The following is a 69,002-nucleotide window of genomic DNA, read 5'->3' as shown; positions in this document are numbered from 1 at the left end:
ACCATCAGCCGCCAACTCGGAAATTCGAGTTTCCTACTAGTAAATATGACATTGTGGTGGCGTTCATGTACCCTCATCTCGTAAATACGATATTTTCGACAAGACTTGAAGGCAGCACTAGATCCGGACTAAGACTAAGCCTAAGACTTTTGACTATAAAAAGTGTTAATGGTGATTCAAAATTAGGGTTAATAAATGTCTGGGTTACCGGCCTTTAGTTTTAATTTAAAAAACTTTCAAAATCAGTTATACCATCCTTAGTCCCTAATATTAACCTAAAGCACTAACCATATGCAAATATTACAAATTCGCTCAGATGATTATGACTTAAATTTCAGCTATATTGCGTCAGGTCCAACAGACCGGAAACGGGTGACAACGGAAGCGTGACGATAAACTGAAATTATAATTATATATTAACCAGCCGTTTTCAAATGAATTTATTTTTTGAAATTTCTTCACAATCGCTTCGCTTTTCACATGACGGTTAAGGTTGTGGGTACAGAGGCGCTTCCAGATGCATCATCACCAATAAATCAAGGGTTTATGTTGCTTAAACATAAATATTAATCACTAGCTAAGAAGGCATCGTTTATGTCCAGCACACCATATTTTACACTTACATCTTCCATTCTTTTATTCAATTCGATTATAGCCGTAACTTGTAAAGTTTAACGTTACTAACTAACGAGCTTGCATTTTCGGACTAACGTTTTCGCAATAACATTAACGTTCCCAGACTAATGTTTTCGTACTAACGCTATACTAGTTTGTGTTCTAACATTACACAAACGCTACATTAACGCTCCACTATAGCTAATATTTATAATTATAAATAATGCTAATAATAATAATAGTCACCAACAGCGTAATAATAACAGGCTATGTGATGCTATATTATAGGCTACCAAAAAAAAAAAAATTGCACTCGCTGTCTCTTCTTGGAGACATAGCGTACTTCTGCCTCCTGTGTCTTATGACACTATTATCCTGACCCTCCTTCAGTCTGGCCCAATGCAGGACTAGAGCAAGGATCGAGATAGAGACATAAGACAGACCAGGTTCCAGTGCTTCAGTGGACTCAGTGTCACCCACCATTAGAATTATTTCTGAATGAGAGTATTACACTCAGATTTTATTGTGGCTTGTTTAATACTACAGACACCATGCCATACCACATAAAGACCAAGAAGAAGAACCAAACCATGGTAGAAATAAAGGTGATAGTGTCCTTAAGTATTGTATATAGCATGTAATGTTTTATAAGTTTGTACAGCCCTTTTGCAAATTTCTAGCCTTGTTTTTTCATTTGGAGGTTAATATGTTTTATCTAGAGATTTGCTTGTCCAGATTTTGTAAAGCACCTTTACATGCAGCTAGGAAGGGGTAAGAATGACATCTAGTTCACCGTAGGTTTTAAAGTTCTGTATTTTATCATTTTGTTTAGATATATGGTCTCATACGATGACCATGAAGAAATTCTCTCTAGGTGCACTGGCCCTCCTTCACATACTAATAGACAGGCATGTTATGTTGAAGATTATGTCAAGCAAGTTTTAGACCAAATATTAGTATTTGTAATTGTATTGAACGATAAATGAAGTAGCTGACATCGTCTTCTCTTCTGTAATCTAATCATATGCAAAACCTGTGGTAATGATCTTTTTTAATCTGTAGCATGAAGCTCAATTATAAGACTACCACTGAAAGCACACTACTACAGAAAGTAGCCAGAAATAAAGTCTTACATTTTGAACTGTGCTTAAAACATTCATTTTGCATTTGGATTATACAGACTATCTTCAAGTAGATCATCATCAGAATTAACCCTAGTTAAATGCCAGAAACCAGAGACCTTGATGATTAATGAAATATTAGGCTAGTTTAGGTTGATACGTGTTGAATGACTAAATTGTCACATTAACTGTCTCTTGGTAAACCATTGTGGTTATTCATGATAATAAATAGTCTATATAAAGTACTAACTCTTAATCCAAACAGAACAAACATATTAAAAAACAGTAACACATATTTTATAAGAAATATGATACAATTATGTATTGGAATTTTCTCAAGGATTTAGATCATTTGGGAGTCTCATAACATGTTATAAAAAGGCCATGCCAGTATGCCTTACCTCATTTAATTACTTTAATTTAATTACTTATTTAATTACTTGTGAGCATATCAAATCACTTTTCTTACAATTGCAAGACTGCAGGGCAAGTATGCCTCCCTAAATATTAAAAGCAGTGTCAACAAAAGAGTGAAATCCTTTTAACAATCTTGATGCAACAAAATGTCTATACTAGCATGTAGTGTTAACATTGTGATTTTTTTCTGTTTTTCTCATATCACACTCTAATCGCAAGTTCGTCGCAGTTGATTCAAAGGGTTGACCTGTATGTTATCTTGCATAGCAAATGTATTATACAATAGAATATTTTGATTGTCATTGCACAAGTACGAAACTTGGGTTTTCAGCTTCCTTACAGGTTGCTATCTACAGGTTACTATGTATATAAATAGGCTACAAAAATACAAATATAAACTACTGTGCAGTTGTAACAAACTATGTTTAATTGTAAGGTGTCAGCAGTGAGTATCTAGATTGTTTAATTTAAACAGAGTAAAGAGTAAACATTAGACAGTTGTTAACATTATCCATTTAAATTAAACATTATTAACAATGTTTAATGCAGCAATAATTGATATAAAGTAAATAATTTTTGGTATTGTTACCATCAATATTGATGTATCCACTACAAAGCAGCAACAGCAGTCCTGACAGTAGTAGCCAGTGGAGAATGGACTCCTGTTCTTGCTTTGTAGTTTATTGGTGTAGTGCAGCGAGTATGTGTGTTATGTGGGTAGTGCAATGAATATGGTAAGATTCTGTTGTAATGTCTTTGGGTAAAAAACTATTCCTCAGTCTGGATAGATGGTTTTGTATTGTCTGCTGAATGGAAGTAGGTCAAATAGATGAGACACAGTTGTGTGCGAACAAAGAGCTCAGGATGGGACTCAGAATGCAACCCTGTGTTGCTCTGGTACGCAGAGTTATATTTGGAGCATGGGTGGGGACCAGGGTCTCATTACTTGAGGACGCTGTGGTTCTTAGATTTTTCCCACATTCCAATAATTTTTATTAAGTACACTCAAACAGAAAATAAAGAGGCAGACTCAAGAATTATTTGAAGAGAATAGCAGGTCCCTTGTTTATTTGCAGTTCAACATAATGTATAAATGAGTAATATAAAATAGAATATAAAATAAACAGTCACACAAAGAACCCACTTTTTTAAAATGTTTTGTGGTATCTTAAGGTTAAGAGACATTGTTGGGTCTGTAAGTGCAGAACACAGGCTCTGATGCAGGAGGTTTCAAGGCCTCTATGCAAGTCTAAAGCAGATCACTCTGAACTGTTCCCCTGAAAAATAACGTCATTAGTACTGGGAAAGATAATCTTTGTTACAAGACTTTGTGAAGTTTTGTAGCAAAAACAAGGTTTGTTATCTTACCAAGGTCAGAGTGGTGCAGAAGAAAGACTTTACTTGCAGGTGTTTAGTAGTGTGAGTTCACATCCTCTTTGTTTAGAAAAGGAAAATCTTCCAATGGGATATGATGGTGTCAAGATACAACTTGCATAATGATGGATCTCAGTTTACATATATTTAATAATGGATACTTGGATATAACAGTGAAGATTTTAAACACTAGTACTTTACATAAAGAAAGTACTGTACATAAAGAACCCACTCCCTTGGAGAAGCAACCACATGAATGGTCTCAAGATGACACAGGACTCATGGTAGCGCTCACCTTTTCTTCTCCAGACAATCATTTGTCCAGATGTCTCAAACAGTGTGAAGGGGGCTTCATCAGAGAAAATAACTTTACCCCAGTCCTCTGCAGTCCAATATCTATACTTCCTGCAGAATGTCAATCTGTCTTTGATGCTTTTATTAGAGAGAAGTGGCTTCTTTGCAGCCCTTCTTAACACCAAGCCATCCTCCAAAAGCCTTCACCTCACGGTGTGTGCAGATTCACTCACAACTGCCTTCTACCAATCCTTAGCAAGCTCTCATCCAAGGGAATGGATTTGCTCAAAATTGCCATGAATAAGGAATAGTATCAAATTATCCTCCAAGAGCAGCTTCTCCCAACGATTCAGGAGCAATTTGGTGATGAACAATGCTTTTTCCAGCATGAAAGAACACTGTGTGACAAGGCAAAAGTGATAACCAAGTGGCTCGCTGAACAAAACATTGAGATTTCAGATCCATGGCCAGGAAACTCCCCAGATCTCAATCCCATTGAGAACCTGTGTTCAGTCCTCAAAAAGAGGGTAGACAAACAAAAACACAGAAATTGTGATCAACTCCAAGCACTGATCAGACAAGAATGGTTTGCCATCAGTCAAGATTTTGCCCAGGAGCTGATATCCAGCATGCCGAGGCGAATTGCAGAAGTCTTAAAAAAGAAGGGTCAACACTGTAAATATTAAGTTTTTGCTTAAAATGGATTTATTTGTCAATAAAAAGTTATACCTTATTAAACTTTGTTTATAGTTGTACTTCACTATACCATCTAAACATCTGACAAAAAACTGAAGCAGTAAACTTTGTGAAAACCCAAATTTACGTCAGTCTCAAATCTTTTAGCCACAACTGTATTACTTTATTTATACAATTATTTAGTTCCACCTGGTGCTCATTGTAATAATATTGTTTATTTTGGTCCATCTCTTGATGTCCTGGGATTAGTCCAATACCTGACACAGAGGCCTTCTGAGACCTTACACTGAAGCCTGCAGGAGCCTTTTCTCTACATAATCCAATGTATTTTAGACCATCCGCATTCTTCTTCCTACAATAGCATTTTATCACCTCAACGCTCTGACAATAAGTTCAGCATCCAGCTGCACAGCGGTGAGCTCAAGCCTTGTTGATGGAGTCCGGTGGTGAACTTTGTTAGGGCGGATGGTTTTGAAAGCGGAGTTTTAATCCAGAAACAGCATCCTCACGTATGTACCTTGTTTATGTGTATGACGTTTCTCAATGTTCAGATGTTTGTGAAATTGCACAATTCGTAGTCCGTTCATAACATCAAATTACCGAGTTTAAATAAATACAAATTAATGCGCTAGGTTGAAGACATATCTCCCTCGTGAAGATCCAACCCGTGCAGGAAAACGGGTCGCACCTCCCTACTTCCTCCCGCTTGTGTCAAATGCAACTTCACACCCCTGTTCTGGGTCTGCACCTTAGCTTAGCCAGCTAGCAAGCAAACTGTACATTAGCGCTAATTACAGCAACAGCATGGGTGTTTTTCATTTACGGTAGTGTCGAAAGACAAGGTATACATTTGTACATATATATTTGTGTGTGTGTGTGTTTGTGTGTATATATATATATATATATATATATATATATATATATATATATATATAAAACTTGCTGGATTTGTTGGTTTCTGTATTGTTTCACAGTATCTATGCTAGGTTACGCTGTCTTGATAGCCAGCATTTCAAAGGTTTTAGCTAACTAGCTGGAACACCTACTCTAGCTAGCAAGGGAGTCAGCCTTTGCGGATTCTCATTGTATAGCTTGCCAAAATTAGTTAGTGGTTGTACACGGACTTTTCCGACCAACTTGCCACAGTGTTAGTTAGACTTTTACAGCTACAGTAGTTCCGAGTTTTATTAAAAACTAACTAAACGTGTATCAGCCAGCTAGCTAGCTAGTCAACTAGCGTCCTCAGTAACCATTGGATTCTACTGGAAATGGTAAGTCGCTTGTTAGTTAGCACAGGTAGCCTGTATTGGTAGTGGGCAAACCTGCCATGCAGTCAAGTTTTTGGGAGCTAACGCTAGCTTGGCAGATAAAGTAGCTAGCTATTTAAATGTTCCTGCTGGCAACTTTATGATCTGACATAACGTTAGCTAGCTAACCTCCCATAGCTTGCAAAGTGTCCAACTATCCATAGCTAGCTGGATATCATTAATTAACTAGCTGGTATCTAAAAGTAATTCTAGCAGCTAGCTAATGGCGTTGCTTTGAATGCATTTGAATAAGTGACAGTTCAGTTAAAGCTGTGTGTCGATGCCACCATAATTAGTGACTTAACTAGCTAATTGCGATATTAGTTTAGTTGGTAGATGTGCTGGCTAGCTGGCTGGACAGTAGATTTATTAGCTAGCTAGCTAAACACTGGACAAAAAGTATGCTTGCCAGTTCCAGCGTAGCTAGCTAGTTAGCCGTCTATCTGGCTTTGGGAGGCGACGAGGATTAAGCATGGTAGCTAGCTAGTTAGTGATCACATTTGTTGTAGCTTACATTGACAGGCCCTAAATACTTAAGCAGTGTATTCTTCAGACGTTATTTAACGACAATAAACCGAATACCATAGAATGTCTATGGAAAACCACTTGACCGTTAATGTAATAGTGTTTACTGAGGTGCTCTAGTTTCAGTTTCACCCTTTTGTTATTTAATAACCCGTCATAAGATCTGCTAGGTGCTTAAAGAAGGCCTAATGCTAATTGACTATAGAGACGAGTTTCTACGCTGAAAACGTCTTCAAAAGCGTCAGACCTGAAATACTGCATTGCTGATTCTGTTTGTATTAGAAAGTATGCAATTAAAGTGTTCAAGCAAAACAGGTCTATTGCCTTTAAGCAGTCGAGGACTGTGTGCAATGCTGGCTCTTGTTAAAGTGCTTGTTTAAGGCATAACAGCTAGTTGTGGTGATGTCTGGTGCCATTTAGACTTCACTGTTTCAGTGTCCAGACCTTCTTTTTACAGGTTGATGCCCTCATGTGCCCATGGAGAAGGAGGCCTTCGAGGGATGGCTGGAGTCAGTCTCCACCTCCTTCCTGGCACTGAATGACCAGCAACGCAATCAGTCTTTGGATCGCCTGATCTCGCTAAGTGGCGCCGCCCAACTTCGACACCTGTCCAATGGGCTGGAGGCGTTGCTGAAGCGAGACTTCCTGCGCTTGCTGCCACTGGAACTGGCCTTCTACCTGCTACGCTGGCTGGACCCTCAGACCCTCCTCACCTGCTGTTTGGTGTGCAAGCAGTGGAACAAGGTGATTAACGCCTGTCCAGAGGTGTGGCAGGGTGTGTGCAGAGACCTAGGATGGCGGATCGATGACTCCATCCAGGACGCTGCCCACTGGAAGCAGGTCTACCTTAAGGCCAAGCGCCGCATGAAGCAGCTGAGAGAGGAAGATGCCTTCGAGACCAGCTCTCTGATTGGCCACAGTGCTCGGGTGTATGCGTTGTACTACAGGGATGGTCTTCTGTGCACAGGTCTCTGTTTTTTTGGGGTTACTGGTTTTTGCTTGTCTTTTTATGTATTTATATTCAAGGTTCTGTTCTTACTATTACTAGCCTGTGTAATAGATTCCTGTTACCCCTTCCAGTGGTGGCGCGTGTGTGTGTCTTGGTGCAGCTGACTGGTCCTCTGTTTATTTTCCCTTCAGGTTCTGATGACCTCTCAGCCAAGCTGTGGGATGTGCGCACAGGGCAGTGCATCTACGGTATCCAGACCCACACTTGTGCCACTGTCAAGTTTGACGAGCAGAAGCTGGTAACCGGCTCCTTTGACAACACCATTGCATGCTGGGAGTGGAGTACAGGGGCCAGAATACAGCAGTTCCGTGGACACACAGGTGCAGGTGAGATGCCAGACAGTGTTCCCACACCTTTTCCCACACACATCTTACTGATTGGCAGTTAACCAACTCATTCAGTTACTGGGTTCCAGGGAATATAATATGCTGTTTAGCTTGGCAGTGAATCCAGACTTGTGGGTAAATAGATTTGGTGTCTACTTAAGAGTGCAGTTTCCTCTTGCCTGCATTAGTTTGGAATGGCATTATTTTATTACTAAAGGTGGCATTATTTTTTTACTAAAGGGCCTCTCTGTTTCCAGTGTTCAGTGTAGACTACAACGATGAGCTGGACACACTCGTCAGTGGTTCAGCAGACTTCACTGTCAAAGTGTGGGCCCTGTCAGCTGGTGTCTGTCTCAACACTCTCACTGGACACACGGAGTGGGTGACTAAGGTAACATTCATACCTGCAGTGTCATCTGGTGAAATCCAAGGGACCTGTCTTCAGCATAATGGTTGATCTACCTGTTAAAAACTTAAATTTTTATTTAACACTTTACGTTAAACTCTAGGTGCCAGCAGAAAATGTTTTGTCTTCATGGCTGAATCGAACCATTTTTGAGGTTTTGTCCCAGAGCTGAATGCTGCTTCAGTTCTGATTTGTTTCATAATCTTTCCAGCTTTAGCATCCCCCCAGAGATTGGCTAGCCTAGAAATATTGGTGTACAGTGCCAGCACTGCTGTGGAACAGGTGGCGTCTGCTAAGTGAGATGTCCTGCACAGTTTGCTTAGTTGCATAACCCAGCAGCGTATTAGCTCACCAATGGGAAAGTCGTGATGGGTCAGTTTTGTTTTTCCATGGCTCATGAAGAAGGCCTTCAGTCTCATCCACAAGTCTGTGTTCTTGCAAATAATCCTACAAATATCTCTTATCTTTCAGAACATTTTGTATGTGTATTGCATGTAATATTCCTAATGAATATCACATTCCTAACATTTCAATTCTAATGACCGTTTGCTTTAGCTGAACAATTTCAAAACTGAGTGTATTAAAAGACTGTGATTGCAGGACTATGACAATAATTTAAAGGTTTCACCTGTTGAGTAATTGAAAAATTGTCATTTCACCTTATGAATCCAGGTTACAATAATTGCTTTCCATATATACTGAGTCCTATAAGCACTTTGTACATGCAGTTCTTCCATATGCCCTGCTCTAGGTACTCCTTCAGAAAAGCCAAGTGGAGTCCATGATGCACAGTCCTGGAGACTACATTTTACTGAGTGCTGATAAATATGAAATCAAGGTAGTTTAACTGCTGTTGCTTTTGACTTGCCGTTGTTTTGTGATTAGCTTTGTGATTGCTTTCCATTCTGTTTAGACTACCATCAGAGTGCTTTTATCCATATGCATATCAGTATTTCATATACATCTGCTTCTCTGCTCTTAATGCTTTGTATTTTGTTGAAATTTACATGGATAAGTAGCTACTCATAAACATTTGTTTAGTCCATGTCTCAACAAATAGTAACTTGTCATATTGGTCAAATGTTTGTTGACAGAATTGTAACTGCTTTTTCTCTCTCTCTCTCTCTCTCTCTCTGTCTCTCTCGCTCTCTCTCTGCGCTTCTATATGCTCAAACAGGTTTGGCCCATAGGGCGAGAGATCAACTGCAAATGTTTGAAAACGCTATCTGTGTCTGAGGACCGCAGTGTGAGTCTGCAGCCCCGTCTCCAGTTCGATGGCCGCTACATCGTCTGCAGTTCGGACCTTGGCGTCTACCAGTGGGACTTTGCCAGTTTTGATGTCCTAAGGTAAAGCTCTGACCATGGCCAACCAGGGCTGCCTACTATGGTGGTAGAAAGACAGTGTATAGTGGTTATATTGCTGTATGTTGTGGCACATACATTGTTGAACTCTTAATCACATGGTTAAAGATTGGTCCGTGTTTGATCTACATTTATTTTGACGAAAGTTATTTCTGTTTGCATGTAAAAAACATGATTTTTGAAACCCACCTAGTATGACTGAGGTCAGGATACTCACAAACCTTTCTAGGTGAACCCTGTTTCCCCAGTCCTACCCCAGAACACATGCAAGAATGCACAAAAGAATGCATGCAATGCTCAATTGCATAATACATTCCTTTTGGTGTGTTGGTAGAGAAAAGGTGCATTCCATGTGCAAGTACACAGATAACATCTATGGTGATAAAAGTAGTCATTTGGAGGAAAGTGCAGAGTAATGTGTGTTTGTGTGTATATAGAGAATTATAAAGTAACATAACCTTTTGTTTGTTTGTTTCTTTCTTTCTTTCTTTCTTTCTTTCTTTCTTTCTTTCTTTTTTTTTTACCCTGTGCTATGTATGATATAATGATCAGGATATTCGAGTTGCCAGGCAGCATATAGCTAATGAAGTGGCTATAAGCCATGTGGGCAGGGCAGTATTGTTTTTTTTAAACAGAATGTAGAACAGACTTTAAAACAGTTTGGATTGTTAATTTCTTTGTTTTATCCATTGTTCAGAAAGGATGGTATAACTAATGATATACCACTTTCTGGCCATTATAACTAAGTTTAATTGTAGGTATTTAACATCTTTACTTGCAAACTGAGATTTGCCATGGCATTCCTTGTACAGTATGTTACGTAGGTAGTGGTAGTGAGAGAAGCATTGCTTCTCCATACACCTACATAACATATATGTAGCTCTTTTAGATCCAGTCCTTGATGCCTCATCTTTAGATTCTCCTGCCAATCAAGTGTGATTAGCCAGGAAATTGTCACTCTCGTTTGAATGTAATATGTCCTTCACTCTGCCTGTAGAGTCATCAAACCACAGCAAGACCCCGCCAGTCCTTCACTGCTGAGCTTCGGTGAGGTGTTTGCCCTCCTGTTTGATAATCACCACCTGTATGTCATGGACCTCCGAAGCGAGGCCATCACTGGCCGCTGGCCCCTACCCGCCTACCGCAAGTCCAAGAGGGGCTCTAGTTTCCTGCCGGGAATCACCTCCTGGCTCGATGGCTTTGATGGCAAGAATGATGCAGGCCTGGTGTTTGCCACCAGTATGCCTGACCATAGCATTCATCTGGTCTTGTGGAAGGAGAATGGCTAGACAGGATTTGAGGACACCCCGCCTTGATGGACGCAAAGGGGGGGGGGAAAGGGTGCTCTAGATTTAAAAAAAAAACAAAAACCTTGCAGCCAGTGAAGTTAGATATTGCATGGACACAAATGTTTCTCTTCTTTCTTTCATTCTGTATTTGCTCTAATTATTTTTAAGTTCAAGAACAACTGGCTGTTTCTTTTTGCTGTGTACAGAGTCATTAGGGCATCTTGCATTTGGCAATGAAATTTGGTGGTTATCATCATGGACAGGAACCCCCACAGCTGAGGGAGGTAGCTGGACTGGACATCCATTATGCTAGTGAGAGAGTGCTGACTGGGTAGACCTTTATGCTGGTGTTTGCAAATGCGGAGCAGAAGAAACACCAAGGCAGCAGTGGGTGGAGCACTGGACTAAACGATAACATCCCACTACAGTATAATCACCCGGAAAAAAAGGGTTGATATTAAAAATGTATTTTGAGTGTCATTTTTCATAGAAACAAGCCTGCTTGATTTTATTTATGGGTCACAAATTTATATTTGCAATACAGGGAAATGATGCCTTAATCCTGTAATTTCCTTTAAGGAAGATATGCTTGCAGAAGGCCACGCCCCTGTGCTCTGCTTGCATCCCAAACATCTGTGATCTCCATTATACTGGATCTTTAAATGGATGTGATAAATTGAAGTTTGTGTGAAAGTCATTGTTTGACTAATATTGACCCTTATTTTAAATTTTCAATTAGTCATGTGCCTTTTCATCTTAAAGTTTAGATGTCTGCAGTTATGTGACAAATCCTTCACCGTTAGAATTCCTAACTTCAGTAAGAAAAGTATATTTATTTTTACACTTTCAGTGTTTTTTAACCCAATGTAATCTATACCACAATATATACTCTACTGCTATGTACACAGGCTTATTCACTTGAAAGATCATGTGAATCTCACTGAATGTTTGTTTATTTTTTAATCTTCCATTTTAAAGACTGATCTGTGTCAGTAGTAGAAGGGCAGTGATGCTGTTGTCATTTAAATATCAGGTGTTCTGACCTAATTCTGCAAGATCCTGTTGATGGAAGCAAGAATTCACCCTGTTTTTATACACTTATCATCAACGTAAGTGAACAAATTTGAGTCTAGAACTTTTTTGTGTGTCATTTGGTAGCAGTTTAACTGTTTGCATTTACACTCTTTTGCATAGTGTTCTGAAAACATCAGCTAAGATTATGGAAAGGGGAAGCTTTAAACCATAATCATCAAGAGTGTTTGGCAGAAGGCCTGATTCACTGTTGTGTTCAAGGCTTCAACAGACGTTTGTGGAGTCTGACCTGCATGTGTGATGCTTCAGACTTTCTGGTACACTCATGTCCCTGTAGACAATAATGGCATCCATTCTCAAATGGAACATTTCAGGTTTGTTGGTTGTATATAATGATATACTGTCTTTTGAATAAATTAAAGTAGCTAAGGGTAGATGTTTCCTTTTCTTTCCCTAAGCTAAGAAGACAGTAAATTTTACCATGGTAGCAGAACTGTAATTAAACCAAAAAATGTACAGGAGGCATACTGCAGATGAGCATCGAAATATAAATCCATCTATGTGTCTGTTCTCTCTTAGATTCACTCTCCTGCTTTGTTTCCTAGCAGCACTTCAGTCTCCATCTCTGTGTCCTTGCAGGACTTCATCTCTGTGGTTAGACAAACCTCAGTTACATGCAGATCTTGAGTCTAAGAAGGGAAAGTGCTGCTTTTATGTTGGATACAGTTTTGGATCTTTGATTGGTTATAATAAAAAGTTTTGTAGGCAAGAACCTAAAGACCATGTAGTCCTTAATCTGTTCTGCCTTTTGGTCTGGTTATACAGGTTATGTATGTTCTGAGTACATGATGATTATTTCTGATACACATTTCTATGAAGTGCACTATTCCAGATCTATAAAAGTTATTTTACTTGAACAATCATGGGACAATAAAACTGGAATTAAAAGGCTGTATGGCTGTCACACACATGCACAATTTTCTCAGGGTTGTTTTTTGCTGTTATTTCAGAATTTTCTGTTCCATTACAACTGTTCAGATGAATATTCTGATGTTGTTAGTGTAATTTGTGAACATTGGCTTTTACAGCCATTTTCAGTACTATGCAAGCACAATGCATCTTCATTTATGGAAGTATATTTGATAGTTGCTTATCAAAGAAGTAAATTTAAAACTAGATTTCTCAGTGAGATGAAACTAACTAAAGAGTACCAAAAGCTTCTTCTAAAGAAAGATCTTGGAATACCATGGAAACCAAATAGTTAAGTGGTTTTTTTTTGTTGTTGTTTTTTTTTTTGTAAGTTAGCATTTCGTAGCACTGAGTGCCAGATATTATTAAAGTTGTTATCTAAAGGTTCTGTTAATAGTTTTTAAACAATTTGGCTTTGATAATCTGAGTACACAAATCATCAATTTGATACCCTTTCTCTGACTTCATTAATATTAAGTTTTTTTAAATTTAGCAGTAAGGAGTGTTGCAATGTTTCAGGTTTATGTTTTTAGGGGGATTTTGCTTTGTCCTGAGCTGAAAAATCTGAATATCAATATTGTGATTTGCACACCAGCACCGATAGGTGGAGCTAGAAGCCAAACATCATAACCCTCTCCAAACTTCACACTGCAGATATGCTTATTAAAGCTAGTATTGGTGTTGGCAGAGGTGGTGCGAGGCGGAGCATGTGAGTATGGATTGTCAGGTGCACATTCTAGTATCTATTTGAGCTGGCTAAGAACTCCTATCTATTAACCCTATTTCACTTTCTCTCCCCTCTGGGGCTTTACACTCTTAAGTTGCTTTATAGAGTTCGCTTCTACCTGCAATTCCTTCATTGTGTACTCCCCTTTGTCTCCCTTTTTTGTCATCCATCTTTGTGCTCTCTTTCTCTCCGTTTGTCTCTGTCTCTCTCGTGCTCTCATTGTACAATAATTGGGGAACTACTCATGCCTGGAGTTTTTGGAACTTTCAGCTGCTATCAACATTTTAGAATTCCATATTTGCTTTCTAATGAATTCCATATTTGCATATTTGTCTTTATTTCTGGATGATAATGACATTTTGTATTCTCTATGTCTACGAAATAAAAATAGGCAAGTATGACAAGTATAAATGTATTAGTTGGTTATAGATGAATGAATAAAGATCAAAAACATAGTTGCTTTAGAACAGAAGTGTCTCTTTGGGTAGTAAGGCAAGCCAGGATGATTCCACCTTTGTCCCAGAGAATTCTGTTGTTTCCACTCTTAAAATGGTTTGATGTTAGCATGGTGAAAATCAGGAACACAATTGACCCTTATGCCTAAAGTCTGCCAAAGTAGTGAGGCTTTTGCTAAAGCTTTTGAAAAGTGGTGAAATTGTTCTCAGTTACAACTGATGAAGCTGTTCTTCGTTAAAAGTGGTGAAGCTGTTTTTATTTCAAACTGATGAAGCTATCCTTAGTTAAAAGTGAAAGCCACACACATGTAAGTTATTTGGACCACACACACGCATACAGAGATTTATGCTAGTGTTATGACACACACTGAGTCACTAAAGGAAACGTTATGAACTCCATATGCTTGTGGTCCTGCAGCTGCTGAAACAGGGTTTGAAAAGGCAAAATCTACATGAATATGGGTTTATTGTGTGTTGAGTGTTGAAATGACCTCTTTGTCCCTGTTAAGTCCACATTATATTAAGATTTCTGTCACACGCACACTCATACACACACACGATATACACACTGGTGTTTATTTTCACCCTGTCCACAAACCAAACATGATTACAAGTCCCAGAGTCAATATTTAGGTACTGTGGTCAGATCTTCAGCTGAGCTTTCTATTCTCTTCTCTCTACTATGTGTTTATTTGAAAATTCACTAGCCTTACCTCTGATGTCACAAAAAGGAAGCTCTTACTCTCACAGAAATGTGTTCTTTATAATGAAGATGAATGTAATTCAGGCACTAAGTTACTGACCTGAAAGCAGTTCTTTCTTATTGGTTTTCTTTAATACTATAAATGTGAAATGCCATACCTCATAATGGTATATTGTTCTGTATTAACTCCACTGATGTATTTGCATCATGTGCTATCTTTTTTGAGATGCACTCTCTCTGTCGTCTCTGTCAGCCTAGGCTTAGAATAGTCAAAATGCAACCATCCTTCCCTCACTTGAGTCCTCTATAGGGAGAATAATGCACCATTCACACAGCCCTACCCCATCCAGGCTCTGATTGGTTGAGGGGATTCATAGGCCTCGTGGGAACTGCTCTGACAATACTGAAGGGTGGGGCTAAAGTATAATAAAATCCTTATTTACTTCTAGCCTCCCATTTCCACACAAATAATCAAACTAAATTATTGCTATTAAGGCATGTATATTTAACAGATTTCATAGTTTGGATTTCAGTCATGTGGTTTTGTGTTTTGTTGCTTACCTGGCTAATAAATATCACGTGTTTGTATCTTAATCACTTGGTGGTAGTGTTAGATGTGTATGTCATTTCTTTGTGTATTAGCGATGTGTTAAAGGTGAATGATTTGAAGTGAGAGAAGGTTGTCACAGACCAGTCACGTGATAAATTCAGACCAATCACATAACAAAGAAAGCACTGGCTTCTATTCAGCTTTCCTAAATTACTTTGCTGAATGCCAAAAAAACACTCAATATTATAACACTCATTTTCAGATAAACGGAATTAACTAACAGGCATATCAGTGACAAAGCTCAGAAAGATTCATTTGTCATATTAAGGCCTTAGGTTCAGCCTGGAGAGAAAAACATGGTAAAGTTTTGTTCCATGTTATGCTTGTAACTAAGTGACTCAGCCGTAGTAACTGATAGGGAGAGATGTGGTGTCACAGACAGGAGCTTTTGGTTTTTGGCATTAACTTATTTGGACTCTTCAGAGATGTCTTTCACATCCCACCTAGAGCATGGTCGGTTGTATGGTCTGTGAAGAGGTTAACGATGAACCAACATGTCTCTCATTAAATGGAAGATTACTTAAAAGCTTCTTTTCTCTGGAACAGCGGTGGGTGATATCAGGCACTGCTAGAAGTACTTTGAGCTGAGATCAGTTTTAGAGTTGCCATCTTTATGGTTTTATAGTTGAGAAAGTTGAGAACCTAGACTTGGGACACCTTGTCTGAGACTAGCATTGGAAAGAAGAATGCTTTCAAAATATTCGTGTGTGTGTGTGTGTGGATGTGATTTATACTCAGAGTATATTTATGTCAATGCTGCAATGATATAAATTCAACCAATTCAATTGTATGTGTATCTGTAGGTCAGACAGAGGTCACAGACTCCTTGGAGATGTCTTGTGAATTTGGCAACAAAACCAAGCGGGGAGGGGGGGGTATGTCTGCCTGGACCACCGTAAATACTCCTCTATACTCTCTTCGTCTTCTACTATTAAACATATCGGTGAGGTGGAGAGAGGTAAATAGCGCTGCTTTTTCTTCAGGTGATTTGATGATGGGCATGGCTGTTTATATTGGCCTTGTTGAATGTGTGCATTGACCTCAGTAAGAGTTCTGCTTAATTGTTGTTGAATGTTGGCTGCTTCTTCTAGCAAGCTGTTCCCCGAGTATGTGTGTAAAATCTTTGTGAGAAAATGCTAAATGTCAACTGCATAAGGGTTACATAAACAGTGTGTAATGAATTGGCTTTGAGTGAAGATTCAGGCCACCGGGGATATGTAAGGGGTTGCCATAGTTTCTTCCATAAACATTGGGATTATTTCACTAAATTTGGGGTGTATAGATGCATGTACAGGGTAGCATTAGAAACAAAACTATAGTTGTGTACAACACATCCATCCCTCTGACTGCTGCTCCACCATTCCAGCTGCAGCCCCTCCCCTTTATCTGCATCTACGCCCTTTTGGCTGCTGCTCCACACACCCTCCCCTGTCTCTCCGTACACCAATCTGTTCATTCATGCACTTCTTTATCTGCCCTCTCTACCCATCTTGCATCTGTTTGGACTACATGCATATTTTTAGCCAGAGGAGGATGGCCCCCCCTTTGAGACGTAGTTCCTGTTAAGTTTTTGTCCTCATGCTCTAGGGAGTTTTTCCTTGCCACTGTTGTCCTTGGCTTGATCACTGGGGGCTTGGAGTTTTGTAAAGCTGCTTTGTGACAACATCTGTTGTAAAAAAAAAAAAGTGCTATATAAATAAACTTGATTTGATTTGCTTTTCCTCCCTTTTAAGTAGAGCCAAACATAGCTTCAAAAAGAAGCTTCTAATGCATCATGCAGTGTGCTTTGGTTTTTCTCTTGGATTATTTTCTGGTTGGTTAAGGTAAGCTCTGAGTTTACTTACTTTTGCCTTAGATTCTGTTAAAGTCAAGGCTTCTTATCTGAACCTAGTTGCTTGTTAGCTGTAACGACTCACTGCAGGTGTAGTTTGTGCTTTGGCCTTATGTGTGAATTGAGGTACGGACTCAAAACTGTCATCTGTTTTGATTCTTCAAGACCCTTCGGCAGCCTTTGACATACTAAACCACAACATTTTCCTCTCTGTTCTCTCCAGGCTTGGTGTGACAGGCTTTGCTTTCGATCCTATCTGGAGGGACAGTCCTATCAGGTAACATGGAGAGGATCCACATCCAAACCTTGTAGACTCTGCACCGATGTTTCACAGGGCTCAGTATTAGGCCCTCTTCTCTTCTCTTTGTATACTCGTTCTCTTGGTCATGTAATATCTTCTCATGGTTTCTCCTACCACTGCTATGCTGATGACACTCAATTATTTATTTATTTTCCACCCTCTGACACACAGGTCTCCAGACGTATCTCAGCATGCTTGACTGACATTGCGTCATAGATGACAGCCCACCACTTGAAGCTCAACCCCAGTAAAACTGAGCTTCTGTACATCCCAGGTACTCCCAACCCTTACTATGACCTCACAGTTTTCTTCAAGAACTCCCTGGTATCACCATCTAAATCTGCCCGTAGCCTTGGCATAACTTTGGATAACCAGTTGTAGTTCTCAACTCATGTGTCAAATCAAACCGTCTTACTGATTTTTCCTTTGTAACATACAAAGGATTCATCCCTTTCTCTCGCAGGAAGCTACCGAGGTACTTGTGCAGTCTCTTGTGATCTCAAAGCTAGACTGCAACTCGCTACTTGCTGGTCTTCCTCTAAGTGCCATCAGACCTCTACAATTTCTCCAGAATGCAGCAGCATGACTGGTCTTCAATCTTCCGAAGTACACACGTCACTCCACTGCTACACTCCCTTCATTGGCTTCCAGTAGCTGCATGCATCAAATTTAAAACCTTGATGCTTGCCTACAAAGCCAAAAATGGACCAGCTGCTCCATACATGAGGTCAATGGTTAAATCCCCATCCGTACCTCGAGTACTTCAAAGCTCAAGTACAGCTCAGCTTGAAATGCCATGCTTCAAGTCTCATGGAAGACAATCATCGAGACTATTCTTTGTCCTGGCTCCTAGATTTTGGAATGAACATCCATTTGCTGTCTGGAAAGCAGAGTCCCTTGCAGTCTTTAAATGCAGACTGAAGACCCATCTATTCATGGAATATTTAAATGATCACTGACCCTGCTCCTGCATTGACTAACTGAAACTAGTACTTATTGTAGGGTATTGTTTATTACACTGATGTTGAATAACAAACTAGTACTTGTTTATTGCACTTATCATTGTCTAAGATAGAGCTTATGTATTTTGTACTTTTAGGCATCAGCACTGATTTCTGTAGCTCTACAGTATTCTAGATCATTGGTATATTGGACTCTAACCTACTCTACTGCTTAGGATATATTCTATGAGTAAATGACAGCACTTTTTAAGTCGCTCTGGATAAGAGCATCTGCTAAATGCCATAAATCTAAATTGCCTAGGCAGGATTCAAAGTATGATAAGTGGTCAAAACATATTGTGATCAGCAAATGAAAGCAGTTTTGGTAAATCAGATTGTTATCACACAGTGAGGCAGCAACATTGTGTAACTTAGCCCTGAACCTCTTGCTCTCCTGTGCCTCATTCACCCTTTCAGTCAGACCTGCCATCACTCAGACTCTTTTAGTCAGAGGGGGGAACATACTCCTCCCTCTCTGATCCAAGTATTTCACTTCCTCTTTTTCTCTTGGGGATCTATGGGGGTGATATGCTGGGATTTTCATGTCAGGTCCATTTTATGGCTTCATCTATGAGAACAAAAGTACCTCTGTCTGAGACTTCTCCACTCCCTGTGTATCTATGCCAGGTGTGTGTGTGTGTGTGTGTGTGTGTGTGTGTGTGTGTGTGTGTGTGTGTGTGTGTGTGTGTGTGTGTGTGTGAGAGAGTGAGAGTGAGAGTGAGAGTGAGAGTGAGAGTGAGAGTGAGAGTGAGTGCAAGAGAGTGAGAGAGCATGCCCATCTCAAAATCTAAGTGGTAGAAAAGAAAAGTAAACTGGCCAACCACAAACTGAAATATTTGTTTTACACAAGCTACAGTTTAGAGTCCTGGGACGTTAGTGGGCTAGAGTGTATTTATATTTAATAAATATTTAACCACACAAAGGGAGTAACTCCTTTCCTCAAATCAACATCATTATACTAAAGGCTTCTCTCAAAAGCAGAGGCACAATTCTAAAACATCAGTTTACTGCACAGATTGCTCACTGCCTGAAAATCTTTCTTTTTGTATGACAATCAAATCTATTTCTCTTTCTTTTTTCTCTCTCTCATGCTTTGTATACCTTGAAAGGCTTTCATAGAGTTTCATAAGATATCAGAGCAACAATCACACAACAAAAAAACAGGAGAAATATCTAATATTCACTTTATAGACTTTTGAAGATGGTTTTATATTCTGATCTTAAAGTGGGCTCTCTGGGTGTCAGACCCCAGGACAGATGTAACAACTCATTCAAAAACATTTGCCTAAGATGTGAAAAAGAAAGCAGACTGTTAAACAAACACAGCACAGTGAAAAACGAATGGGGGGAGGAGAAGGAGGATAAGGAGGCACAGACCGAGAGACTGTCAACAGCTGTTTCCATTAAGGCAGAGAGAAAGAAACAGAATGCCTGAGCCAGATGGTTTTGGCAACCTCCCTAGATCTGTTTTCTGGCTCTGTGCCGTCTGGGAGCTTTTTGGATGAGGGAGGGTCCTGTGAATCCACTTGTGGCAGCAAGGATCTAGTATGTGTAATCAGTTGTGACAGCGCTGGAGACACGGAGACTGCCGGCTTGCCTGGGAGAGACCAGGCGACTTGTGTGTCTTGTTTCCACAAACGTCGGTGCTCCATTCTGGAATTGTTATAATAAATTGTTACTGGGAGCCACCATGTACACCCCAGTTATTTCAAAAGAGGAAAGGAATGGGACGAGTCAATATTCTAAATAATGCCGATTTTCATGCTGTATTTTTCTTGCTTTTAGTTTTCTTCTAGTTTTTTCTTTTCCATCAGTGGGCCTAAATAATTTCAGACATGCTTTAATAGATACATTTAGCACACAGGTCTAGTTACAGAATTGATAATTAATTATTTGTTTTGTGCAAACTCTGAAACCTTGCTAGTTGCAGTAAAGCTGTTATGAACCTCATTCCAGGACTTTTGACTCTGATACAGGGCTCTATGTTTTAGTGTTTTAGTGCAGTCAAAGACAAATTAAGATGAAGAGCAGCTGTTTGGTCATGCGTTCAGACTTTATTTGAAAGAGGGCCATATTGGGCCCAGCACTGACCTGGCTTGCAGCCAACACTGACGCTACTGGGACAGAATTTCAGCTGCATGCTACGTTCTCTCTTATTTCGAAATCCAACCCAATAATGAGCATGTTCTTTCTGAACATCTAGCTCCCATCCCTTCTTGTTAATATCTACTCCCCACCTCCAAAGACAAATCTCTAATCCTGAGCACCATTTTCCACAGGCCCAAATGTGCTTTTCAGCAAATCATACTAAACAGGTCAGCCATAAGGACTAGGGGAAATACTGACTTAGCGTGATCTCTTTCAGGAAGGGAAATGCCAGTATCTAGCAGTTCTTGTAGCAGAAAATCAAGCAGTTTCCTCCTTTGAGTAGAGTGGAGCCCTTTGGAAAGAAACTGGAATGCCTGGCACAGGGCATCTGCATGGCCACAAAATGTTTTTTGTGACATTCCAACTCCCCACTTTTGGCACAGTGTTGACTGAGTTTGCTGTTAAAGCTGATAAAGAGCTTGAGTATATGGTTTAAGAGCCAAACTATTAAATACACTGCTTATAATCAGAGAAATTAACACATAATGAAAACCCAAACTCTGATTCTACTAAAGTGTAATGCCACTATTGTATTACAAAACCTTGGTATTCTCTAAATATATTGGCTGAATCTTTAAAATTGTGATTTTTTTAAAGACCAGTCTTTGCAAAAGGCCTCATAGTTCTGACTAGTGTTTCAGTCCCTGGAGTATCAATATCTCTGGGTTGTGTTCTGTGACTTCGCTAGCCATTTGGTTTGATGCAATAACACTGAAAACAGTAACATGGTCAAAACCTGTGGGGCAACTCACTATGCATTTCCTTTGGGCTTTGCTCTAAGATCCTCTCTTGTCATTTTTAGATAAAAATAGAGCCATCTTTGGGTGGAGACAACATACATTCCTGAGGCTCTGTCGTCTTAAACTTGACAGGCTTCCACGGTTTTAACATTTTAAAATTCTGGAGGCATCTGTGTAACAAACACTTTTATTACCAGCTGTATTGTTGTCCATGCAATGTTAGACTGCAGAATCACATTTGAGCATTTGACTGTTGCTGCTCTTTAGTGTAACATGGGGCAGCTGTTTTATGTGCTGCACACAAACTGCGCTTCAAATTGCAGAGGAATGTCAGCGGTGATTATGCCCTGGGGTAAACTTTAAGGGCACTGAACCACCACCAACAACCCCCAAAATTTGGAAGTAGTATATACTGTTTTTCCTCTCTTTAGCATATGAGAGGGCAGGGCAAAGAAGTATAAACATACATAGGTTGATAGGTTGCTTTGGGCCTAAGTAGATCAGAGAAAGGAACTATGAAGCCATACGTGTTGCCGCAGCTGATAATTCATTCTACAAGGAGTCAAACTGACCAGAAAGGTTCATAGGAGACTCCCACTCACTGGAAACTAAATGTGAAAGAGAGGCCATGTCAGCAGTGTCCACTTCTTCCTGGCCAATAACACCAAAACAGTGATCAAGAAGGGTGCACTATAAGATTCCTCTGCCTATAAAATTTCTATTGTCTTGTCTACTATCAGCATATCTAAGTCTAATTACAAGTCATTTCATACCTGTGCACATTGGTGTAGGCTTATATGTAAAAATATATCTTCAAACGTTAGTCTAAGAATTTAAACTAAACCCGTCTGAAGTAACAAAGGATAGCATACGAAACAATGGATTTTTAAAATGACCCTACTGCAAGTTTAGGTTACCATGCTAAAATTAAATGATAATTGGACTAGGTAATATAAAAACAATTCGTATTCGAAAAGCAAGTTTAATGTTTCGTCGAAATGCTCTTGCTTTCCTAAAAAGCCGGATGGCGTGAGACTTGCTCTGATGGCGCACTAAGATAAGACATGAAATTACAACACATCTATCAAGGAGAACTTTAAGGAGACCCCATCCCCCTACCAAATTCCCAAACGTTTTTGTCACGTCTCTGACCTCAATATCCCCGCCCTCTATATGACGTAGAAATAACAACAGTGTACCGAGACCAATAGTAGAGACCAATAGTATCCCATATTCCCTGTCCGAAGTTCTGGGGAAACAAGACAAACTCCCAAGAAGACGTGTGTTCATCTAGCGGACGTTAGGTTTTTCTAATTTAGCATTTCTAGAATTGATCCGTGTCTGAAAAGACGCAACTGGCCGGTAAATGTGGGCGGGGTGCTCTTAAACGTGCGGAAAGGGGCAAAACCTTTGCGTCGCAAGGATTGTGAACACCGCTACGTGACGAATTGCCATACTGACTGCAGTGAAAAATGAGCGCATCTAGATAATAATCGCCAATGTCCGTTCGTTTGCGGATGAACGACAAAATGTGATGGATTTCAAGAGCTTACAGAATTTAAGGTTATTGTATGATAAACGCCCGTTGCAAGTGACTGTGAATGTTAAAAAGACAAATCTTCATATGCCCTCAATTTAGATAGGCTACAAAACGTGGGTAGATGGCGCGAGAAGAACAAAGTGGACTTCACTAAGAAATTAAAAGCGATTCGACGCGACATGGATGTAAGCTGACATGTGAAATTAAACGGGAGTCATGCAACAGGTTTTCTATTGAAACACCAAGCCATGGCTACGGGTGCCTACATAACGGTCAATCGGTGCCCTTGGGTATTGATTTGGACTATTGGCATTGCGATGGCGTGTTTTGATTGTTTGGCCGTGGCTTCCCCGGCACACAGTAATCGTTTGATATGCTGGCAAGCTATCATGAAATGTCAAGGAGAACCACAATGTTATTACGCTTATACTCAGTATGTGCACGCGTGCGGACCGGTGATTAACGGACATAAAAAGAAGTGTCCGAGTCACTGCATCTCTTCCATCATACAGCTCAATCTCACAGAGAATGGCCCGGGGCTGGAGAATTGCGAGTGTGCTTCGGACCCTCTTTGCAAAAGTACCAAACGCGCAATTGAGCCGTGCCTACCTAAAATAAGGCATACTGGCTGCACCGAAGCCCGTAAGGAGTGTGAGAAGGATCCGGAATGTGGAACTGCGATGCGGGATTACCTTTACCACTGCCGAAAACTTTTCGGAGGTGAGAGGTGTTCGGATGACTGCAGACGGGTTATCACACACATGCACAGCATACCGAAAGCACGGCTTCTGGATACGTGCGTCTGCGACGGGACGGAGAGGACTATATGCGAGTACGTCAAAGTTAGCATGAGGAACCTGTGTTTTAATTCGCCCGATAGACATGCGGGCAGTGGTTTTTCAGATGATGAAGACGACCTCGAGAATGATTATGAGATGGAAGATTATGAGGAAGAAGATAACGCAGGTAGCACTTGCAGAGTGCGCAGTGTTCTCACGGTGACGTCCACCATTTTAGCTCTTGCGTTTCTTCTAGTGCCCTGAAGCAAAGACTCGTTTTTTGAAAAGTACGCTATATTTATTGTTTTGTCTGCCTCTTCAGATTATGAGACATATTCAGAGCACAACTTTACAGTTCCGCACTTTTTGAAAAGTTATCACATTGGTCGTCAGGCTGAGATGCAAGTTACCTGAAACCAATGACCGAAGAGAAAGTGTAGCTAGTAATCCACTAACATCCGATACGATTTCAGTTATGGAGAGCATCACCGTTACAACTACTCCAATGTAGGACTTGCAAGCAACGTAAATTTGGACTTTTATGCAGATAAGATGAATAAGTGCGAAGAGATAACATTATTAGAGAATGTAAAGGGTAACTGTGTAAAGGCAGAACCAGCCTATGAGAATATTTTGTGTATATTTGTATGCTGTTTCTGTTGCATTGTACAAATTATATTTTTTTAAAGATTGAAATACAATACAGTAATGAGTTGTTTGAACTGTGGATGTAGTGTTCTTTCTTGAAAGCACCATTTATGAAATATTGCTTAATTCCCTTACTCTACATCACAACATTGCATAGAAACATACAGTCTAAGCTGTCTAGCTAAGATATGCTGTAATATGTTCTGCCATGCGCTTTTTCACAAAAATATACTGAATAGTAACAATCGTACATTTTGCTTTTTTAGGTTACAAAACCATCCAGCTCTGCTGTGCATATTATGTTCATGACCATGGGTTCTTAGGAACACAGACCTTTGTGGTTGCCCTGTCCCTCTCTGATAAATATCATGCCAGCCACTGCTGTTCCGTATTAACTCTAAACATAGGAGAAATGAGATATAAGGCACAGATGAACACAGTGGAGTATGAATATGTTGTTAGAAAAACACCTGGTGTCATTCAGGCATCTGGAGGCAACCAGCAATGACCACTGAGATGAAAGAATGAAATGTTACAAAATCTACAAAAAAGATGTATCTTGTTGGCCAGTGAGGGAGCAAGATTTTGTGCCTTTTCCAACAACATTTAGATACAATTTTGTTTCACCTCTGAATCATGGTCTTTACTGTTATTAAATCAAGTTAAACATCCCAGCCAGCAGAGGAGAAAAGGACACATGAATGTGTGTTGGTGCACTTGACCTTGTAAACATAAATGTTTACAGAAGCAGTAAGTGTTAGTTCCTGTTAAACATTAAGGGGAAGTGTGTGGGGGGAGATTCTCTGAAGGGGATCAGAGTTGAGAATGGGAGCCAAGAAGGGCCTTGGCTAGTTCATTTGTCCTGAGCTGGATTGTTTATTTAAAGCCTTAGCTAATGCCAGAGGAGGGAATGCCTCGTTCGCATGAATGAAATCTCAAGTGGCCATCACAAACACTGCTGTAGTGAGCTGTGGCTACTGTGTGTGTGCGCGCGCGCGCGCACGTGCGTGCATGTGTGTGTGTGCATGTGACCGCTTCAGGTAGATGTAAGACAAAAAAATTTCCATCAGACGAATCATTGACATTTACAGAGGTTACCAGTTTAAACGTGCTTACAGAATTCCTTAAAACATTATTTAAAATTTCATCCTTAAAAAATCCCCTTAGAATATTAATACTAATAATTGCAAATCTTTAAATGGTAATACTAATGTTAGCTTAGAAATAAAAAAGACGACAGGACTGCCTTTTTTAAGCTTGTATATCTCTTGCAGTCTTTTGATTCATCAGCAGTTTCTTGGAGAGTAGGCTCTATGCCATGTGGAGTTTCTCATGTCACAGGAGGTGAAGGGATGCAAAATGGCAACCATAGTGTTTTCCCCTCCATTGTGAAGAAGAGGGAGGACAAGAGCCCTCAGGCTAAATGAATGGAAGAGAAGGCGAGTGGCACTTGTGTCATGCTAATGACCAATACACAATGGTGGAGTTGTACAATGACTGTCCCTCTGCCTCTCTGGTTGACACACGTAGTGGGATTTTTCTCAGATCTGGAGATCCATATTGTATCCATAACTTCCAGCTTTCTTTAAGAGCAAGACCCTTTGAAACAAGGAATACTTCTAATCCAGCTCTGCAGTCCTCATTTCTGAGGAGAGAAGATTTAGTGGGAGCTGAAGAATAAGTAAGATTAGGCCTGAAATTCCAAGGTCATAAAAGTTTAGTTGATCCACAGTTATTGGAGTTTAGAAGACGTGTTCTTCAATATCTTAAAAACAAAAATAATCTAATAATTATGATCACTGAGGTGGGAAACTCCCATGAGCCTGTGAGAGGGATTCTGTGTTGCCTCAAGGACATGAAGCTGTAAAAGTGGATAATTGTAATAACACATTTTTGTTGTGGTAGTCTTAGAATCTGTTGTGTGAGAGTTCTTTCTTTGTGAGGAAACCCTTCTCTTCTATTGAGTGAGAGTGTCTCTTTGTGGGAAAACCATAAACAAGAGTGGGCACTGGGCCATGGGGGTCTAGCACCTCCTCCAAAGCAGTTATAGAGCAAAGGATAAACACACCAGGCCACAGAATGTCAGGGTATATAAACACAAACAAACACACACACACACACACACACACACACACACACACACACACACACACACACACACACACACACACACACACACACACACACAGAGAGAGAGAGAGAGGGGCGTTGAATATGAAGGCATGACACCAGTGTAGAGAACTGCACACCAAGGTTAGTTTTGGAAGTTCACACAAAGCAGCAGAAATAAGTTTAGCTAACAGGAGCAGTAAGTGTCAGAAGTGTCAGAGAATCGGAGGAGAATAACCTGACCAAGAGCCAGAAAAACATTCAGAATGTCTTGACTGAGTGAGAGAAAAGAACCTTGACCCAACCGAGAGACACAAGGATTTTCTTGCTAACACAGGCGCAGCTAAGCACACCCTGCCAGGTCCGGGGACTCCAGGACTCGTAACAGGCTTCTGTCTGTGCTGTCCATCGGCTGGCTGAGGAGAAGCGGCTAAGGTATCTGAGGCAAAGCAGAGGGGATTAGAAGCAGCGCTGGATGACAGGGGACGTAATTTAATTTCCTTAATCTTAATCACCCACCCCCCTTTTTCCTTCCTTTTCTGTGGGGGGCGGGGGGGTCGCACGTGGGGAGGGAGGTAATCTGTTCTCTGTGGCATTCTGATAACCATCCCCTTACTAACTTCAGCAGTAAACATCACAATGAAATTAGATTCCTCAGTGGGTGAAAATAAGTAAGAGAGACTACAATGTGTCAAACTTTGTGTATTAAGATTTGGTGCTTTTAACTTTACTTGTCTGGCTTTTTTCCACTGTAATCATGTGCCTTTTTAAAATGCTGCTTGCATTACCAAAGAAAAGCTTGACTGGGAAATTGGCTCCTCCCGTTCATGGCATGGTCTCTTATGGTTTGAATGGGAGGTGGTGATTTTTGATGAGGGGGTGTCAGTACAAACCGATTACCATAAGTTGATGCTCCAAAGTTGCACAGGGGAGGCTATTTAAGCTGAAAGAAGCTTCTCAGGGCCTGAATGGGAACCAGTGAGTACTGACTCTATTAATCCGACCCCTAGGGGCCCGGAGCAAGCCGTCTACCTCACCATCACAGCCATTCCTCACATTTCTGTCCTCTACCCCCCACCCACCCCCCACTTTCTTTCTTTCTTTCTCTCTCTCTCTCTCTCTCTCTCTCTCTCTCTCTCAGCACTCTGCAGGGGGCTGGATGAACAGTACAAGGCTGTCTGGGCTGAGAAATACAGGATGTGAATGTCAGTCTCCTCAGTTCTGGATTATATGACACGGATCTGTAAACATGTCAGCTAAGATCCACTTCCGTACTTGCCCCATTGGACTGATGTTTTTTTCATATGAAATGCCTACATATATACATACGTTTTCATGTGAACATTTAGCATGTACATTTTTTGGAGTGGTGTGTTTAAACATTATGTTTGTTTTGTGTTATAGGTGTATTTAGCAAATCTTTACACACACACTGGAGATGTTACATGACTGTTTAAATGTATGTGCAAACACAGTAATCAGAGATTTATAACTCCCCTAACGAAAGATATATTTGCTTAGTGGATTTTCTTGCCTTTGTGTGTTCAAATCCTGTGGCTTGACATGCCAAGAGCCCTGATAGACTGAGCTGAAGCAGTGTTTGAATGTCCAACACATATTCCACATACTTCCCCCTCTCAGAACAAAACTAATGTGTTTTGAGGTTGCTGAAGTTTTAGCAATAGAAGTTTGGGGGTTTTGTGAGTAAAAATTTGCTCAATATTTGTATCAGACTGTTTGCTGTTTTTTTTGTTTGTTTTTATTTATTTTATTTTACTTATGTCACTTATTTCTCCTTTATTATTACACTATTATGTTATAACAATAAACAAATGATAAATGTGATAAAGAAACTATCAGAGCTACTCATGGTATTTTGAAGTATTGTACTAAGAAAAATCCAGTTTTTTTATTGTGTGTGAACCAGAGAGTTTCGTTTATCTGCATGTCTATCTGTGTGACACAGCCTGAGAGAGCACGAGATCTTTGCATCAGCAATAGTCCTCGCTGGTTGTGTCCCCTTTGCAGGTTGATTCAGCGATGTCACCTGTCCTGCAGGTTCGCGTGCGCGTGCGCCGTCCACCACTGCAGCTGGACCAGGGAGTCCAGCAGCCCCAGTTGCCCTGCTGATGAATGGGTTTGTCCTTATCTAGAGATGGGCAGACAAGTGGGGTACACACAACTAATCAATCGCTCCACTGAGTAGGTTAGACAGACTGACTAAATGACTGATCCTCATGCATCATACATAAAATGGTGTATGTTCATGGAAGTCCTGAGTATTTAGTATTCTGAAACATTTTACAACCTTGAATTTGCAAAAGGCACTATATAAATTAAACTTATTATAGTATTCAGAATATAAAAAAAAAAACACCCCAAAAATCTAGGTGGCAGAATACTGAAGTTCAATGATGAATTTTCATCAAGGCTTCATGATTTTCAATAGCTGAACATGAGGACATTGTTAGACTCACACACACTCACCTTTCATGAGATCATGGCGTATTGTCTGACAGGCAATACCTTCGAAATGCAGTGGGCACAGACACACACATTGCCCGTCGATTTGCGCTACAGTGCCACCGTTCTGACACGGCTGGCACTTGCATACACTGTACTCAGCCACGTAATCTTGAAGTGCCCTCTGCAGGTTCTCCCTCCTGGGCTGTGCATCTGGGAAACTCAGGGGAATCGCATTATAGATGGGCTCAGGCTGTCAACACAGTCAGAATCACTGTAAGCCACCATCGCAAACAGATGTGTGTTTATACATGTGCATTCGGAATGAATGATATTATAAATGTCAGTGTATCATTTTCATTTGGGTGGTTGGTATGATGAGAGAAGAATGAAGGGTTGACTGCTGTACATGACTGTGCTTTCTTTCACCCAGTCACAGGCTCAGGCAGTACCTGAGAAGCAGGGCCACCCTTCTGAGGCTGCTAGGGAGCCTGAGATGGTAGGTGTGCACCATGGCTGTGCAGAACTATGCTACACAGGTGTGAGGGGAGCAGGTGTGAAGGGGCAGGTGTGTTTACATCACTGTAGATAAGTGCAGGTAGGTCTGCCAGCGTCCTCGCCCACTCCACATAGTACTGGCGATCCATCACTCCCTCTTTGCTGAGCTGGGACTTCATGGCTGCTGCGGACTGTGTGGACCCCCCTTTCACTGCACTTATCACCTTGTCGATGACCGGCTTGCTCGTGCTGCTATCTGCCAGGCACATGGCAGAGGGTCAGTCACATTTGTGGTCTGGGGCCAAAGCATTTTACTTCTTCTTAAAGAATGAAAATTATGCATTTCAAAAGGTCCAGGGGCATTTAAAATAGTTTTCTGGATCAGAGAGCTATTTATTTTTTCCAAGATGTGTGTTGTTTGAAATCCTTATATGAATTAAATCTGTCTGTCTGTCTGTCCGTCCGTCCGTCCGTCCACACACACATACACACCTGTGGTTTTGCTTGTGACCGTGTCACAATTATTTGTGGCATCTGTTTTTCCGCCTTGGTTTACTTCCAGGACTCCACCAATCTGAATACCGGCATTAATGCCGACTTTAAGGCATTCCTTCAATGTGGACTCCAGCACGTCTGTAAGTCCACAAAAGAGTGCATCATATTTAAAGTGGATCATTTTTATGAGTAGATTCTTCTACAGAAACATTAAAATCTAATACATGCTTAATGATATCAGAGCACCACAGCTGGCTAAATGAGCAACCACTTAGCAGCTTGGTTAAGTTCAAAACTAACTGGAAGTGTGCAGAGATTTTTAATTCGCAATGTAAGGCAGAATTTCATTCTGCATTGGGAACACATTTCCATTGATTTGCATTGATTTAGCATTTTGGATGAATCTCGGTAAATAATGAAGCCAATTGGAACCAGGAACTTACTCTTTTCTGTAATGACATCACTGTTCAGCACATATACAAGGTCATATTCTCCCCCTGCCTTTCCATTCTTTGTGTAATGAGTTCCATAGTCCTCCAAGAAACCAAAATACTGGCTCTTTTCATATTCAAGGGGTAATGCGTCCACATCGTCAAGGAAGGTCTCTGAGACCTCCAGGCCCCGTGACCTCATCCTGTATGTGCCCAGCTGCACTCTCCCCTTCACCCTGAGGAAGGACTTATTCTGCACAGATATGGTGTGTGGAAAACAAAGCCCAGTGAGTGCTGTGACTTGTATAGTATCTTTATCCCCTGTTTGAAAACATCTGCATTACATTCACATCTACAGCATATAGCTGACACTTTTATCCAAAGCAACTTACAATTCTGACTGAACACACCTTGAGCAACTGAAGGCCTTGTTTAGGGGACCGATAGTGGCAACTGGTCTTTTTGCTCTTATCTTCACTTAAATTCTTGTGTTTCAATCAGCCTCCTGTAAGATATCACGCATGTACCTTACCTTAGTGCTGCTGTAGTCAGTGATGGCTTTGACCATTTCTGACTTCTCAGACTCTGTGTTGACTCCAGCATTTGAACCCAGGAAAGAGGCGCCTGCTTGCTGAGTTCCACCAGTTTGCTGAATTCCATCAGTTTGTTCAATACCATCAGTTTGTTCAGTGCCGTCAGTTTTTTCAATGTCACCAGTCTGCTGATTGCCATCAGTTTGTTCAATGCCGTCAGTTTGTTCAGTGCCACCAGTTTCTTGAGTGGATGACTCGGTTGGCGTGAACTTGAAAGACAGCTCTAAACCTGATTTGGTTGTGGTGTCCTTGGTAATCTCACTTATCAAAGAGTGAGTGTCTTCATAGACCTCTTTAGAGGTGGTCTCCTCTACTAATGTCTGGAGCCAGAAAGACCAGAGTCAAATGTAAAACATTTCACTCTTACAGAGGTGTGGTATGGTCAGCCTTGCATGTCCTGTTGTCTGTCTCTTGTAAAAGTGACCCTATTTATCTGCGATACGTTTTTCACATGCAGAAGAGACTCACCTCATAGTTAAGGACAGCGACATTCCAAGGTAGCCGGTTGTAGAGCATTGTGGATGGGTCTTTCACACGTTCACACATTCCATTGTACACTTTGTTGTTGAACGGGTTCATACGGGGGCCAGAGCCCAGGATATTAATTCTGTTGAGAGGGAGCAGAGATATGTTTAACACATTTACACAACAGGCAGTATACACATGACAAAGTAATCCCAGCCTATTCTGTTGTGTACTGCAAAGTTCTGATAATGGCATTTATGCTGTATTTTATGTTCATTCATTTACATTTATGGCATTCATCAAATGCACTTATCCAGTGTGAATTACAAAAGTTCTGTGTCATCTACTCATAGACTTAACCATGGAAATATGTTTCAAGTTGTTGGGATTTTTTTTTTAAATGATAGTTTATAGACAGTTCTCTACCATCCACTAGGGAGTGCTGCAGCACCCTCCGCAACCCTACTCCCCATGGCCTTGCTAGAATGCACCCTAGCCAGTACAAAAGGGTAGAGTCCAAGATACCAGTGAACTAAGATACTGCTAGATACAGGAGTCAGGGCTGATACCTAGAAAAAATTACAAAATGAGCGTAAGTGCAATACCAAATAACAATAAGTGCTAAGTGGGTTCAATTAATTAATCAATTAACTGAATCCAGTTAGTACTCATTGTTGTTTGGTATTTCACTTATGATGTGCAAATTTTGCAATTCTTTCTAGGTATCATCATTTCAGGATGTTACAAATCAATATGATCAATAAGACCAGCCAGTATTGAATTGCAATAATCATCCTGTAAATCCACTTCAGTAATGTTCTAATATCTCCTGATCCACATTGTATTTAATCAATCAATGAATTAAATAAAGTAGCAATCATGTGGAACAGCTGACCCGTATCCAGTAGTGCGACCGATGTCTGACTCTGTCACTGGGAAATCACCACATGGGCGGCGAAATGTGTCACACTCCTCTTCATCAGAAAAATCACCACAGTCATTGTCCCCGTTACACTTCAGACGTTTTTTAACACACAAACCTAAAGAGAGAGTGGAGAGAAGATAAACTCAGTCATCTGGGAGTCAGAGGAGTCATTCAGATAATTAAAAGGAGACTGTAGTGATCCAATTAATGGAACAAACAGCAATATCAACTAAACTGGAATAGAAAGCCCAATAATTTACTAATGCTAGACCAGTTCCTTGGTTCAGTGTAGACGAGTTTTAAACGCTTTTAGCATTAAAGACCTGATTCACACTGGAACTCTGAGCTGGAGCAGATGGGGGGTGGGCTCTCCACACATTTAGTTGATGGTTTGCACAGTTTTCTTTCTCCAATCGGCTCTATACACTTTTGACCTCCAAATTGCCCAAACATCTCAATACTCCTGGAACGATACTACACATACACATGCATGCACACACACATGCGTACACATGCACACATTTGACATATTTTATGTTTCCATATTAAGCTTCAGCAGTAATATAACATTTATAATTGAATAAATCCTGATAAATGATAAAACAGCATAGATGACAACACAATATAGATTATATAATATATATAATATTGAGTCTGTGCTGCCCTGGAGATTCTAGTGATTGCACTGATTTTATTAAAGGGCAGTGACTGCAGTGCTTGGTTTTGCTTATGTGCGTGTGTGAGGAAACCTTACCATGGTTTTAGTGCATGGATCACATGGCTTCCATGGGGACCAGGCAGACATTTTACACTCGATAGGTGCAGGAGCTCCAGCCTCTCGGACCGCTCTTCTAGGTCCTTGCCTTCGAGGGAGAACAAGTTTCACCATTATGAGAATTTTACATCTCTTCATGTATGATTTTTTTTTTATCTTGCCAAAACTCCAGAGCGGTTTGCCAGTCTACCAACCCAACATCAAAATACTTCATCTTAAAGCAGCAGTTGTAAAACTAATCCAACAATAACATCACAAAAATAAAATACTGACCGTCATTTTGACCTGCAGTTCATTTATTTACCTTTACAATTAAATACATGTGAAAACAAATAAGGAATCATTACTACCCATTATAGCATACTTAAATATATTTTCCACATAACATTTTCCATAGCAGCTGGCATAGATAGAGAAGGCATACATACATGAACTCTCCCACCCTCATGGAGATAGCTTCTTGTAGGCAGCAGACTGCAAGCAGAGCTGCTAAGATCCTCATTATGAGACACTGGATGTTACTAAAGCTTGTATGGTAATGTCCATCGGTGCACCTTTTAGTATCTTTGGATAAAGGGCTCAGTGTTAATAATTTACTATATGCAATGTTTGTATATTTGCTCATCAGACATGCAGTAACTACATAGAAGGTCCCATAGATCTATGTTTTTTTGTTGTTGTTGTTTTTGTTTTTTTTCTACAATAATTGTTCACTGTGACAGTACCAATATACAACACATGAGCTCAATAAACAAAAAAGCACAATTAGATTGTTTGGCACATTACTTATTTATTTACTAAAAATAAAAACTTAACAAATGCTACCTTGGTATTCAAGACATGCAGTTTATCCATATACCTCAAAAAGTTAAGAGTGATTTAACACAATGGTTTGACTTTAAACTAAATATGCTAGCAAGGTCATTATGTATACTGGATATATTGTTTTAGATGTCTTTTCTGTTTTGTGCTGATTATTGTAAGTGTCTTTGGGTCCTTAAAAAGCTCTATATAAATACAATGTATTATTATTATTATTATATAGAAAGCTTTATAAGCTTTTATAGATATAGGAATTATTATGGTTCAGAAAATGTAGGTCTGTAGGAATGTGGAACCAATTATTGATTAAAAACAACTAACTGAACTGGTTGACAAATTAGACAATCAAAGAATGCATATATATATATATATATATATATATATATAATTTCTCCCATGATGTATCAAGCATGTTTAATATCCCCTGATTTCCCTGATAATCCCACATCTTGTGTCATTTTTGGGAAAAGAAATAACCCTGTAGTGTGGGGGGACATCACACACTTCAGTCCAGCACTGGATAGCTTTGGTGCAATAAACAAATCAATCATCTGTACAAAAGTCCAAAAACCATTTAGCTTTTAGGTTTCTCAATCTCTTGGACAATTTCTGTATGTGTTTGACTGTTTTACTTTTTTCATAAACAATCATGTTGTTTATAGACACACTCACACAAACATACATATAATTAAAAGTAGTACTTTTCATAACTGTATCATTTTTAATGAATTATCTTGTAATTTTGGACTGCTTTTGTGAAGACCATGTTATTTGCATAAGACAGAGATGTTAATGGTTATAATTAAGGTTAGGGTCATTACTGTGGTTAGGATTAGGATTAAGACATCATATATACGTGTGTGTTTCTGTAAGTGTGTTAATGTTCATGTTACTGCACAACTATATTTTGGTGTAGTTAAGATGTTTTTCTCTTGCTTTCCTTTCTACTGACAAACCTGTTATGCATCAGTTTTACAGTAGGTGGCAGCACAGCAGGGAGAACCTGTGCTTGTACATGAGGAAGAAAATTCCAGCAATTGATAGTAAAATAAAATCTGTCCACTGAAAATTAGATTTTGCATAAATCATTCTTTGCATAAGAATTAATGAGATAATGTTGGCAAAAGCACCAATGTGAATAACAATGTATCGAAAACTGAGGTAGTAGTTAGCACAGGTTGTAATTAGCCATGTAGTATTAAAATAGGCTATAATTGGGTAGTACTACTACACAGGTAGTAGTTAGCACAATATGTAATTGGCACAGGCAGTTAGTATATGCTGTAATTTGCACAGGTAGTAGTTAGTACAGGTTGTTATTAGCACAGGTAGTACTTAGCAATGGTGTTTGGTAGGGTTATGTCCTGATAACTTCTCTTGTATTACTAACATTTGCATGGATTCTAGATTTATCTCCTCAAATCTGCTGACCTGACTAGTGAAACTCTTTGCTTCGTTCCTGCTAGGTCAGCATTCCCATACTGAGCCCCTTCTTGCATAGGCGCAGGTCGTCAGTGGTTTTGACACTGGGTCACAGAAGGGTCAAAGAGGCGGACTAGCCTGCTCTAGCCAAGGCCTATAGACTCAGATCCTGTCATTTATACTCAGGCCATGAGCTGAGGACACCACTGTCAGCATTTTTCCACAGCTTGGGCCACTTCCCCTCAACCCTTGCAGGAAATGTTAAGGGACATCTCCTCCACAGGGCAGCTTCCTGTTTTTTACACACTGCTATTGAGGAATGCTGTTTAGGTACGTTGCCTGCATGGGTTTAGGTCAGATAGGAGGCATTTTGTTAATCAGTTTTGTCAGTCATAATAGGATTTTGCACTCGTTTGTCATACATCCATGGTTCAAATAATACCAAGAATTAAGCCACTGACACTCAGAATATGTGTGGTCTGGCTCTTCTCGAGAACTGGGCCCTAGTGAGTCACTAATCTTTCCCCAAAGAGAAGCTAGACATCTGTGGTTAATGGTGTTGTAAGAGGAGGAGAGGAAGGAGCGGTGTTTGGATGTTTTCAGGGTGTTCTTCATGGTCAGTGAATTACTGGGAAATGCAGAAATTGCTTTTTGCTGCTTTTTCAGCAGTCAAGAAACACAAACAAAATGTTCACTTTATATCGCAATACATCTTAATCAAGTCCATTTGATCCAGTTATCTTCCATTACCAAAACTACCATAACTTTCTGAAATATATTTTTCAATATATTACATTTGTACAGTCCCCACCTATTTTTGTACAAATTCTCACATACAGCTCTATCCTGAACCTCGCACTACGTACTCCAATAACCACAATGTGAATTCTTCCTACTCTCATAATAATCATGGTCTGAATCCTACCTACTCCCACAATCTGAATTTTGACTCTGCAGTTGCATTCTGTTCTGCTCATTACTGTTTTTCTTCACTGCCATTTCCTGCGCCATCCCCTGAAGCTTAACCTGCATAGTCAGCATATCAGCAGAAAATGGCTAGGAAGGATGGGTAGGGAGGATGAACAAATTCACAGATATATGTAGACAGGTTTTTTTTTTCCACTTAGCAGTTTGTTCCAGTTTTAAAGGACATATTTTGGAGAGGGGAAAAAATGTGGCTGCGCAGGTGTTTTTCTGCTTTGGGTGAGTGTGCGTGGCATTAACTTGGTAATCTACAACCACAAACATGACTCTCCACAACATGATTCTTCATTATCTATGAAAGAATCTAAACGTGTTGATCGGTTGGCACGTGAAACTGTTGCCAAAACGCGGTGTGACATATATGTTACCGACATGCGTGTTTTTGTTTGTTGACGTGTTTTTGGCAGTGTGCGCCATCATATTTACACAAGCAAGATTTTCCTCCAGTTGTGTATTTTGGACTCAAAGGGTTAAAAAGAAAAAACGTGGCCAAACGCCGCACGCAAACTATACCTGTGGGAGGCGCGCAAGTCTTCAAAGCGCTGTAGCAGCATTACATCCTCACAGCGCGTGGGGTAGTGAGTCAACTCATTCTAAACATCGGAAGGTCGCAGTTTTGATTTGACCCGCATATAAACCATCTACTTGGGTCTGTGTAACATTTGCAAAGTCACCCATTTGTTGTCAGTTGGATATGCAATTCAGGCACGCCTAATCTCAACAGGTAAAGGGTTCAGCTGATTGTTCTTTTGTTACATAGTCGTTTTCTGCAGGTAGACTTCACGGTATTTTTAAGTTACATTATTTAATTAAGTAGAAAATGTGTAGCTTTGGCATTGTCTTGATAGTTTGTACTGACAAAATATGAAGTGTTTGCAGGTGTTGGGGGTCGCATGCGCATTACCGAGGATTGGCAAATCAGTAACCGTTTAGTGAATATTAAACGTTAATTCCAGATCGAAATTCCAGACGTTTAGCGCATCTTTTGGGGTAACGTATTCTCCCTTTCGGTTGCCTATTAAACACTGGCTAATTTAGTGGGGTTGTAGGGCCGTTTCAGCGTTTGCTAGACTGCGTACACTAAGGATTTCCCAGCAGGTTCATGGAACTCCTGGAACTTTATAAGGAAAATGAAGTTACCTTCGTCACAAATCTGTATCTGCAGTGTACACCAGTTGCTTCTGAACGGCAATTATATTTGTTTTCTAGCAAAGATTTCAGGAGTTCGGAAATGTACTAGGTCAGTGGTCCTGGAATTTCCCAGCAGTGCGTAGTGTGGCGTTTTACCTTATTCCACATCCGTTATTTAATTCCTCAGCTAACAAGGCCCTTCATGCATTTAAAACAGGTGATAACATGGAAAGCACTGGTATGTGTGGCGCATGGAAGGCCTATAGTAGTGGCATGGCTGGGAAATGCTGCTTCCACGTACCCTTGTATTCTACCTTTTTAAACTCTTTTCCAAGTAATGGAAACTGCTCTATTGCCTAATTGAGTTATTCGTGGTTGTGAAGTTTCAGTGGGCAAACATTCAGCTCCTGGTTAGCCGCGTTTGGCATCCTCCGACAGTAATTGCAAATGTAGCGTTCTATCAATTCATAATCTGATGCCAATGTTTCTTGTGTAGTAGCCTCTGAAGATTTTATTTATTTATTGTTTTTTTTAATACGACCCAAAAGTTTGCAAATGTCTTGTCTCACAAGGGTTTATTTTAGAATGGTTTGTCTGCTTGTAGTAAACCTTTGGGACAAAACTGGCTCAGAAAATCTAGGTTATAGTTTGTTTAGGTTAAGTTAGATCAGTGTAAATCTGTGGTTAAATCAAGAATGAATGAATGAATGAATGAATGAAAAAAAAAAAAAAAAAAAATAAAAAAAAAATAAATAAATAAATAAATATATATATATATATATATATATATATATATATATATATATATATTATACACACACACACACTCAGCCACAATTCCCCATCCTGACTTGCCCTTGGTTTAGGGCTGTATGAAATGTTTAACAATGGTAGAAATGATAGTAACAGCAGTTTTAGCACGGTTAAATCAGTTAACATGTAACTTCCTCGGTCAAATACCTACATTTGGAGTGCTGATATGGACTTGAAGGAACTCATAAAAAACATCCCACAGTTGTTGCTGATGGCAGCATTTCAATGGAACTTAGCTGGTCCACACAATTCCATCTTAGTTACTTAACAGCCAGAAATATGCCATCCTTAAACCATTCCCCAGAGTCTTGTTTTTTGCCCAAGACACTGTAGTGTCTGGTGATCAGGAACCAAACTGTCTTCTATACTTTAATAATAAAAAAAAATCCAGTCTAAAAACAAATTGGATTAAGGGAAGGTGACTGGAGAACTCTTTATTGGTGTTCTTTAAAAAAAAAAACACATGCTATGGAATTTTTTGATCATAAACTTTTGAGATTTAAAGATTTGTGGTTTCTCCTTTACATCTTGAGCAATACATGACCCAACTGTCTTGCTTACATACTTGTTGTCACTGTGTGAAAGGATCCGAGTGTCCATGCTCCATATTATCATGACAGGGCCTCTTAAACAGGCCCTGGGCAGTAATGACACTTTACTGTTTTATAGACTACCTGCTGCTGCTCTTGTGATCACATCTGTTTTAGATAACTGCTATCTTGCTGCAATACATTACTGTCATAATTCATTTACTCAGGACATGTGCTTGTGTGTGAGTGATCTGTATTGCCAGACTGTGATATTTTAGATGTTGACATCATCAGTGACTTGCATGCATTGGTTTTCAGGTTGAATCTTGTGGTCCGTCACTTCTAGCAGTGAGCAAAGTCCCTTTACCAAATGACATGAGGGAAGGGCTGCGGGTAGCAACTCGGAGATGACACGACACTTTATAATGGATGGCACTACGTAGGATGTTGTGGTTATAAATCTTTGCTTGAGATGTTTTGAAGGATGTTTTCATGTTTCTCCATATTGGCAATGCATAGTTATTGTGATTTTTAGAACAACTGTTTAGCAACCTCCAGTTCTTGGTTGAAAGGTTTTATAGATATCAGGTGTGTGTGTGTGTGTGTGAGTGATTTTATATGAATCTTGTTTTAGCAAGAATTAATTTTGAGGAATGATTGTACTTGCATTTCCGAGCCTTACTATGTGGTAATCTGTGTTCTTTGTGATCTGTAAGGAATTGTGCCACTGCTGCTCTTCTGATAAGTTACTGAATGAAATCCATTTTATTGCATTGTCTAAGTGGTAAGTTTATGGTAAGTGGAGACTTGTGGGTTTTTTCTTCTTGTTTTTAAGAGCTGCTAATTCTCTGGTCAGGTTGATGCGCATGTTGTCATGGAGAAAATGTTATTTTGAACAAACTATTAATACATTTTCTGTTTTAATAATTGGATTTACGGCCTTGAAACAGCATGGCTTATTTAGTGGTGCTGAAGTTTCTTATCCTGCAAGTTCCTGTAGTTAACTTTTATTGTGATTTTCTGAGTGAGTTTAACATGGCACTCGCCGCAGTTGAGGGGCAGTGCTCATGTGATTGCAGCTTGGGTTAATCTTTAAAACTACAGAAAATGAGCATGTCACAAGGTATGAAGCTGTTTGGGCACGAGTAGGTTCAGCACTGCCACCATTTCTGAATGGCCTAATAGCCAAAGTTACTATAACTTAGCAGCCAGCTGTAGAGCTTTGTCAGAAAGTAACGGCCTGTGTAATACAGTAATGGCCTATGACTGCATGTCTGTTTCTGGGGAGGGAAATCATTCCTGACGGTGGGGGGCTGTGAGGTGGCACCTGGATGTGTGTTGAGGGTGAGCAGCTGGAATAAAATTAACAGGTTTTAATTAGTTAACCTTTGGTCTTTTGTCGACCTGTGGTCACGAGCATTTGGCTCTTCTCAGTAAGCTGTGGACAACCAAGCACATCATCTAGAGGTAGGTTTGCCTCACATCTTACCCTCCCCCCCCCCCCTTTTTAACATGACACTGGCATAAATTGTGTGTTTAAAAAAAAAATAATAATAATTTAAATGGGCTTTACTTCCCCTTGTGTGTGGGTTTGTATCTTGGTGAGAGGTATGTGGGGCTGTTTGAGGGTAGACTCACCTGCTGATCAGCAGGCTGCTCTACAGCTGAGGAGCAGCTGACTGGCTTTATTCCACTGTGCTAGTGGTGATTCACTGTAACTCAGTCTCTGAGGGGACGCATGTTCCAGAGAGTATTAAATGATGACAGTTGTGGTAAACAACTAGACAAGTCCTGAGTGGTCGTGAGTAGAGTAAAGATGATGCATATGAAAATAGAAACATGGTTTGGAGCATGTGACCACCATCCTCCTCCACACTGCATTTGTCCTCCTACAGGAGGACAAATGTGCCTTTTATGCTTGATGCCTGATGAAAGGGTCTCACTGCATCTCAGTGTTGTTAGTTTTGTGCCAGGGTGTAGTAATCTTACTGACCACAAGGTGCAGGAAGGAGGGTAAGAAAAGGAGAGCCTGATCAAAGATGCTCATTAAAGCTGTAACAGATTCCTCTGCAGATTTTTCCTCTGTTCTTTGAACCCTGACTATCAGGAATCGCATTTGTTTTCTTCTTCCTCTGCCATCAGGGCAGGAAGTCCTTTTTTTTTTTTTTTTTTTTTTTTTTTTTTTGGCTGACTCTATTGTTGTTCTTCCTTTTCCAGAGCCTGCTCCAGTGCTGTCTTTTTTTAGCAGGTGTCACTACTAAGATCTGAAAAGCCAAGTGTTTGACATGTTAATTTCATTCAACAGTGAATGTCATGTATAAGGCAGAGTTCACCAACAGAAGAACTCATATTTTCCACAATTGACCCCTTCCAAGGGAACTCTAAGGGTACCCATACTGATAAATGTCATCCTGGATAAATGTCTGTTAAATTTTTTGTTTTGTTTTTTTCAGCTTGTAATGTATTGGTGTTTCCCTTTTTTAAATAATTGCACAGAGCACAACCTCATCTGTAGATTTTTAAATGAATGTTTCGTCTCCCCTTTAGCAGTACTCTTAAGTTCGGTTCAAAGGTGTGAACGTTGACGCTCCACCCAGATGTGGTGGAGCTTCAGCAAACCTTAATCATGATTGAGTTTTACAGCTACCCAAATGCTGCAGTATTTTCCAATCATTTTCAAAAGTTCTGTATAACTAAACCTTCTAAAACAGGGGTGTCAAAGTCTGGTCTGGTCCGAGATGCCGGTGTGGTTTGGAGATTGACGTGCTTAAATGCAGCTGATTCAGATCTCTTAAATCTATTGCCAGATTTAGCAAGTGTGGACTCTGGTCCATCAGGACCAGACTTGACACCCCTGTTCTACAAAGATGGATTTGCAACGGTACTGTTTCTGGTGTGTAGTGTCTACAGTTAGTTTCCTGTTTTCAAAAGTGATATTGATATTTCCATGCCTCCTGCAGGTATAGTGCTGAGCATGTGTGCTTGCTGAATACCCAAACTGCACGCGGCCCCTTGTTGTGAAGAGCCTTGTGCGCCCTTCAGCTCCTCCTCCTCTACTGTCTTCATCTTGTGGCGTTGTCATGTCAACGGACACGCAGCCTGCTGCAGTGGCACCAGCAGAGCTTGCCACTGAACCCAACGCTTCAGCTGTTGGCCCTGAGACCAGCCCTGCAGGTCCTGCTACAGCCTCCACCCCAGCTGCAGGCAAGACCTTCTTCTCGAGGGAGAAGAAGAAAGGTAAAGCAAGGCTTTCTGATGCCCTCACAAAGTCCTTTTAGTGTGTCTGCTTAGGAAATGGTTTAGGTACTAACGTATTGTTGCTGAGCAACTGTGGGGAGATGCACAATGGCCCAAGAAAATGTGAGGTTGCATGTGTGTTTGAAAAGCTGTTGACTCACCTATTTTGTGCCAGTACTTTTTTTTCTTCTTGATTCTGTTCTTTATCCTTTAGTTCCAGAGAAGACAGATGAGTACCTGCTGGCCAGGTTTCAGGGGGATGGAGTAAGATACAAAGCCAAGCTGATTGGCATTGATGATGTACCAGAAGCCCGAGGGGACAAAATGAGCCAGGACTCCATGATGAAACTGAAGGTGTAAATTCAAAATGGCTATCCTCATAAGTCTATTAGTAACACATCCGGAATGACTGCCTTTTGCACAGATGATATTGAAAACCACTCCTTTTTACGTTTGTCTTTGTGTTTTCTAATGCACTATAGCAGAACCTTTTGATAACTGACATGTGACACTTATGTAGTTTCATCATATCTGGTTGTAGGGCATGGCAGTAGCTGCTCGTTCCCAAGGCAAGCACAAGCAGAGAATGTGGGTGACCATCTCACTCACGGGCATCAAACTCATCGATGAGAAGACCGGCGTAAGAAGCACAATTTTTTATTTTTTTTCCCTCCTTCCTCTTCCTTCACTATTCTCCTGGTTCCCATGCCCCTCTCTCTGATCCTGACGCTTGTGGGGTTTTATGGGCCTGTTGCTGACCTCCTCTCCTTCCTGCAGGTGATCGAACATGAACATGTAGTGAACAAGATTTCCTTCATTGCCCGAGACATCACGGATAACCGAGCGTTCGGATATGTGTATGGGGCGGAGGGACAACACCAGTTCTTTGCCATAAAGACAGCCCAGCAGGTCCTTCCTGGCTCTCGGTCCAGCTGTGCAATCACCCAAGGATGTTTCTTTATGAATATTTACAGTGCAGCATGGGATGGAAATGAGTTTGAATTGCTGTCTGCTGTTTTGCTCTAGCGTTGCTTTGATGCTCTTGTATGGCTTGCATGTTGTCCTGCGTTCTGTGCTTGTTGCCCCCTGCAGGCTGAACCACTGGTCTTGGACCTGAAGGATCTGTTTCAGCTCATCTTCAACATGAAGAAAAAGGAAGCGGAGTCTGCACACAAGGTACACATGGTTCCAGTGAACTTGAAATAAGACCTAAACAAACTTGGAATTGGAGGTAAAATGAACATAAAATTAGAGCTAAAACAAAGTTTAACTGAATTGGTATCTGTGGCTCTTGCTGTTACCTGCGCGGACTGCTGCGGTGAAACTCGTCTTTTTGCCAGTATCTGAATTTGAAGCATTACTGCACCCTAGTGCTGATTTTGCAGAATTGCAGTGCTTGTATCAAAAATGTATGTACCTATTCTTTTTCTCCTTTATAAACATCCTTTATGTAGTGTTGTTCACCTGTTTTACAGAATGAAACCAGTACTGTAGCAGTTGAGGTAAGTAGTGCCACTTTGGTTTTTATGCTCTTTTGATTCGGCTTCACATTTGAGAACTGTTAATTGGACAAGGGTAACTCGGTGGTTAAGGTACTGGACTAGTAATCAGAACGTTGCCAGTTCAAGCCCAACCACCACCAATCTGCCACTGTTGGGGCCCCTGAGCAAGGCCCTTAATCCTCAATTGCTCAAGTTGTACTCGGTCATAATTCTAAGTTGCTTTGGATAAATGCTATAAATGTAAATGTTAATTTCTCATTAAGAATGGAGGGGAGGCTTTGCTCAGTTTGGATGGTGACGTGGACACAGTGAAAGTAAGACCTCTAACATATTACTCCTTATTACATATAAAATTAATGCAAAGTGATTTTTTTTTTTAAATAATCATTTAAGACATCCCTTAGTAGTGTGTGTGTGTGTGTGTAGCCTGTGGAGCCAGTGAACCTTTTTGGTGACATGTCCACACCCCCTGACATCAACTCTCCCACGGTAACACACATTACTCATCTCATTAATTGAATGACTTTGTTTTCAGTTTACTAATCACTGGTCATTTTCTTGCCAAATTGAGTAAGCTGTGGTGTATATCATTTGATTGTGGGATTGTGGGTTCTATTCTTTTTTTGTTTGTTTTGTGATCAGGATGCTTGGAAAAATCACAGACAGGTAAAGTTTGGGTTGCCTAATCAGTAATGAGCCAGTCTAACAATGAGCTGCTTCTCAAACCATTCTACACTGCTTCATTTACTATATGGACTCTTAAACTGTTTCTTTGAGGAGAGAATTATTTTATGTAGTGCTTTTAACACTAAGTGGCAACAAAGCAGCTATACAAGTATCTAGGTCAGAAATGGCTATCATTCCCCATTATTGAATGGCCACTGCAATAGTATCCCATTTGATGGACTTTAAATAACCAGCTAGTCAGTAATGAGGACTCTAACTTGTCTCTTTGTCTCTGTCGCTGTCCTCCTTTCATTTTCTGCCCATCTTCTATTTCCCAAATTCTTCTTTTGCCCTTTCCTTTTTCAGCCTGACAGTGTTTTGTTGCTGGAGCTTGCTGCTGTGATTGACGCCAATCAAAACCACATTAAGGGAAATCCTTTCATCTCCTATCCCACAGTTCCATGCAACACACCCAATGATGGCCCTTTTTCTTCCTCGTTAGCCCTGTTCCGCACTCCCAGTCCAGATCCATTCAGCAATGATCCCTTTCCTCCTGTCAATAGTCAGGATGACTTCTTACCCTTGTCATCCAATTGTGAAACAGGTCCTCTTGATGGCCTCTTGAACAGGCCAATAGCATGTAACAGTCTGACTGGAGACTCTGCCCCTAACGGTCAGCTAGTCAAAGACCTGTCTGATGGCTGGTGCCCAAAGAACACCGTGGATGCACCAGTTGAGTTTCTGTCAAAGAACGTGAAGGGCAGCAGTCCTTTAAGTGTGCCATTACAAGCTCCTCCCTTCTGTACCATGTTTGATAAAGTGGTACTCCCTGTGCTCCCAACACCTTCTCCTTTTGGCAGTGGTCTCAGCCAATCACTGCACCTTTCGGTTCAAACTCCACCCCTCTGTTGTGGTGAAACTGCACCACCTGTTGTGCGAAATGGAGGGGTGATGCCCCTTTGCCCTCCACCTGCGAGTTCTAAGCATGGGCATGTACAAGGCAGAGCTAAGGTAAACCTTTAGCACAGAGAGGAAACGGAATATTAGGGGATTCACTTGATGGCAGGCTGGAATTTTACTGTGCAACTTCCACTTACCTTGATCCCTTTTTGGCAGTTGTGCTACTCTCTGAACCACTGAGTATGCTAAAACCATGCTTACTGATGTGAGGTTCAGGATAGCAGTATGGTTTTTAATCCTATCGAGAGAGATTTGTTTACAGGTTATTCAGAATTGGTTGCATAAAGTAGTATAAAGGTTCCTTTTTTTTTTTTTTTTTTTTTTTCTCCTCAATGAAACAGTAAGCTTGATTACATGTGACATTGCATGGAAGTTGCATTGTGAAGCCAACATTCTGCTGCCTGGTGGTGGTTTATGGTTGTATTGTGTAGACGGAGTTGTGTTGCCTGGTGATGGTTGGGATTTTATGGTGGGGAGCTGTATTTTTGGTGCCACTGTGGTCTGAGATGTACTTAAGAATGTGGTGGGATTTGTTGTATATTAATGGGGATTGTTTATAAGCTCTCTTCTGGTGATACTGTATCAGTATCATATATGCCTTGATTGCTTTTCTTACTCTGTGTGTGGTTTTAAAAAAGAAAGGAACCTTCAATTTTAAAAAGTGGGAAGCGGAGGAGTTCTAGGTGGTTAAAGGACTTCCTTTTGCTTCCTCTTGCGTAGAAGTGACTTTACAGCCCTAACACACACCCACTAACTTGCATTTCCTCTATATATGTGCATGCTTATGAAAGCCCGGTTTGGGTTTAATAGTGAACTGTCTGCTTTGCATGCCGCAGTAGAAGTAGATGAGGTAAGCGCTGTCTATTACATGCAAACTGTATGAAAAATATTCCAGAATTTCCTAATGAATCTTGCATGTATGCACATTTGGTAAAAACTATCCAACAAATCCCTACATTTAGTGACTCCATTTAGTCCCCAACTTTCCAGACTTTTTTCTGGCTGTAACTTCTTTAGCATAGACTTTGACATCGAGTCTCTCTGTGGGTCTTTTAACACTCTGCTTTCTCCACAGTCTCCTGGAAGTGATGTGTTTGGGGCCAACTTGTTTGACCCTCCAGCACAGAATGATGGTGCATCTACAACCCAGTCCAGCATCTCGCTCCCTGTAGATCTGTTTAACCCCACCACCACATCTTCGCTAGCCTCCCTCGGTCAGACACCAGTTTACTTCTCGTCACTCTAACAAGCTATACACCCGCCCAGCTTAATCTCTCTGTCTTGAGGCTGTATGGAATCTACCATATTGCACAATTCCATTTAGTCCCACATTGTTTAAATATAACTTTTTTTCTGGGTCCAAATATCACAGCCTGATGCTTTTAGTTTTTAGTTTAGAAAATCTTGGTGTGCATAGGGACATAGTATTAAGTCTATAGTTTGTGGTGCTCTACATCGATGATTGCACACACAGGATTGTATTTCACCAGGGCAAGTATAGAACCTAAGAATATGGATACTACAGATCATGGTGGACTGGCTGTTGGTGTACCCTGCTTGTGTTAGTTGTCTACAAATTAAATGCTGTTCTCACTCTGCCCCTTTAGGATCAATGTCCCTGGGACCTCCATCTGTTTCTCCAGGGACAGGCCCTTGGGGTTCAACAGGAACCTCAATGTTTCCTGCTCAGGGCCACATTCCCCAAGTACGAATCCAGGGTGCTCCTCCAAGTTCCTACACACCTGTTTTTGGGACACCATCAGTACCTCAGTGGGGCCAACAGGCAGCTTCCCCTTTTGCCCCCCCTGCTGCCACCCCAACCTGGGGCCAGCAAGGTGGTGTGGGGCCCATGGCCTCATGGCCATCATCTGGTCCTACATCAAACCCCTTTTCAGGAGGTCCGTTTGCTCTCACAATCCCTCCAGGAGGAATGATGGCATCTCAAGAGCCCTCAGTCATCCCTCCCCGAGCTCCCCCTCGCCCCCCAGTGAAAGAAGATGCACCCACCATTAAAAGTGCTTTCAGAGCTCTAGACCCCCTTGGGGGGAGGGAACAGAAGAGTGGGAAGGACATGTTCAAAGATTTCCATATGGCTAAACCAGGCACTGCCCCTGTGCCTGGCTCAACCACCAATGGCTCGTTTGACCAGTACTTCTCTAGCAAAGTGGGTGTGCCCCAGGAAGCAGCAGACTATGATGACTTTGACATAAACCAACTCGCCGGAAAAGCCATCGGTACTTACTAGGACTTAAAATGGCCTAAAGCAAGAAACAAAATAACACTGATATGGAGAACTGTTATTTTATTTTATGTTCTTATTTCCAGAACCTTCCAAACCTCCACTGCAACAAGCATCCACAACTGCAGTCCCAACTCAGGGCTATAGCCTGACTCCTTCCCCAGCAGGAGGTCTCTTGGATGCGGCCTTCTCACCGGTTCCAGCCCCAGGTCCATCAGGGCAAGGCCCTGTACCAGCCCCCACCCTTTTTAATGACCCATTTGGAAGTAGCTTCTTTGGAGCCCCACCCACATCTACAGTAAGCAAGAATGGACAGATGTAGTGACCAGAATAAGCTCTCTTGTACTGGAGTTCTGGAAGAGATCTGTAATGAGTGGAGTTGTTGTCACATAAGACATGATTTAATTGGTTCCTTTGCAGGCTGCTCCAGCTGTACAGACCACTACAAAAGCAGATCCTTTTGGAGATCCCTTTGGAGGAAATCCCTTTGCCTAGGCTGCAATGCTCAGGTGTGTAAATCAATCAGCTCACCCTCTTCTCATATAATTTGACCATTCTGTCTTTTAATGATAGCATTTTATCTGGCCTTTTGGATTGCTGTAGCAAGACTCTGTGGTATAAATTGAATGTCTGTATGCATGTGCTCCAAAACTGAGTTTGGAATGTAATGGCACTTTAATGGCACTCAGTAGCAATGGCAGTATCTCTCTCTTTGGCTCGTTTTCCAATGCATGCATCCAAATTTGAACCATCAGCTTTTTTCACAGGCCTAAAGTTTTGAAGTGGTTTCTGTCTGAGCAGCTGAGTATGTGCTAGTGCTGCTGCAGGTGCTGCTGATATTGTGGCAACTGCAGCCTGATTGTTGAGCATGTTATTGGCCAACTCGTATAATGCCCATGATTGGTGACCTGGTGTAGGTTTGTGACTCCTTGCAGGCATAGTCCTTATCAGTGGGTGACTAGATGCTCAGGTCCCTTGGAATTGAGCAGCAGTTTGATGCATTGTTACATTTATGAGCTATCTGGTAGTTGTTGCTACTTTTTTGTGTTTGGGATGAACCTATTATGTATGTTTTAGTAGGTTCAAATGCCATCTGTCAGTAGGCTATGCAGCTTATTGTGTATTAGTATCCAGGCAGTATGCTTCTCCCATTAGTTTTACTAGTATTTTAATGTCTGTTAATGTCACTAAACACATGGGCTGAAAAACCAGGGTTTACTGTTTACACGGTCTATGATGGTCATGTGCAGTTCCTGTGGAGGTGTATATTTTTCCTGTTGTCTTTATTTCAGGAACCCCAGAAAACCCCAGCCCTCGTCCCACATGCGACTGCACCTGCTCTCTGTATACGTCTCCTGCTTCTTTGTCTTTTGTAACTGACCTCAGATCAGCCTACCCCTTATTAAAATCAGCTCCATTTCCCCCAGTGTGCCTGTGATCACGTGAAGCAAACACAAATGGAAACTGAGGGTATAAGAGAAAGTTTGAGGCAAAATATGTGACTAGCATAAGTGTACCATGTATGGAGTTTCCATGGACATATTTGATAATGTGCTTCATTCTGTCTGACATTAAAGAAAGCATGAATTGATGCTTGTCTCCTGTTGTCTTTCCCCAACTGTTCATCAAACATTTTGCCAAAACAAACAACCAAAATGTTTGCCATTTTGAAATGACCTTGTACAATATGTTCATAAAGTGCCAGTGCAGATCTTGAGATTACAATTGCATGGTTGCTTGGTTTTACTACAACTGTGGATGACGAAAGGAGTCTGAAAACACATTCTCTTCATACACACAAACTAATTCCTATATGAACAGATGACTTAAGCAAACAATGTGGGAAGGACATGGAATTTAATTACGAAGCATCGGGCAGTGACGAGGAGTCATGCCACAGGACCTCCTCCTCTGTGCAGCCTTTGTTTGGTCTTGGGAGCTGTTTACAGCAGCACTACTTTGGTTCAGGACGCAGGGTGCATACCGTTCCAGCCCAGCCTGCAGCGCCTGCCGTTGCTAGGGTGAGACAGCTCACAGAGATGTGACTGGATTGCAGAGGCTAGCAAGAGAACACCATCACCGGTGCACCTATTGTCATCTGCCAAGAATTTGCCATTATCCCTTCATCACTATTAATATCGGTTGGACTGTAGCGTTAGGTTGAAAGCTTTACCTCATCCTTTTGTTGAAGCTTGGGGCTTGGATAACTTGGAGTTCATCACAGGGTCTACACTTGCCGCGACTGGATTAAAAAGGGTGGGTTGTTTTGGAAAAACTTATCTTGGGTGGCAGCTCTAGCTAATTTAGCCTCCCACAACATCCCATTGAAAAGCCTTTTTCTATAGTTCTGACATTTAATAAGAGTGAAGAAGTCCATCTGAGAGGCTGAACCTAAACATGTCTCGCCCTCTGTTCAGACGGAATGGAGGCTGGGACCCTCTCCAGGAGTGGCCCAGATCCACCCTTTTGGAACAGTGTGCTAAGGAACCCTCTCTGCTTGAAGGGATTGACAGCAGCTGGCTGGACACAGCCCGGAAAAAGCTGGCAGCATCTCCCTGGCCAGGTTTCTTCTCCTTTCCCTTAGTGACACCTGTGTGCCCGGAGGTGTTGCCTCCACCTCAGCAAAGCCAGGTTTCTCCTGCTGCCTGGAGGATCTCACTGGATGCTGGTCATTTTTGCTCAGAGGAGATCAGTGTTAAAGCCACTAAAGGATATCTGGAGATAGCAGGTAAGTAACAATGTTTGTCTTTATCATTAAAAAGAATTGAAATTTCTTCTCCTCTTTTTTCACAGTTATCCCTAATGCAAACTAAGTTAAAACTCTAAGAAACATGCCATTTGTTAGAAATAATATAATGCAAATTTTAAATTAAGATTAACTTTAAAATGGGCAGGGTAGGTATATTCTTTTGATTTTCTTTTGAAGGGAAACATGAGGAAAGGCAGGATGACCGTGGGATCATTTCCAGAAGCTTTTCAAGGAAGTATAAGTAAGACATTTTACTCGTACGTTTCAGTATTCACTTGCTTCTCAAATAGCTTGCACTGTTGATATGTACTTTATGCTGCCTGATTTCCACAATCTGATATGAAGTGGAGGGAAGAAAACATGATTTAACATTTGATGGAGCTCAGATTATTGTTCTTGGTTATAGATTCTATATTTTGGCTTCAATTCCTCAGGCTGCCAGCAGAGGTCGATCTTCAGCAGTTGAGCTGTTCGCTCTCTGCAGAAGGAATCCTTTCAGTCGAGGCACCGCTGGGCACATCTTCCGCTAGCTTCCCTGCAGAAATCCTTATCCCCATTCAGATGAAACAAACACAGTAGGTTTGTTCAAGTATGGAAAAGTGACCAACTTTACTGACTGCAAGTGGCCATTATTTAAATCCTGTTTTAATCGATCATTTTGAGTTGGATTGAATCACCACTGAAAGAACAGACTTGCATTTATCTAATTTGAGATTCCAGCTTCATCTGAGAACATTAACTCTTTGTAATAAATTTGTAATTTGTAATAAATCCTTCCACATTCAGGTCTAATATTGTACAAAGATGTCTAATAGAATTATTTATAACCACCTGAACTAATCAATTTGCTATTACTTTTTACTCTTTTTACTCTTAATTTTACAGGTTAACTTATTGCAATAATGAATCATTTTCATAGTCCCTTTTAAAAAAAAAAAAAATTAAAAGATTGTTTGGTTACAATATATGGTATGAACTGGTGGTCTGTTTTCGCATGACTGGTAATGTATCTATTACAACCGGCAGGCACACAGCAGACTTCATGAGATATACCATCTCATTTACTGAGCTACAGATCTGTAAATCAGACTTTCGTCTGCTGTACTTTACGTTGCAGCCCTGGTCTGACCAGATTCCTCACATTCCTACTCTCCTGGCCCGAGAAGAGAGTAGCTTGGCACTGGCCAGTAGAGGGCAGGCTTTCACTAAGATTGGGTTTACAGCCCTAAAGCTACGGTACAACCCACCAAGCGTCTATGGCTTAATATAAATGAGAACAAGACTCCAAGAACAATTTGGTACTTAAGCCATAAAGCACATATGATGACTTGTTAATAAGAGCTCGGTCTGAAGTTTTAAATTAGCTGTCTAATTTAGACAGCTACAGCTAGTTTAAATATTATGTCACGTTAGATTTAAAGAGTCCTGCCTGAATAACATATTGTGAAATAAAATGCCATAATCTTTGACTTGGCACTAAAGTGAGACAGGCAAGCTATTTATCTCCATGGAGACAACTAAGTACTAGTGTCGGTATGGACAAGAGCATCTGTTAAATGCTATAAATCTAAGAAACAACCTTGACAGTTATGTACAGTGGCAAAATGCAAAATTCTGGGGCCTCACCACAAGAAGCAGGATGACGGCCCCATTTCAAAAATGTTTATTATTAATTTTAAAAATGTATTCCCTCCTGGGGGTGCGCCCCATCTCAGTGCGTGCCCCTCCCTTAAGCCAGTGGTTATGTAGCATTTCAGGGCAAGGGCAAGACATTTTAGTATAGGAACCATAAGTAATGTATAGCTGTATTGCCTAATATTTGATAAATTGGAATTTAGTTGTTAACTAATTCTTAATAGTTCAAATATGCTCTTGGGCATGTTTGAATTGGTCTTTTATTTAGCAGTTGAGTATAAATGAGGACACATGATCTTGTTAGACATGGAACAAACCACTGGATTTGAGCATTAGTGTCTAATTTCTCAGTGTATCTTATGTGCAGATCTTTAACTTGGCATCATCACGGTTACCCTTCATGGAAATGCGATGCTGTGGCTGTAACCTACAGGTTTAGAAAGTAGAACGCTTGTGCGGCATTTTGTGGTCCTGACGTGATTAATTATGAAACCAAAGTCCTTTTGAATACCATGTCAGGAAGATGAGGGTTTTAACTTACACCCATTTTATCAAGCAACTAAGTCTATTTTGGAAAATGTTTCATGTATTGATACATTCTTACTGTATGAAGCAGTTTGTGTTGCATGGTTAAGAAATAAGAACAGCATTTGGGAAATCAATATTTAATCAGAGGTTTTTCCATGTAGTAATGTGAGTCTGCTGTGACCCATGTTTTACCTGCTACTCCAAAAAGTAATCAGAGCGCATTAGTGCATCTTTATTTTCAGTCTTGTTGAATGTGTCTTGTCATATGCATATTGCACATTTACTGTACTCTTCATTCAGGTTTGAATGTGCCTTTAGGTTCAGTGCAACTTTCCTCACATTCATTAATGCATGTCTAACCTGAATTTTGCATGTGCTGAAATGGAGCACTGTTCATATATGTCATGTTATTCTATACTTGCAGCTTGTACAGTCTTGGGTATCTAAATATATTCATATCCATATGAGCTGGTTAGGGGCAGCTGGATTATGTCCAGTGCTGTTTGCATACTCCAGGCTCACATCCCCCCTTTCCTGCCTTACACACCCTCTTTGGCACATGGGAAGTATAGACAAGAGAAGACAAGACAAGACAACACAAGACAACACAAGACAAGACATTATTGATTCCAAAGGAAATTGCAACGTTACAGTACTGTACAAATTGCACAAGAAATGACATGCATTAAATCAGAATAAATAGGGCAGGGTTATAGAAATAAGTTGCAGAAGTACAAAAGTACAGGGTTGTAGAAGTGAATGACAGAAGTACAATATGTTTAAATAAGTAATATTTCCACATCAGTAAACATGGAATGGTACAATTATAACTAAGTGTATTTAAATATACCTTGCATTGCTGTAAAATAACTGCTTATTTATATAACTTTATCAAGTCATTGTCATATTAATCTGACACTTGGTTTATGAGTACTATGACAAACTGCAAGCATGCTCTGTTCATTATGAATTAAAATACCAAATACTTTTAATTGTTTTCAGAGGAATTTGCTTTTTCACTTATACTGCCTTCAGTGTTTTAGGAAAATGTTTTAGGTTGCTAATTATTGCAGATTTAATAACCTTACTAAGAATATTAAAAGGTTTTACAATTTAAAAACTGAGGCTGGATCTGTTACAGTAAATCAGCATGGCAAATTATTTGCTGATTAAGTGAACACAACATGGACATGTGTACAACCGGCAAAAATACACCCAAGAGCCTCTTGAGTTACATTAGGGGAGAGGCAAGGGGTGTGAAATAGTGCAAATGCCTTCAGTTGCGGGGGACCGCAACTCCACGGGGGTTATGAACAAGTGACGTGAGAGTGGACATTTACAGTGGCCATAATGTCTGATTTAGATTTACAACACATTTAATGTCATGTTGTAGACTGTCAATGTCTGCATTTCAATATTATGACCTGTCCAGTGTCTGTGCAAATAAGGAAGAAACCATATGTCTATGCACAATATTTCATACTTGAATGACTTGAATTCCAGTGAACAAACATTAATCTCACATAATACAGACAAGCATAAAGCTCCAAAAAAAATGAATATGTCTGTGTGTGCTAATGAATATGTATGTACAGTGCTGCCAGAGGCAGTATATTTCTGGCTCAAGTTTTGAAGTATCATTAATCATTTAGAATTTACAAAATGTAATCAAAATTTCAATGTATTTAAAAATGACATATATGTATTAAAAGCACATGTAATGTAATGGTGAACAGCTCCCCAAGATTCTACAAGCCATCTGGCCACAGGTCCAGTTTCATTTCTGTTCTGATTCTAATTGAAATGTTGATGCCTTTGACTTTGCATGGCAAAAATACCTGCCTTCTCCTCTCATTGGTTTTGTACCAATATGCAGTACCACTGTTACACACCTTTAGGCATGTGGGCGTGGCTACACTGTGCTCAGCTGTGATGTTCTGTGTCACTTTTGAAGGTCTTTTGAAGGTCCAACCAAATTCAAGTTTAAGTTAAAGTGTCAGTACCTTAGTTTTTATAACCATAGCCTGTTTCAGCCACATAAAATACCATGCTAAACCAATGTAGGTGTCTTTACAGACACTACATTTATTAAAACTATCTCCCATGAAGAGTATGTGAGAATATATATACATACACACACACACACACACACACACACACACACACAATATACACTAATATTAGTATTGAGGTGCTATTCAAGAAATTGTATGATGAATAATGATTTATACTTAAAATAAATCCAGATCTTTATTAGCTGAATGATCTGCTGGCTTTGAGCTAGCATGGGAAAGTTTGCACATTGTCTTCATGGGATGCACACTTAATGTTAACATAAAATATAATAATGAGAGGTGCTTTTGTGACCACAAAATGGCAGACATTTGGAGTACTATGACATGTGTCCCTAGGTGTAATAATCAATATTACAGATATCAATATTACAGAACTTCACACACAGAGCTAACAACATCCCATCTGCTCTGCAATTATTAATTCATTGCCAGTTGTGATAATTAAAGACTCAAGTGTGTACCCTTTCTGTGTTTAGTAGAAGAAATTAGCATTCAGGACAGGTGACTTTAGAGCGTAATAATATATAGGCTGATATACAAGCAGATAGTGTGGTCTATTTTTATGTCAGGTTATTATTATATGTTAGGAATATGAATAGGGATTTGAAATGAACAGTATTAAGGATAGAACAAAAATTATTATGTGCTCAATATTATATACTCAGCAAATTATACACATAAAATAAATATCCTATCATACAAATGTAAATCCAAAAACAAATACAGAAAAGTCTTAAGTAGCTACAATATGATGTCCAGTAACACGTGTTCTGTCTGATCAATTGCTCTGCAAAGCCATATTAGATGTTGCTTTGCCATATATAATTTTTGCTTGGCTGGCAGAAGCCACCCAATATAAGGAGCTGCGGAACTGAGCAGGAGACTGCAGAGAAGACCACCAAGCTCCTGTCTGTGGTGAGACTAATTTTTTTTTATCATTCAATACACAGGATTTAAAGAAGAATTAAAGCTACCTTAGCCTTTTAAAAGATGGAATAATGCCACATATCAATAAAGTTTTCTAGGTCACTACAGATCTTTGCATTACTGTGGAAACCTAAGGGATTTTCACAGAATGGAATGTATTGTGGCATGTATATAATGCAACAGGTACAAACCTTTTCTGTTTGGAACCCTGTAAAGAATGATGGAATTACTAGTATCCATAGGCCATGTTTTTTTGCAATTTGAACGTGACCACAGTATCTGAAAATGTTTGAATTCTTGATGTTTTATCCAAAGCTGCATTTAACTATTTTAAGGGAGAGAATATAACTTTAATGATTCATTTTTACAGGGTTGTAGAAAATTCATCAGTTGTGGGAGCTTCAACAGGTAAGACTTAAAAGCTACTCACTAATACTTTGTTAGTACAGTTTTGTACAAGGTTTTCCACTCCAGTCCTGGAGTCCCACAGCTCATCACTGGTTCAAGTTCATCCTGTTCCAGCACACCTGATTTAACTTATCAGCTCTGTGTTAAGCTTTTCATGAACTTTAACAGGGGTGTAAGGCAAGGTGGGGCCCCCTTACTGGAGCTCAAGGCTCCTGTTAAAGTATAGAAAAAACAGAAATCAAGTTTTCCAGAGTTATTTTGTACATAATATTTTTAGTATGAGAACATCATAGAACTCTACTAAATGTTATTAAAATGTTATTAGAGGTTATTAAAATCTTCTAAATGTTATTCAAATGTTATTATGCTATTACAATAAAGCAATTTTTTTTTTTTACATGTTCTAATCATTTTTTGTTATTCTGACATCTCGTTTTGATGACAGTGAACCGCAACCATGAGTGCGGACGCAGAGATGGCTGCTTATGGCAAAGCTGCCATTTACCTCCGGAAGCCTGAGAAGGAGAGGATCGAAGCTCAGAACAAGCCTTTTGATGCAAAGACAGCTTGTTATGTAACTGATGACAAAGAGCTGTACCTCAAGGGTACTATCAAGAGCAGAGATGGTGCCAAAGTCAGTGTCGAATTGCTTGACTCCAAGGAGGTGAGAACTGCTGAATAGCATTGATCTCCATCATAACTCTGGTTATGTGTTATAAATATGCTTAAATATACACTGTCTCATTCTCTGACAGATTAGAACAGTTAAGGAGGATGATGTCAGCCCCATGAATCCTCCCAAGTTCGATAAGATTGAGGACATGGCCATGATGACCCACCTCAATGAAGCCTCTGTGCTGTATAACCTCAAAGAGCGTTATGCAGCCTGGATGATCTACGTAAGTAAACAAACAGTACAGCTACATGCATCATTGTCTGAGGAGATCAGCACCATATATGAGAATGGTTAAAATAGGCATTGAAATAATTTGATCATGGTTGTCCTGACATTCTTCTGACTGTGAGTTTGCAATGTAATCTTATGTACTGCAGACCTACTCTGGGCTGTTCTGTGCTACTGTAAACCCCTACAAGTGGCTCCCAGTGTACAATGCGGAAGTAGTGGCTGCCTACAGAGGCAAAAAGCGTATGGAAGCTCCACCCCACATCTTCTCTGTGTCTGATAATGCCTATCAGTTCATGCTTACTGGTAAGACATAACACTTAAGAAGAACTTTATTCATTTATTTATTTATTTTTAATTACACAAACACTCATAATTACATTTTTGCATTTACCTCACAGATAGGGAGAACCAGTCTGTCCTGATTACGTGAGTATCAGTTAAGAGAAACAATCATTTAGCACAATTATGTGCTACAGATATTTTTTGTATAACTAACTGGTTCATCATCTCATCCGACCTAGTGGAGAATCTGGTGCTGGAAAGACTGTGAACACCAAGCGTGTCATCCAATACTTTGCAACCGTTGCTATGCAGAGCGACAAGAAGAAAGATCAAGCTCCTGGCAAAATGCAGGCATGAGTTGATCTTTTTAAAATGTCTTTGGGGAAAGGATTTGGTCTCGTAGCTTTAGTCAGGTTTAGGACATTTTTTTATCTTATGTGTTTCTCTCCTAAGGATACATTATAAAAAAATATTCAAACAAAATTGTTTAATAAGTTTTACAATTCTTTTGAAAAACACCTTAAAATCACCGATTCAAACCGAAGCTTTGTGTGTTCTGCAGGGATCTCTTGAGGACCAGATCATTGCTGCAAATCCACTGCTTGAGGCTTATGGTAATGCCAAGACTGTGAGAAATGACAACTCCTCTCGCTTTGTGAGTTTTTGATTCTGTTCAGCCCAGTACAGTATATCTAAATCATATCTCAAATTTTCAGATAAAAGATTACGGGATTTTCTATACACATCTTCGTCAGTGACAATGAAAATATTTATTTTATCTGAATCAGGGTAAATTCATCAGAATTCACTTTGGCACAAGTGGGAAACTGGCTAGTGCTGACATTGAAACCTGTGAGTAGATTTATTAATGCAATGGCATTTGTCATTTTGTCAGTCTAGTTTCTGATCATTAAAACATAACATGGGTGCATTTTATGACCAGATCTGCTGGAGAAATCCAGAGTAACATTCCAGCTTCCTGATGAGAGAGGCTACCACATCTTCTACCAGATGATGACCAATGAAAAACCTGAGCTGATTGGTTAGGACATATTCAATGTTAACTCTTCCCTTTGATAAACTCATATACCTCTTTGGAATGCAGTTTTATCCACTGTCTTTGCCTTACAGAAATGACTCTTATCAGCACCAACCCCTATGACTTCCCCATGTGCAGCCAAGGTCAGATCACAGTGCCAAGTATTAATGACAAAGAGGAACTGATTGCCACAGATGTAAGAGATTCTTGAAAATATATATATATATATATAATGTTGAAATAATCATACTCTTTAAGGGCTAGAGAGTTTCAATTAATGTAATCAATTTGTAGACCGCTATTGACATCCTGGGCTTCAGTCCTGAGGAGAAGATGGGTATCTACAAGCTGACTGGAGCTGTTCTCCATCATGGAAACATGAAGTTCAAGCAAAAGCAGCGTGAGGAGCAGGCAGAGCCTGATGGCACTGAGGGTAAGACTTATTATTACCCTGTAATTCCATTTATTATTGTCTCAAACATAAATTGGCTCTGGTTATGAGATTAAGATGAAATCAGGCATTGAATAGGTGGGTTTTTGATTTTTCTAACAGAGGCTGACAAAATCGCCTACCTTCTGGGCTTGAACTCTGCGGATATGCTGAAGGCCTTATGCTATCCCAGAGTGAAGGTTGGAAATGAATATGTGACCAAGGGCCAGACTGTACCACAGGTACATAGCCAAATGTATGATGGGAGCTGTTAATAATGAAAAAGGGACAATATAAGAAAGCAGACTTAAACAAATGAAAAATTGTGCTTTTAGGTATACAACTCAGTGAGCGCATTGGCCAAATCCATCTATGAAAGGATGTTCTTGTGGATGGTCATTCGTATCAACCAGATGCTGGACACAAAACAAGCCAGGCAGTTCTTCATTGGTGTGCTGGACATTGCTGGATTTGAAATTTTTGATGTACGTGATGGTCTTTCTGTTGGGAACATGACCAAAGTCAATAGAAACAGATGGAATATTGACTTCTTGTTATTTTATCTCTCTATAGTTCAACAGCATGGAGCAGCTGTGCATCAACTTCACAAATGAGAAACTGCAACAATTTTTCAACCATCACATGTTTGTCCTGGAGCAAGAGGAGTACAAGAAGGAAGGCATTGTTTGGGAGTTCATTGACTTCGGCATGGACTTGGCTGCTTGCATTGAACTTATTGAGAAGGTGTGGTTTTGATAAGATTAATTATTTTTGCACTGCACTTTTTATATTCTTCAGTTCCTCCTCATCACTACTTCTCTTGTGTTAACAGCCCATGGGTATCTTCTCCATTCTTGAAGAAGAGTGCATGTTCCCCAAGGCTACAGACACCAGTTTCAAGAATAAGCTGTATGATCAACATCTTGGCAAGTGCAACGCTTTCCAGAAACCCAGACCTGTCAAAGGCAAAGCAGAGGCCCACTTCTCTCTGGTACATTATGCTGGCACTGTGGACTACAACATCGCTGGATGGCTGGACAAGAACAAGGACCCACTGAATGAGTCTGTTGTGCAGCTGTACCAGAAGTCCTCAGTCAAACTGCTGTGTAACCTCTACCCACCTGTTGCTGAGGGTAATTTGATAACATTGCTCAAATAGTTTACTCCAATTGCTTGTTTGCATAGTGTTTTTAAATGTGTTTTTTTTTAATCACTTCACATATAAAGAGACTGGTGGTGGAAAGAAGGCAGGCAAGAAGAAGGGTGGTTCCATGCAGACTGTATCCTCACAGTTCAGGGTAAGATATCTCTTCAGAGCCATAAAGATTAAAGTCCTTGCATTTTAATTGTGAATTCCAGTAATGTGTTCACTCCACAGGAGAATCTGGGCAAGCTGATGACTAACCTGAGGAGTACACACCCTCACTTTGTGCGTTGCCTGATTCCCAATGAGTCTAAGACTCCAGGTAATGCTTGAAACTTGTAGATGTAAAACCATACTGAAATCCATAACTGTATTAATGTTTACTATTATTTTGTTTGTCAGGTCTCATGGAGAACTTCCTGGTTATCCATCAGCTGAGGTGTAATGGTGTCCTGGAGGGTATCAGAATCTGCAGAAAAGGATTCCCCAGCAGAATCCTCTATGGTGACTTCAAGCAAAGGTAATGAGAAACTTATTAGGTTATTAGGTTGTGAAGTTCCTTGTGATGAAACATTTTTATGTTTTCGCAGATACAAGGTATTGAATGCCAGCGTTATTCCTGAGGGCCAGTTTATAGACAATAAGAAAGCCTGTGAGAAGCTTCTGGGTTCCATTGATATCGATCATGACCAGTACAGATTTGGACACACCAAGGTAAACATTAACCATTAAAATTGAAAAGAATACAAAAGGTTGAAGGTTTCAGTGTACAAATACCCAATGGAGAGTTAAGTTTTTTAAATGTTTCCTTCTCTTTAATTCAGGTGTTCTTCAAAGCTGGTCTTCTGGGTACCCTTGAAGAGATGAGAGATGAGAAACTGGCTACTTTGGTCACAATGACACAGGCTCTTTGCCGTGGTTTTCTCATGAGAAGGGAGTTTGTGAAGATGATGGAGAGAAGGTAATTTTTATTATCCATGACTTCCAACAATAGCAATGCCTACTATTACACTAACAAGACATTAACCAACATTACCTAAACAACAAAATTAAGAATGTATTCATGTTGTTCATGGTTATACACCTAAATATTAATTAATGAAACACCCCCCCCCCCCCCCCCCCAGGGAGGCCATTGAAACCATCCAATATAACATCCGCTCATTCATGAATGTGAAACACTGGCCGTGGATGAAAGTGTACTACAAGATCAAACCCCTTTTGAAGAGTGCTGAGGCAGAGAAGGAGCTGGCCACCATGAAGGAGGACTTCACTAAATGCAAGGAGGCTTTGGCCAAGGCTGAAGCCAAAAAGAAGGAAATTGAGGAGAAGATGGTGGCACTGCTGCAAGAAAAGAATGACCTGCAGCTTCAAGTGGCATCTGTACGTATAAGGACTATAAAATGTTAGTATAAAAATATTATGATCTCAGTATTTGTTACAGGGCGTATGTTGTGAAATTTTTTCATTAAACAGGAAGCTGAGAATCTCTCAGATGCCGAGGAGAGATGTGAGGGTCTGATTAAGAGCAAGATCCAGCTTGAGGCCAAACTTAAAGAGACAAATGAGAGGCTGGAGGATGAGGAGGAGATCAATGCTGAACTGACTGCCAAGAAGAGGAAACTGGAGGATGAGTGCTCTGAGCTGAAGAAAGACATTGATGACTTGGAGCTCACCTTGGCTAAAGTGGAGAAGGAGAAACATGCTGTTGAGAACAAGGTCTGTGCTGTATTCTGTAGATAGCACAGATATCAAATGTTTCTAGACCTGGTTTGACATTAAATGGTTTTTCAGCACTGTTTTAAACATATTGTGAAAAATCTAGGTCAAGAATCTCACTGAGGAGATGGCAGCTCAGGATGAGAGCATTGGCAAACTGACAAAGGAGAAAAAAGCCCTTCAAGAGGCACATCAACAGACCCTGGATGACCTCCAGGCAGAGGAAGACAAAGTCAACACTCTGACCAAAGCCAAGACCAAGCTTGAGCAGCAAGTAGATGATGTGAGTTACTGATGCTGTCATATAATTCGATTGTTCACAAATTAATTCTAGTTGCCCCTAAACAAATAATGATCTTGTACAGCTGGAAGGTTCTCTGGAGCAAGAGAAGAAACTCCGCATGGATTTAGAGAGAGCCAAGAGAAAACTTGAGGGTGATCTGAAACTGGCTCAGGAGTCCATTATGGATCTGGAGAATGACAAGCAGCAGTCTGATGAGAAGCTAAAGAAGTAATTTAAAATCTTTGAAAATGAAAAATTTGTCAGTGATCTAATAGTAAATTTAACATTGAAAGAAAATATTTTTTACACTTGGTGTACAAAAATAAAGTATTGGTGCAACAAAGTATTTAATTCCCTCAGGAAAGACTTTGAAACGAGCCAGCTTCTCAGCAAGATTGAGGATGAGCAATCTCTTGGTGCTCAGCTTCAGAAGAAGATCAAGGAGCTTCAGGTGTTTATGAATTTCTCTTGTTACATTCAACTCTAGATACATGCTGCAAAGGGCTAACTCCTTTACTTAATTACCATTATTGTGTAATTATTAACTCTGTTTATTATTTACATAATTGCATTTTTTTATTATAAAATTTTCTTTCATATATAGGCCCGTATTGAGGAGCTGGAGGAAGAAATTGAGGCTGAGCGTGCAGCTCGTGCCAAGGTAGAGAAGCAGAGAGCTGATCTCTCCAGGGAACTGGAGGAGATCAGTGAGAGGCTAGAGGAAGCTGGCGGTGCCACTGCTGCTCAGATTGAGATGAACAAGAAGCGTGAGGCTGAGTTCCAGAAGCTGCGTCGTGATCTGGAAGAGTCCACTCTGCAGCATGAAGCCACAGCTGCTGCCCTCCGCAAGAAGCAGGCTGACAGTGTTGCTGAGCTTGGAGAGCAGATCGACAACCTCCAGCGTGTCAAGCAGAAGCTGGAGAAGGAGAAGAGTGAATACAAAATGGAGATTGATGATCTTTCCAGCAACATGGAAGCCATTGCTAAAGCTAAGGTTAGGGTTTGTAGTTGGTATGGAAAAGTTCTGATCTTACAGTTGGGAATGTCTGCAAAAATAAATTCTTCCCTGTCTGCAGGCCAATCTTGAGAAAATGTGCCGTACCCTTGAGGACCAACTGAGTGAAGTCAAGACCAAGAATGATGAGAATGTCCGTCAGATTAACGATTTGAGCACACAAAAAGCGAGATTGCAAACCGAAAATGGTAATACGATATATAAATTTGTTAATCCTCCTCTTTATTTTTAATTTTTTTTCTATATTATATTATTATAATACAATATAAAACAAACAATATGGGTGATCAGTAATCACCACCAAGCAAACCTTGAATGTTGCATATTATGTTTCTTGTAAAAAATTTCATAACACGCCTACCAAAACAAGACTTGCCCAGGTTATGATGTGATCTACAATGTTTTCATTAAAACAGGTGAGTTTTCACGCCAGCTGGAAGAGAAGGAGAGTTTGGTTTCCCAGCTGACCAGAGGTAAACAAGCTTTCACTCAGCAAATTGAGGAGCTCAAGAGACATATAGAGGAGGAAATCAAGGTAAAAATGTCATGCTTCTTGACATGATACGCATAAGTGTTAATCCTTAAGACATGCACCAATGAAACAGATATTATTTTTTGTCCTTCACAGGCCAAGAATGCCCTGGCTCATGCAGTCCAATCAGCCCGTCATGACTGTGACCTGCTCCGAGAGCAGTTTGAGGAAGAGCAGGAGGCCAAGGCTGAGCTCCAGCGTGGAATGTCCAAGGCCAATAGTGAGGTGGCTCAGTGGAGAACTAAATACGAGACTGATGCCATCCAGCGTACTGAGGAGCTTGAGGAATCCAAGTAGGTTTTTAATGCAGATAATTTGCAAAAGTAACATGTTAAATTGCAATCACACCTAACATGAAACATGCATTACAGGAAGAAGTTGGCACAGCGCCTACAAGACGCTGAGGAACAGATTGAGGCTGTGAACTCCAAGTGTGCTTCCTTGGAGAAGACCAAACAGAGGCTCCAGGGTGAGGTGGAGGACCTCATGATTGATGTAGAGAGAGCCAATGCCTTGGCAGCCAACCTTGACAAGAAGCAGAGAAACTTTGACAAGGTAAACCGCTTGAGTATTTTTACTCTGATTGAATCCTCATTCCAAATAATGATCTTTTATACTTATAAAGATGTGTTTTAACTGATTGCCATCTAACCTAGACACATTCCTTGTAAAGGTTTTGGCAGAGTGGAAGCAGAAATATGAGGAGGGTCAGGCAGAGCTGGAAGGAGCACAGAAGGAGGCTCGCAGTCTCAGCACTGAGCTATTCAAGATGAAGAACTCCTATGAGGAGGCTCTCGACCAGCTGGAGACTCTAAAGAGAGAAAACAAGAATCTGCAGCGTATGTCACAAAATGTTATTTGTGTCAGCCAATGACAAGGTCATAAAATGTTTTAAAAAATGTTATGAAATATTGTTTTTGTTTTTTATGAAAGATGGGAATCTCCATCTTAGTTTTGCCTATACTGTCAGGTAGTTCTTTACCAAAAAACATCTCTGTGATTAAGGTTCTCTTGTACATTTCTTTTCAACAGAGGAGATCTCAGATTTGACTGAACAGATTGGTGAGACTGGAAAGAGTATTCATGAGCTGGAGAAGGCCAAGAAGGCAGTAGAAACAGAGAAGGCTGAGATCCAGACTGCTCTGGAAGAGGCAGAGGTGTGTAGAAGATACGGACATTAGTGACAATATTTTTATTGTTTACAGCAAATTGTCTAAAGGTTTGATGACATTTCTTCTCTATAAGAAAGCAAGTGGTCTTTTGTAATTCACTCTGAATTTTGAAGGTTGAGTTAGTGTGTGTACCATTTTGATCATCTGGTATCTGTGTAATCTATGTAATTTAATGTCATTTACAGGGTACATTGGAGCATGAAGAGTCCAAGATTCTGCGTGTTCAGTTGGAGCTCAACCAAGTGAAGAGTGAGATAGACAGGAAGCTGGCAGAGAAAGATGAGGAGATTGAGCAGATCAAGAGGAACAGCCAGAGGGTGACTGAGTCCATGCAAAGCACTCTGGACTCTGAGGTCAGGAGCAGGAATGATGCTCTTCGCATCAAGAAGAAGATGGAGGGAGACCTGAATGAGATGGAGATTCAGCTGAGCCATGCCAACCGCCAAGCTGCTGAGGCCATGAAACAGCTCAGGAATGTCCAAGGACAGCTCAAGGTAGCTTCAGCTTGACAAGAAACATTTCTGTTTAAACAGTCTGTAAGACTCTAAGACTGCTAAACTTGTTGGTGAAAAGATGGTTTCATTTTATATGTAACTCTTTGTTTATTTTGTAGGATGCCCAAATGCACCTTGATGATGCTTTGAGAGGACAGGAGGACATGAAGGAGCAGGTGGCTATGGTGGAGCGCAGGAACATTCTGATGCTGGCTGAGATTGAGGAGCTCAGAGCTGGCCTTGAACAAACAGAGAGAGGCCGCAAAGTGGCCGAGCAGGAGCTGGTGGACGCCAGTGAACGTGTCGGACTGCTGCACTCTCAGGTATTAAAAACAGCAATTGGTAACTATACATCAATTAAACACACTCTTGATTATGAAAGCAGTGATGGTCATTATTTCTTGCAGAACACAAGTTTGCTGAACACCAAGAAGAAGCTTGAGACTGACCTTGCTCAGGTTCAGAGTGAGGTTGATGACACAGTGCAGGAAGCAAGAAATGCAGAGGAGAAGGCCAAGAAAGCCATCACTGATGTAAGAACTGAATTCGCTTCATTACACAGCTGAAGTCCAAGATGTGATTGTGGAAAGACTAAATAACATTACATTTCTGCATTAGGCTGCCATGATGGCAGAGGAGCTGAAGAAGGAGCAGGACACCAGTGCTCACCTGGAGAGGATGAAGAAGAATCTGGAGGCCACTGTCAAGGATCTGCAGCACCGCCTGGATGAGGCAGAAAATTTGGCAATGAAGGGAGGAAAGAAGCAACTTCAGAAACTGGAGTCCAGGGTAAGCGTCTTACTCTACTTAACGCTATTGCTTATTAGCAATTATATACTCATCATTGAGTGTAAGGAGCATAGATGCGGGAAGCTCTCTTAATATGTATGATGACAAATTGTTGTGGTCTGTTAAAGGTGCATGATCTGGAGGCAGAGGTTGAGGCTGAACAGAAACGCTCCGCTGATTCTGTTAAGGGTGTCCGCAAATATGAGAGGAGAGTGAAGGAGCTTAGCTATCAGGTAAATGGCCATCTTTAGAAATGTAATTTTGGCAGATGATGGGCTCGTGCTGATCTGTATTTATCATTTTAAGACTGAGGAGGATAAGAAGAACATCACCAGACTCCAGGATCTGGTGGATAAACTGCAGCTGAAGGTCAAGGCCTACAAGAGACAAGCAGAGGAAGCGGTATGTGGCACTGATCTTAAAAGGATATTAGGGATTTCTAAGTCCATTTCATGCTCTATGAGCCCTTTATTTATGCACTGTTGTTTTCCAGGAGGAGCAAGCCAATGTCCACCTGACCAAGCTCCGCAAGGTCCAGCATGAGCTGGAGGAGTCAGAGGAGCGTGCCGACATCGCTGAGTCCCAGGTCAACAAGCTCCGTGCCAAAAGTCGTGATACTGGAAAGGTAATTAATTTACATCAATGTGATTTTTTTTCTTTAACTGTAATCATTTTTTGCAAGCATCATGAATGTGATCATTTACATTTTATTTCATTTGTTACTTCTTTTTCAGAGCAAGGAATCAGCAGAGTAATGTTGAATCAGTGACAGTATTGTCATGTATAATTTGATACGGAAGCAAATCTAAAATAAAGCTCTATTGAATATCTCTAAACCTGCCCATTTTTCTTTTTCATCTGTGGGTGATGTATCAAATGGTTGACATTTAAAAGTGCTTCTTACAAAAAATGTCTCTCGTAGCCTAAATATCAAGTAGATTATTTTGTGGCATTGGTTCATGTGAAGTCTAAGCAACGGTGCTTGAGGAGAATAACTGATGTCTACATCACTTTCAAGATTTCACACTTATACAAAAGTAGTGTGACTTGAGTCATCCATTTCTCTTTGTGTCAACATTGGATTTTTGCATGGGAAGAAGCACACAAAGATTAACATTCACAGCTATGGAAATAGCAAAATATTTCTTTCCTAATGGAAATTACCTGTAGGAAATGCAATCTCAAATTTCCTTCGGTATATTTATCTACCTATGATAAACAAACCTAAAAGAAATTAGATGTTTGATTAAAGCTATATATGATAATGTCAGACTGAAATACAACTTTCACTAATTTTCCTAATCAACAAATTTCCTTTTCAACAGTCAACAAATGTCCAGCAGTGTATGCCAAACATGCAGGTGACTGACATTAGAGACTGACGGCCAAAAGCGTAACCAAATATGTTCAATTCTGCACATCCAGTTCTGAACTCTAGCATAACCATACTTCTACCAAGAGAGTAAAGCCTATTCCATTTCATTCCAACTAAGCTACTGAACACATCTTATACTGTAATGATTCCCTTTTGACAAATGACATGTGGACAGGAGACCTCATCAGAGATCGTAAGACCTATGAGAAGGATTCAGCTCAGGCATCCACAGCCTCAGCAGTGGGAGCAAGTTAAGTACAACATGGGAGATGGAAAAATATATAAAAGCTACACCTCAAACATAAGTATGCAATGTAAGCATGCATAACCAAAACTACCTTTATAACATTTATAACATTATAACTATTGTAACATCTTTCATAGCATTATAATGTACTATACAACCATTTAAATCCCATACTCTACTTTTATTGCCCCACAATAACTAAGAAATGATGAAAGCATTGGGTAGGTGGGTATTATTACTCTATTTAAAAAGGTACTGCATGCAAGAAAGTATAAGCTAGTTTAAGTTGTGCACTGTGGCCAGATTTCAGTTTCACTGTTTGTCTGGTGCAGAAGTAGGGTGGAGTAAAGCCTCCTTTAGTCACTATGTTCTCATGGCCATTTGTAAATGTATATGGGCTGTGACACCAGGCCTGTGTTCAGTGTGTTATGTATGAATGGCTGTGACACCAGGCCTGTGTTCAGTGTGTTATGTATGAATGGCTGTGACACCAGGCCTGTGTTCAGTGTGTTATGTATGAATGGCTGTGACACCAGGCCTGTGTTCAGTGTGTTATGTATGAATGGCTGTGACACCAGGCCTGTGTTCAGTGTGTTATGTATGAATGACTGTGACACCAGGCCTGTGTTGAGTGTGTTATGTATGCATGGTTGTGACACCAGGCCTGTGTTCAGTGTGTTATGTATGAATGACTGTGACACCAGGCCTGTGTTCAGTGTGTTATGTATGCATGGCTGTGACACCAGGCCTGTGTTCAGTGTGTTATGTATGAATGGCTGTGACACCAGGCCTGTGTTCAGTGTGTTATGTATGAATGGCTGTGACACCAGGCCTGTGTTCAGTGTGTTATGTATGAATGGCTGTGACGCCAGGTTGGTCCATGGAACTCTAGAGAGGTTTACAGATGTCATGGCTCTGCACATCTCACATCCAGGCTCACAGAACAAATTTATTCACAGCAATTTTACTTTCTCTTTAAGCATGTTTTCCCTAAATAATTCTCTTTTAAAAATAGCTGCACACAGTTATAGAAAAAATCTGCTAATTTCTTCTTGACTTAATGATTAGTCTTTTTTTTTTAAATTATCTCTGCAGTGGAACAAAAGTAAATAAACAAATAAAGACACATAGACATAGACCTGATCTATGGAATAAGAATGAATTAATTTAATGTGCATGTACTATAATTATTTGGCAGGTAAAATCTTGGGTGGAAATAGTAGACCAAACCTGTGATTATGCATGCTGGAGAACTATTAGGGTTTGTTGCTACTACATTGAATATATGAATGTTTTTATATGTAAGATTTAGTCTTTCACCTAAAGTATATAAATTACTTCTGGTAAACAGGTACAGTTAATTGTTAGATCATGTATGTATCAATGGCTGTATCACATTTTTGAAGGACCGGTCAGGCTTACTCCACCTACTTGCAAAATACAAATCTACACCAATGACTCACATGGCAACACTTGCGTTGCGCTGCAATTCAATGCCTGTAACATCAGTCCCAGCTTCAAAGGTATCCTATTTATATATCTCTCCCTGTGTCTTACTCTCCTATTTACACCCAAAATCAGATAATTATTATCAGATCATTACTTGAGTAAAAACATTTTAATGATATTAAAAGTACTTGGGCTCACAGGGTGTGCACTGTGTATGTCTATGTATGCTCTACATAGATAGCAACAGTATATACTAGAGTATGTGTCACTCGCTGCATATATGTTCTTGTAATTACCCACTTGGAACTAGTGGTTTCAGCTAAGAGACTACACTGAGAATGAGCTATAAATTTGACATATATTGCTATACACAAAATTATGTGATTTGAATTTAAAACCCACTTGCAAACTTAGAAGACAAATTTTTTTTTTCATGCAATCCCCATATACAAAAACATGGTTAGAAAAGTAATTCATATGTTGGCATACGTCTTTTCCTCTAAAAAAAAAAAAAAAAA

At 40.3% G+C, this 69,002-nt stretch overlaps 6 protein-coding genes and 1 long non-coding RNA gene across 16 annotated transcripts; 6 read left to right on the top strand and 1 right to left on the bottom strand.

Moving 5' to 3' along the window:
* The first annotated feature begins 4,595 nt into the window (after positions 1–4,595).
* On the top strand, positions 4,596–12,750 carry fbxw2 (F-box and WD repeat domain containing 2). 5 transcript variants are annotated; one of them, XR_014125054.1, is made up of 8 exons: positions 5,209–5,359; positions 6,807–7,316; positions 7,490–7,684; positions 7,942–8,075; positions 8,842–8,928; positions 9,268–9,437; positions 10,450–11,850; positions 11,936–12,750. XR_014125054.1 is itself a non-coding variant. In XM_027020029.3 (7 exons), the coding sequence occupies exons 2-7, from the start codon at positions 6,827–6,829 to the stop codon at positions 10,739–10,741; spliced, it is 1,368 nt and encodes a 455-aa protein (XP_026875830.1). In that variant the 5' UTR covers positions 4,596–5,026; positions 6,807–6,826; the 3' UTR covers positions 10,742–12,750. The 5 variants fall into 5 exon arrangements, 3 of the variants coding, with proteins under 3 accessions (XP_026875830.1, XP_026875828.1, XP_026875829.1); XR_004776214.2 differs by having other exon boundaries at positions 10,450–12,147; positions 12,353–12,750; XM_027020029.3 differs by lacking the exon at positions 5,209–5,359 and adding an exon at positions 4,596–5,026 and having other exon boundaries at positions 10,450–12,750.
* A 3,296-nt stretch (positions 12,751–16,046) lies between these two features.
* On the top strand, positions 16,047–20,656 carry LOC145659017 (uncharacterized). 2 transcript variants are annotated; one of them, XR_014124981.1, is made up of 4 exons: positions 16,047–17,060; positions 17,292–17,345; positions 17,541–17,643; positions 17,833–20,656. It is a non-coding gene; the product is annotated as an uncharacterized LOC145659017 (long non-coding RNA). The 2 variants fall into 2 exon arrangements; XR_014124980.1 differs by having other exon boundaries at positions 16,047–17,345.
* Positions 20,657–22,486: 1,830 nt separating this feature from the next.
* gas1b (growth arrest-specific 1b) lies at positions 22,487–24,299 on the top strand. Its single transcript, XM_027020033.3, has one exon. It carries the CDS (start codon positions 23,047–23,049, stop codon positions 23,839–23,841), a length of 795 nt encoding a protein of 264 aa, XP_026875834.1. The 5' UTR covers positions 22,487–23,046; the 3' UTR covers positions 23,842–24,299.
* Positions 24,300–28,205: 3,906 nt separating this feature from the next.
* c9 (complement component 9) lies at positions 28,206–33,522 on the bottom strand. Its single transcript, XM_081720143.1, has 11 exons — positions 33,408–33,522; positions 32,959–33,067; positions 32,528–32,678; positions 32,175–32,319; positions 31,283–31,421; positions 30,754–31,134; positions 30,234–30,474; positions 29,788–29,928; positions 29,376–29,551; positions 28,822–29,050; positions 28,206–28,483 (listed from the first exon to the last, which is right to left on the bottom strand). Exons 1-11 carry the CDS (start codon positions 33,479–33,481, stop codon positions 28,326–28,328), a joined length of 1,944 nt encoding a protein of 647 aa, XP_081576269.1. The 5' UTR covers positions 33,482–33,522; the 3' UTR covers positions 28,206–28,325.
* Positions 33,523–36,283: 2,761 nt separating this feature from the next.
* Positions 36,284–48,876, top strand: dab2 (DAB adaptor protein 2). Of its 5 annotated transcripts, XM_027020073.3 has the most exons (16): positions 39,057–39,269; positions 39,398–40,148; positions 41,642–41,918; positions 42,133–42,272; positions 42,460–42,558; positions 42,696–42,827; positions 43,011–43,094; positions 43,394–43,420; positions 43,684–43,734; positions 43,847–43,909; positions 44,063–44,086; positions 46,122–46,260; positions 46,654–47,280; positions 47,372–47,583; positions 47,706–47,794; positions 48,578–48,876. In XM_027020073.3, the coding sequence occupies exons 3-15, from the start codon at positions 41,762–41,764 to the stop codon at positions 47,778–47,780; spliced, it is 1,830 nt and encodes a 609-aa protein (XP_026875874.2). In that variant the 5' UTR covers positions 39,057–39,269; positions 39,398–40,148; positions 41,642–41,761; the 3' UTR covers positions 47,781–47,794; positions 48,578–48,876. The 5 variants fall into 5 exon arrangements, with proteins under 5 accessions (XP_026875875.2, XP_026875871.2, XP_026875876.2 ...); XM_027020074.3 differs by lacking the exons at positions 39,057–39,269; positions 39,398–40,148 and adding an exon at positions 36,284–36,426; XM_027020070.3 differs by lacking the exons at positions 39,057–39,269; positions 39,398–40,148 and adding an exon at positions 36,765–36,931.
* A 351-nt stretch (positions 48,877–49,227) lies between these two features.
* Positions 49,228–51,030, top strand: hspb15 (heat shock protein, alpha-crystallin-related, b15). The gene is made up of 3 exons (XM_027020057.3): positions 49,228–50,013; positions 50,212–50,275; positions 50,469–51,030. The coding sequence occupies exons 1-3, from the start codon at positions 49,683–49,685 to the stop codon at positions 50,611–50,613; spliced, it is 540 nt and encodes a 179-aa protein (XP_026875858.2). The 5' UTR covers positions 49,228–49,682; the 3' UTR covers positions 50,614–51,030.
* Positions 51,031–56,064: 5,034 nt separating this feature from the next.
* On the top strand, positions 56,065–66,168 carry LOC113583642 (myosin heavy chain, fast skeletal muscle-like). Its single transcript, XM_035526806.2, has 39 exons — positions 56,065–56,271; positions 56,363–56,506; positions 56,661–56,817; positions 56,913–56,940; positions 57,036–57,147; positions 57,359–57,451; positions 57,585–57,648; positions 57,740–57,838; positions 57,928–58,031; positions 58,130–58,268; positions 58,389–58,507; positions 58,601–58,750; positions 58,839–59,009; positions 59,098–59,398; positions 59,493–59,563; positions 59,644–59,731; positions 59,812–59,929; positions 60,000–60,123; positions 60,234–60,370; positions 60,537–60,792; positions 60,886–61,128; positions 61,235–61,411; positions 61,494–61,639; positions 61,772–61,862; positions 62,016–62,405; positions 62,488–62,614; positions 62,843–62,961; positions 63,055–63,251; positions 63,330–63,513; positions 63,632–63,797; positions 63,991–64,115; positions 64,316–64,624; positions 64,744–64,947; positions 65,032–65,157; positions 65,243–65,413; positions 65,542–65,646; positions 65,720–65,815; positions 65,907–66,038; positions 66,148–66,168. The coding sequence occupies exons 1-39, from the start codon at positions 56,065–56,067 to the stop codon at positions 66,166–66,168; spliced, it is 5,811 nt and encodes a 1,936-aa protein (XP_035382699.1).
* The last annotated feature ends 2,834 nt before the right edge of the window (positions 66,169–69,002 follow it).

The sequence above is a fragment of the Electrophorus electricus genome, chromosome 8, assembly GCF_041902795.1.
Source record: "Electrophorus electricus isolate QZ-2024a chromosome 8, ASM4190279v1, whole genome shotgun sequence".
NCBI lineage: Eukaryota > Metazoa > Chordata > Actinopteri > Gymnotiformes > Gymnotidae > Electrophorus > Electrophorus electricus.
The sequence above is the reverse complement of the archived record's forward strand: the minus strand, read 5'-3'. Positions and strand labels throughout refer to the sequence as shown.

Coding starts and splice junctions, on each gene's coding strand:
- gas1b (XM_027020033.3), top strand. CDS start 23,047: ATGGCTACGGGTGCCTACATAACGGTCAATCGGTGCCCTTGGGTATTG.
- hspb15 (XM_027020057.3), top strand. CDS start 49,683: ATGTCTCGCCCTCTGTTCAGACGGAATGGAGGCTGGGACCCTCTCCAG. Junction 50,014..50,211: donor AGGATATCTGGAGATAGCAG/GTAAGTAACAAT, acceptor TTTCTTTTGAAG/GGAAACATGAGGAAAGGCAG. Junction 50,276..50,468: donor AGCTTTTCAAGGAAGTATAA/GTAAGACATTTT, acceptor TCAATTCCTCAG/GCTGCCAGCAGAGGTCGATC.
- LOC113583642 (XM_035526806.2), top strand. CDS start 56,065: ATGAGTGCGGACGCAGAGATGGCTGCTTATGGCAAAGCTGCCATTTAC. Junction 58,032..58,129: donor AGGAACTGATTGCCACAGAT/GTAAGAGATTCT, acceptor ATCAATTTGTAG/ACCGCTATTGACATCCTGGG. Junction 61,129..61,234: donor AACATGCTGTTGAGAACAAG/GTCTGTGCTGTA, acceptor TGAAAAATCTAG/GTCAAGAATCTCACTGAGGA.
- c9 (XM_081720143.1), bottom strand. CDS start 33,481: ATGAGGATCTTAGCAGCTCTGCTTGCAGTCTGCTGCCTACAAGAAGCT. Junction 31,135..31,282: donor TCGCTGTCCTTAACTATGAG/GTGAGTCTCTTC, acceptor TTCTGGCTCCAG/ACATTAGTAGAGGAGACCAC. Junction 28,484..28,821: donor ACGCCATGATCTCATGAAAG/GTGAGTGTGTGT, acceptor GCCCATCTCTAG/ATAAGGACAAACCCATTCAT.
- fbxw2 (XM_027020029.3), top strand. CDS start 6,827: ATGGAGAAGGAGGCCTTCGAGGGATGGCTGGAGTCAGTCTCCACCTCC. Junction 7,317..7,489: donor GGATGGTCTTCTGTGCACAG/GTCTCTGTTTTT, acceptor TTTTCCCTTCAG/GTTCTGATGACCTCTCAGCC. Junction 9,438..10,449: donor GCCAGTTTTGATGTCCTAAG/GTAAAGCTCTGA, acceptor CTCTGCCTGTAG/AGTCATCAAACCACAGCAAG.
- dab2 (XM_027020074.3), top strand. CDS start 41,762: ATGTCAACGGACACGCAGCCTGCTGCAGTGGCACCAGCAGAGCTTGCC. Junction 46,261..46,653: donor ATCTTCGCTAGCCTCCCTCG/GTCAGACACCAG, acceptor CTGCCCCTTTAG/GATCAATGTCCCTGGGACCT. Junction 47,584..47,705: donor GAGCCCCACCCACATCTACA/GTAAGCAAGAAT, acceptor GTTCCTTTGCAG/GCTGCTCCAGCTGTACAGAC.